This window comes from Loxodonta africana, chromosome 3, assembly GCF_030014295.1.
Source record: "Loxodonta africana isolate mLoxAfr1 chromosome 3, mLoxAfr1.hap2, whole genome shotgun sequence".
In the NCBI taxonomy this organism is placed as follows: Eukaryota; Metazoa; Chordata; class Mammalia; order Proboscidea; family Elephantidae; genus Loxodonta; species Loxodonta africana.
In genome coordinates, this window is record NC_087344.1 from 211,986,967 (window position 1) to 212,059,055 (window position 72,089).

Sequence of the window (72,089 nt, forward strand, 5' to 3'; positions counted from 1 at the left end):
GCCTGTGGTATGACTTCAACGATTTCAGCTGTGTGGTGGAGAGGCAGATTTTTGATGTTTGACACAGCTATGCCTTTTAAGCTGGGTCCTCACCTAGTTTTTTTTTTTTTCTTTTTTCACCTAGTACCATCAAGGGTCTGAGGTCTGGTGGCTCCACCCATGCCAACTAGCCACCTGCAAAAGAGGTCCAAGGATAAGTCTTGCCTCCTAGTCCTTACAGCCAACAGCACTGGGTGCCCGTGGTCCAGCTGCAGAGCCCACCCCCTGCGTACTCTAGGGAACAGTGACATGTTTTCCTCACAGACACATGGGGGATGCTTGTCATCCCCCTGCCTTGCTCAGAGTGTAACCCCTGCTGCATTCAGACACCTGTGCCTATACCAATCACCCTGCTCTTCCAAATCTGTAGGTGAGAGTCTGCACCACACACTTTATGACCAACTATGTGGACACATGAGCTGAATCCATGCAAGAAAAGTGAATGGACTCCTAGGCTCATATACCTGGTAACACCTCTAGCCATCTGGTGACAGGATGTTAGAGCTTCAAAAGCACCAATAATCAAGCTAGCTCACTCAAGCACCCTATTTGGGCATATCAAAACGAAACAAAGCAAGAAGCTAGGACACAGCAAGCAAACATAAAAATAAATTTTTATTTATGTAGATGGCTTAGAGACAAGAGTCAATATCAAATCACATAAAGAAGCAGATCATGATCACTTCAACAAGCTCCCTAAACAAAGAATCCAGGACTCTTCCAGATGAAGAGATATTTCTGGAATTTCCAGAGGGAGAACACAAAAGATTACTATACAGAACTCTTCAAGAGATCAGGAAGGAGATCACGCAAAACACAGAACAAGCCAAGGAACACACAGATACAGCAGTCGAGGAAATTAAGAAGGTTATTCAGGAGCATAATGAAAAATTTAATAGGCTGCAAGAATCCACACAGAGACAGCAAACAGAAATCTAGAAGATTAACAATAAAATTTCAGAACTAGACAACAGTCAGAGCAGAATTAAAGAAATGAAGTCAGAATTAGTGAGACAGAGGATAAAACACTTGGCACCAATATATTCAAAGAAAAATCAGATAAAAGAGCCCAAAAAAAAAAAAACCCTAAGAATCATGTGGGACACTATCAAGAGAAATAACCTACAACTCCTTGGAGTACCAGAAAAGGGAGGGGAAACAGAAAACACAGACAGAATTGTTGAAGATTTGTTGGCAGAAAACCTCCCTCATATTGTGAAAGATGAGAAGATATCTAGCCAAGATGCTCATTGAATCCCACACAAGATAGATCCCAAAAGAAAGTCGCCAAGACATATTATAATCAAACTTGCCAAAACCAAAGACAGAGAATTTTAAGAGTGGCTAGGGATAAATGAGAAATCACCTACAAAGGAGAGTCAATAAGAATAAGCTCAGACCACTCAGCAGAAACCATGCAGGAAGGAAGGAAATGGGATAACATATATAAAGTCTTGAAGAAAAAAAAAAAAAAAAAAACAACTGCCAACCCAGAATCATATATCAAGCAAAACTGTCTCTCAAATATGGAGATGAAATTAGGACATTTCCAGATAAACAGAAGTTTAAGGAATTTGCAAAAACCAAACCAAAACTAAAAGAAATATTAAAGGGAGTCCTTTGGTTAGAAAATCTATAACATCAGATAACAACCCATGACTAGAGCACAGGACAGAGCAACAAGATATCAACCCAGAAAGGGAAATAAAAAAAATAAATCAAAGCTAAAACACTCAGAAAAGGGAAACAACAATGTCATTATGTAAAAGATGACAACATTAAATCAATAAAGAGGGACTAAAAAATAGGCATAGATCTTCTATAGGAGAGGAGGTCAAGGAGACATAAAGAGATAAATGTTTGGTTTAAACTTAGAAAAAAAGGAGTAAATATTAAGGTAACCACAAAGGAGACTAACAATCCTACACACCAAAATAAAATACAACAAAAACATAAAAGACTCAGTGAAAACAAAATCAACAACAATGAAAAAGAGAAAAAGACAATTTATAAAGAAAGACTACTCAGCACAAAAAATTAAAGGGAAAAAAGAAACCGTCAACAACACTAAAAAAAAAAGACATCAAAATGACCACACTGAACTCATGCCTATACATAATCACGCCAAATGTAAATGGAATAAATGCACCAACAAAGAGACAGAGAGTGGAAGGATGGATCAAAAAACATGATCCGTCTATATGTTGCCTACAAAAGACACACCTTAGACTTAAAGACACAAATAAGTTAAAACTCAAAGGATGGAAAAAAATATTTATCAAGCAAACAACAATCAAAAAAGAGCAGGAGTGGCAATATTAATTTCTGACAAAATAGACCTTAAAGTAAAATCTACCACAAAGGATAAGGAGGGACACTATATAATGATTAAAGGGTCAATACACCAGGAGGACATAACCAGAATAGATATTTACACACCCAATCACAGGGCTCCAAAATACATAAAACAAACTCTAACAGAATTGAAAAGTGAAATAGAAAGCTGTACAATAATAGTAGGAGACTTCAACATACCACTTTTGGTGAAGGACAGAACATCCAGAAAGAAGCTAAACAAAGCTATGGAAGACCTAATGTCACAATCAACCAACTTGAACTCATAGACATACAGAACACTCCACCCAACGGCAGCCAGGTGTACTTTCTTTTCTAGTGCACATGGAACATTCTCTAGAAGAGACCACATATTAGGTCATAAAGCAAGCCTTAGCAGAATCCAAAACACTGAAATATTACAAAGCATCTCTTCTGACCATAAGGCCATAAAAGTGGAAATTGATAACAGAAAAAGAAGGTAAAAGAAATCAAACACATGGAAACTTAACAATACCTTGCTCAAAAACTACTGAGTTATAGAAGAAATAAAGTACAGAAAAAAGAAATTCATGGAACCCAATGAGAATAATAACATTTCCTATCAGAACCTTTGGAACTCAGTTAAAGCAGCGCTCAGAGGTCAATTTATATCGAGAAATGCACACATCCAAAAAGAAGAAAGGGCCAAAATCAAAGAATTATCCCTACAACTTGAACAAATAGAGAGCAACAAAAGAAACACTCAGGCACCAGAAAAAAGCAAATAATAAAAATTAGAGCAGAATTAAATGAAATAGAGAACAGAAAAACAATTGAAAGAGTTAATAAGACCAAAAGCTGGTTCTTTGAAACAATCAACAAAACTGATAAACCATTGGCCAAACTGACAAAAGAAAAACAGGAGAGGAAGCAAATAACCTGAATAAGAAATGAGATGGGCGATATTACAACAGACCCAACTGAAATTAAAAGAATCATATCAGATTACTATGGAAAATTGTACTCTAACAAATTAAAAAACCTAGAAGACATGGATGATTCCTAGAAACACAATACTTACCTAAACTAACACAAACAGAGGTAGAACAACTAACTAGACCCATAACAAAAGAAGAGATTGAAAAGGTAATCAAAAAACTCCCAACAAAAAAAAAAGCCCTGGTCCGGATGGCTTCACCGCAGAGTTCCACCAAACTTTCAGAGAAGAGTTAACACCACTACTACTAAACGTATTTCAGAGCATAGAAAAGTACGGAATAGTACCAAACTCATTCTATGAAGCCAGCATATTCCTGATACCAAATACAGGTAAAGACACCACAAAAAAAGAAAATTACAGACCTATATCCCTCATGAACTTAGATGCAAAAACCCTCAACAAAATCCTTGCCAACAGAATGCAACAACAACATATCAAAAAAAAATTCACCATGACCAAGTGGGATTCATACCAGGTACGCAGGGATGGTTCAACTTAGAAGAACAATTAATGTAATCCATCACATAAATAAAACAAAAGGAAAGAATCACATGATTTTATCAATTGATGCAGAAAAAGGCATTTGACAAAGTTCAACACCCATTCGTGATAAAAACTCTCAGCAAAATAGGAACAGAAGGAAAATTCCTCAACATAATAAAGGACATTTACAAAGCCAACAGCCAACATCATCCTGAATGGAGAGAGCCTGAAAGCATTTTCCTTGGGAACAGGAACCAGACAAGGAAGCCCGTTATCACTACTCTTATTCAACATTGTGCTGGAGGTCCTAGCCAGAGGAATTAGGGTAGATAAAGAAACAAAGGGCATCCAGACTGGTAAGGAAGAAGTAAAAGTATCTCTATTTGCAGATGACATGATCTTACACACAGAAAACCCTAAAGAATCCTCAAGAAAACTACCAAAACTAATAGAAGAGTTCAGCAGAGGATCAGGATACAAGATAAACATAAACAAATAAGTTGGATTCCTATACACCAGCAAAAAGAACATCGAAGAGGAAATCACCAAATCAATACCATTTAAAGTAGCCCCCAAGAAGATAAAATACTTAGGAATAAATCTTACCAGAGATGTAAAAGACTTACACAAAGTACAATACACTTCTGCAAGAAGCCAAAAGATACCTATGTAAGTGGAAAAACATACCTTGCTCATGGATACGAAGACTTAATATCATAAAAATGTCTATTCTACCAAAACCGATCTATACATTTAATGCAATTCCGATGCAAATTCCAACAACATTTTATAATAAGCTGGAGAAACAAATCACCAACTTCATATGGAAGGGAAAGTGGCCCCGGATAAGTAAAGCATTACTGAAGAAGAAGAACAAAGTGGGAAGCCTCACTCTACCTTATTTTAGAACCTATTATACAGCCACAGTAGTCAAAACAGCCTGGTACTGGTACAACAACAGATACATAGACCAATGGAACAGAATTGAGAATCCAGACATGAATCCATCCAGATATTTGACAAAGTCCCCAAAACAGTTAAATAGGGAAAAAACAGTCTTTTTAACAAATGGTGCTGGCATAACTGGATATCCATCTGCAAAAAAATGAAAAAAGACCCATACCTTACTCCATGTACAAAAACGGGCTCAAAATGAATCAAAGACTTAAATATAAAACGATAAAGATCATGGAAGAAAAAATAGGGACAATGTTAGGAGCCCTAATACATGGCATAAGCAGTATACAAAACATTATTAAGAATACAGAAGAAAAACTAGATAACCGGGAGCTCCTAAAAATCAGACACCTATGCTCATCCAAAGACTTCACCAAAAGAGTAAAAAGACTACCTACAGATTGGGAAAAAGTTTTTAGCTATGACATTTCTGATCAGCGCCTGATCTCTAAAATCTACATGATACTGCAAAAACTCAACTGCAAAAAGACAAAACACGCAATTGAAAAATGGGCAAAAGATATCAGCAGACACTTCACTAAAGAAAACATGAAGGTAGCTAACAGATGCATGAGGAATTGCTTACGATCATTGGCCATTAAAAAAAAATAGAGATACGCAAATCAAAACTACAATGAGATTTCATCTCAGTCCAACAAGGCTGGCATTAATCCAAAAAACACAAAATAATAAACATTGGAGAGGCTGTGGAGAGATTGGAACACTTATACACTGCTGGTGGGAATCTAAAATGGTACAACCACTTTGGAAATCGATTTGGCGCTTCCTTAAAAAGCTAGAAATAGAACAACCATACGATCCAGCAATCCCACTCCTCAGAGTTTATCCTAGAGAAATAAGAGCCTTTACACGAACAGATATATGCACACCCATGTTCACTGCAGCACTGTTTACAATAGCAAAAACATGGAAGCAACCAAGGTGCCCATCAATGGATGAATGGACAAATAAGTTATGGTATATTCACACAGTGGAATACTACGCATCTATAAAGAACAGTGAGGAATCTGTGAAACATTTCATAACATGGAGGAACCTGGAAGGCATTATGCTGAGTGAAATTAGTCAGTTGCAAAAGGACAAATATTACATAACACCACTATTATAAGAACTTGAGAAATAGTTTAAACTGAGAAGAAAACATTCTTTTGTCATTACGAGAAGGAGGAGGGAGGGAGGGTGGGAGATGGGTACTCACTAATTAGATAAAAAATAGTAGATAAGAACTACTTTCAGTGAAGGGAAAGACAACACACAAGACAGGGGATGTTAGCACAACTGGACTAAACCAAAAGCAAAGAAGTTTCCTGAATAAACGGAATGCTTCGAAGGCCAGTGTAGCAGAGGCAGGGGTTCGGGAACCATGATTTCAGGGACTTCTAAGTCAATTGGCATAATAAAATCTATTAAGAAAACATTCTGCATCCCACTTTGAAGAGTGGTGTCTGGGGTCTTAAACTCTAGCAAGTGGCCATGTAGGATGCATCAATTGGTCTCAACCCACCTGGATCAAAGGAGAATGAAGAACACCAAGGACACAAGGCGATTACGAGGCCAAGAGACAGAAAGGGCCACATGAACCAGAGACTACATCCTCCTGAGACCAGAAGAACTAGATGGTGCCCGGCTACAACCAATGACTGCCCTGACAGGGAACACAACAGAGAGCCCCTGAGGGAGCAGGAGAGCGTGGGATGCAGACCTCAAATTCTCATAAAAAGACCAGACTTAATGGTCTCAGTGAGACTAGAAGAACCCCGGTGGTCATGACCCCCAGACCTTCTGTTGGCCCAGGACAGGAAACATTCCCAAAGCCAACTCCTCAGACATGGATTGGGCTGGACAATGGGTTGGAGAGGGATTCTGGTGAGGAGTGAGCTTCTTGGATCAGGTGGACACTTGAGACTATGTTGGCATCTTCTGCCTGGAGGGGAAACGAGAAGGTACAGGGGGTTAGATGTTGGCGAAAGGGACACAAAACGAAAGAGTAGAGGGAGGGAGCGGGCTGTCTCATTAGGCGGAGAGTAATTGGGAGTATGTAGCAAGGAGTATATAAGTTTTTGTGTGAGAGACTGACTTGATTTGTAAGCTTTCACTTAAAGCACAATAAAAATTCTTAAAAAAGACACATTTAATAAAATATTTGTCATTAATAAAAAAAAGAGCCCTCATGCAAAAAGATATATGCACCCCATGTTCATTGCAGCACTGTTTACAGTAGCAAAAAAATGGAAGCAACCAATGTGCCCACTGACAGATGAATGGATAAATAAATTATGTTATATTCGTATAATACTACACAATGATTAAGAACAATGAATCCATGAAATATCTCATAACATGGAGGAATCTGGAAAGCATTATGCTGAGTGAAATTAATAGTTGCAAAAGGACAATACTGTATGAGCCCCACTATTATAAGAACTCATGAAAAAGTTTAAACACAGAAGAAAATATTCTTTGATGGTACTTGGGTGGGGAGAGAGGAAGGGGGTACTCACTAATTAGATAGTAGACAAGAACTATTTTAGGTGAAGGGAAAGACCACACACAATACAGGGGAGGTCAGCACAGCTGAATACAACCAAACACTTCAAAGCCCAGAGTAGCAGGGATGGGGTTCTGGGGACCACAGTTGCAGGGAACATCTAGGTCAATTGGCATAACAAAATGTATTAAGAAAACGTTCTGAATCCTACTTTGGTGAGCTGCCTCTGGGGCCTTAAATGCCAGCAAGTGGCCATCTAAGATGCATCAATTGGTCTCAACACACCTGGAACAAAGGAGAAGGAAGAACACCAAAGACACAAGGTAATTATGAGCCCAAGAGACAGAAAGGGCCACATAAATCAGAGACTACATCAGCCTGAGACCAGAAGAACTAGATGGTGCCCGGCTACAACAGATGACTGCCCTGACAGGGAACACAACGAAGAATCCCTGATGGAGCAGGAGAACAGTGGGATGCAGACCCCAAATTCTCATGAAATGACCAGACTGAATGATCTGACTGAGACTAGAAGGACCCTGGAGGGGCATGGTCCCCAGACCTTCTGTTAGTCCAAGACTGGAACCATTCCTGAAGCCAACTCTTCAGACAGGTATAGGACTGTACTATAACACAGCAAACGATACCGGTGAGGAGTGAGCTTCTTAGCTCAATTAGACACGTGAGACTATGTGGCAGCAAGGCAAGAGGCAAGATGAGAAGGCAGAAGGGGACAGGAGCTGGTTGAATGGACATGAGGAATACAGGGTGGAGAGGAGGAGTATGCTGTCTCATTAGGGGTACATAGCAAAGTGGGTATAAGTTTTATATGAGAGACTGACTTGATTTGTAAACTTTTAAACTTTTTAAAGCATAGTAAATAAAAAAGAAAGAAAAAAAACACCAAAGTATAAGAAGTGTGGTTATTCGATTAAACCCTGTTGCCTTGTGGAGTGAAGAGCACAGTGTCTAGGCTTGGCTGGGTCCATTTTCAGCAGCTGGAAGGACACTTACGTATGGATGATGCCCAGCTTGTCTCCCCATGAGCCCACATGCACTTCCACGATGCAACTAAAGGGTTCTCAGAGCAGGCCTGCAAACTGGCGTGTCCTTGCTTATGTTCCGGCATTACAAGATGCCAGGCTGAGAACGTTGAGGAAACGCGGAGACCAGCCCAGCAGAAATCCAGATGGCTGTGTTCCTCATTCTGTTATTTTGGCATTTTAATTTCTCTGTCAGGGTATTTGTGCAGTCGTGGCAGGGTGGTTTGCAGAACAGAGGGGCTTGCTAGTGGGGCACAATGTGGGGTGGCTGCTGAAAGGTGAGGGGCAGATATGTTGCAGAACCTTTTTCCCAGGTGAAGGTTTCTAAGGGTGTGAAAGCAGTTTGCTCTGGTATCCTATCTGTGAAATTCCTCTTTCTCCGGGGAAGTTTCTTGATCTTGCATGTTCTCTGCATGTTGCTAGAATTCCACCTTAAAACAAGCCACGTGTACTTGTGGCCAACATCCCCGCTCCGAAAAGCTTTGCCTAAGAGATGACACACTGCAGTTGGAGCCTGCTCACCCACATCTGGAAGCCACATGTCAGGGGCAGCCGTACAAAACGGCCAGCCCAGAAAACCCAGACTGACATATCTTGCCAGAAGCCAGGCAGCATGGACCTCACTCTTCTGTGGGTGCTTCTGCCACTGGTTACTGTGGCCTGGGGCCAGTACGGCGACTACGGGTACTCCTACCAGCAGTACCACGATTACAGTGACGACGGATGGGTGAATCTGAATCGGCAGGGCTTCAGCTACCAGTGTCCCCATGGGCAGGTGGTGGTGGCCGTGAGGAGCATCTTTAGCAAGAAGGAAGGTTCTGACAGACAGTGGAACTACGCCTGCATGCCCACGCCCCAGAGCCTCGGGGAGCCTTCCGAGTGCTGGTGGGAGGAGATCAACAGGGCTGGGATGGAATGGTAAGGGGTAGCCCTCTGGGCTGGGGTGGGGACACTTCTGCACAGCCCACCCCTGTGGGCTGCTTGACCCCGGGTAATAGCAGTGCCCAAAATCTGGGCAAGTCCTACCAGGAGCCTTACCAAGTTACCATGCAAAGCTACCGTGCATGCTGTGGGTGGGGCAGGGCTGCTGCCAGTGGGCCCTGCTATAGGAGAAACCCCAGGATGGGGTGTCCAGGGCAGAAGGACTCCTTTGTGCTTTGTTCCTTCTAGAAGCAGCCCTACTCTTAAGTTTGGTCTGGAGACTGGGATGAGTCTGTAAAATGTTTATCATCCTGCAACAAGATAGGTACAAAACTTAAAAGTGTTCCAAAACTTCTATAGCCATTTAGCAGGTGACATGTCTTTGTTATCTAGTGCTGTTGTAACAGAAATACCACAAGTAGGTGGCTTTAAAGAATAAAAATTTATTTTCCCACAGTTCAGGAGGCTAGAAGCCTGGATTCAGGGCACCAGCTCTATGGGAAGGCTCTCTCTCTGTCAGCTCTGGGGGAAGGTCCTTGTCTCTTCAGCTTCGGTAGCCCCAGTATTCTCTGGTTTCCTGGTGACCTTCATGGGGCATCTATCCCCCTCCCTCTTTGTGCTCTCATCTGTGAAATCTGCTCTTTTTATAAATCAGAAATGATTGGGTTAGGACACACCTTGGATTGGTACGGCTTCATTAAAATAACAAGGAAAACCCTATTCCCAACAGGATTATATCCACGATAGGGATTTTTTTTTATATAGAGATTAGGATTCCAACACGTTTTCGGGGAGGAAAACAATTCAATCTGTAACAATATCCAAATGACATTTTAGTTTTGTAGTAACTTACTTTTACTGTTTTATAAAAGTATTGGTCTGCAAAAGTTTGAGAAAAATAAGCAACTGGTCCCACACCACAAAGAGTCGGAGAAATAAATAAAGCAAGGGAATGGAGGAGAGAGGACAAAGAAAATAGGCAAGAAACTTGAAATTAAGTAACTCTCTGCTCCCTGTATTAAATGTGCTCGCTCAGTTGTGAAGGTCCTTATCTCTGTCTGTATTTAAAAAGGGTTCCAGTGCTGGAAAATAGTGTACTAAAGGCTTTTGTAGCCGGGCGTGGCCCTCACCTAGCTGAGCTCGGCCCTGGTCAACCACATAGCCAGGTCCAAGCCCAGTGCCATGTCAGGAGCCTGTCCCGGCAGCTACTGACTGCCAGGCTATTGGGACTTACATTTGAGACTCTTCATTAATCTGCTTTGACATTGGGTGTGGGGGGGGGGTCAAGTTAGCTGATTGAGATCTGTCTTGCCCTTCCAAGGAACGGGCCAAACCACCAGTTGCCATGGAGTCAATTCTAACTGATGGCGTCCCCATGTGTGTCAGACAAGAACTGTGTTCCACAGGGTTTTCAATGGCTGAGTTTTTGGAAGTAACCCTTTCTTCCGAGGTGCCTCTGGGTGGATTCAAACCTCCAACCTTTCAGTTAGCGGTCAGCCTTAAATGTTTGCACCATCCAGGGACTAAACAGGGCAGGCCAAACCCGTTGCCATCGAGTTGATTCCGACTCAAAGCGACCCTGTAGGACAGAGTAGAACTGCGCCCATAGAGTTTCCAAGGAGCGCCTGGCGGATTTGAACAGCGTAGCACTTAACCACTATGCCACCAGGGTTTCCACAGGGCAAGCAGGACCTGGTTTTTCACAGCACCTGGGTAGGGCCAGGCCCCTGGGTGGCGTTATGCGGTGGGTGTAGAGGCCGGCCCTGGGGGAGGCAGGCCCAGCAGGCAGGTTGCGCGTGGTGTCTGTGAAGGGGGCTCTAGTGCGATTCCAGCAGGCACTTGGTGGAGAGGGGGAACGGGTCACCGTAAGGCATAAAACCTACGGGGTCGCTCTGTTACCAGACACAACAATGGTAAGTCCAAAGAAAAAGACACTAGGAGTGGAGGGATCCAGGCAGCAGAGGAGACCTCCGAGGAAAAAAACAGCGACCGTTTGTGGAGTGCTTACCCCAAGCAGGCACCATGTTAAGTGCGTGCGTTATATCAGGTAATGCTCAGAACAAATCTAGAAGTCAGTGATAAGTGGACAAACTGCAGCCTAGTGATCAGGTATTTTCTCAGCCAGAGCGTCTAGAGCCGATTATTTGGGTGCAGCAAGTCTTACCTCCCAAGCGTCTGTGCTGCTTAGGAGCCGGCTGCCTCGGCCGCCTGAGCTCTGAACCATGGCGGTTTCTCTGTCAGCAGAACAGGCCGCAGTGCTGGTCGGAGGCTCCCGGCCCTGGGAGAGGGTGCGGCTTGGTGAGGTCGCTGCAGGGGTGGGGCCAGAGTGGTTACTACCGTCGGGGGGTGGGAAGAGGGGCCGCGGGGTGGCTGCACGTGGGGGGCCGGGGCTGCCCAGTTGCTTAGACCTTTATTGGGCCCTCATCTGCCCCCAGTGTTTGTGGTGAGTGGATTGAATTATGCAAAACCCCTTCTGACAGATGGCTGCCTGCCTCAGAGTGTGGGGCGCCGATGACTGTGTGGAACGAGACGGAGCTGGAATTTTCTAGGGAGGCAAAGCTGTAGAGTAGTGGAAAGAACTCTGGTCTTGTGACCAGGTAATCTGGATCCACTCACACCTTCTTTCCATGAGCCTTAGCTCTGCGGCCGTGGGCAGCGATGCTCACCTCACAAGCTGTTAGGGGCTGTGACTGTGTTGCCTGAATCCGTGTAAGTGAAAACAGCTGCCACATCGTAAGCAGTCAGTAAAGGCTTTTAGTGAGTCTGGGATTGGAGGAGGCCAGTTTGGGGCCAGCCAGCTCTAAGTCAAGTCTGAATTAAGACAAAGGCTGCTCTGTTTATTGTTTTTTTTTTTCCTGGGCTTCAAAGGATCCTAGAAGACATTTTAAAATGGCAGCTTTTATTAGAGCTGGCTATTTGAATTTATGAATTCACCAAAGGCAAGCCACTAGACTGAGAACAGGAGGCAGGAGAACTGTCCCACCAAGCTATGCTAGCATCAAGGTCAATCTGAAGCTGGATATGTTGGGCAGGAAGCCTGACTGCAATTAAGAGCAGGGCTCTGTATAGCTCAGAGCAGGCCCTCCTGATCCATGGTTCTTAGTCTTCATTATACACACACCTGCCTGCTCAGAAAGGCCTACCCAGACCACAGCTCTAAACCAGCATCCTCACTCGACCTGCTTTATGCTTCCTTCAGTGCACTTGCCATTACCTGTTTATAGTTGTTTAACGTTTGTCTTTCACATCAAATGTAAGCTTCCTGAAGGTAGGGGCTTTGTCTCACTCACCACTGTATCCCCACTGCCTAGAAGAGTGCTTGGTATATAGTAAACAAACAAACAAACAAACACAACAAAAAACCCACTGCTGTTGACTTACAGTGTCCCCATGTGTTCGGAGTAGAACTGAGCTCTACAGGATTTTCTTGACGATGCTCTTTACTGAGAAAGCCTGTAGGCGGCACAAACTGTTAAGTGCTCAACTACTAACCAAAAGGCTGGTTGTTCAAACCCACCCAGAGGTGCCTTGGAAAAAAGGTCTGGCAATCTGCTTCTGAAAGATCACAGCCTTGAAAATGGGTTTGTGGCATTTACCTAGATAGCCTTTTCACATTTCCTGGGTTATCTCTAAATTGTAATGCAGACACACTGGGCTGACACACTTGGTTCCCTCAGGATGAATTATTAGACGTCCATTTTCCCAATAACCCTCATGTCTATATAAGCTTACAAAATAGAATATTGAACTCTTCATTTTCAAAAGTCACAGCCTGCAGCATATGGGGTCGCTAGGAGTCGGAGTCAGCTCAGCAGCAACCGATACGGTTTTTGGTTTAATCTTTACAGAAGCAGGTTGCCAGGCCTTTCTTTTACAGTACCACTGGCTGGTCTTGAACCAACAAAATTTTCTTCTGTGGCCAATTGCAAATTGTTTGTGCCACCCAGGGGCCTTTGGTACATAGTCCAAAAACACGGGGTAACGAGTATTGCTGTCAGGTCAATTCCGACTCATAGTGACCCTATAGGACAGAGTAGTGTTTCTAAGGAGTGGCTGGTGGATTCAAACTGCCAACCTTTTTGGTTAGCAGCCAATGTGCTACCAGGCCCCTTGGCATATAATAGGCCCCCAATAAATATTTAATGAAAAAATAAGTCAGACTTATAAGTTAGTGCTTCAGTCAGTTCAAATCCCAGCCCATGTCCCTACTTCCATCAACAGTTAGCCTACAGGTTTCCCATGGGGTAAGCCATTTTGTCTACATCTTTGACTCTCAGTACCCGGTGCCTATCATGTGGGGCTGACCTTCACTGACTACATCTCATTTTGGTTTGTGGCATTTACCTAAATAGCCTTTTCACATTTCCTGAGTATCTCTAAATTGTAATGCAGACACACTGGGCTGACACACTTGGTTCCCTCAGGATGAATTCTTTATTAGACGTCCATTTTTCCAATAACCCTCATGTCTATATAAGCTTACAAAATAGAATATTGAACTCTTCATTTTCAAAAGTCACAAGGATTAAATGAAACATGGTACTCTGGTTTGGATACTGGGACAGAAAAAGGACATTAGTGGAAAAACTGGTGAAATCCAAATAAACTCTGGAGTATAGAATTGTATCAACGTTAGTTTCTTAGTTTTCAAAACACGCCATGGTTATTTGAGACAACATCGAGGAAGCAGGGTGAACAGTATACACGAATCCTGTGTACTACCTTAGGGTCCCTCTGAGCTGGAATCGACTCGATGGCAACAGGTACTGGCATGTACTATCTCTACAGTTCTTTTTTAAATCAAAAATTATTTCAAAATAAAAAGTTAAAAAAAAAAAAGCTAAGAATGCAACCAGTGGAGTGAATATTGGGAGTTTAAAGAGTAAATAACCAACAGAATCAAAGAGCAGCAGCCCTGGACCAGGTCTTGGGCGTCAACTAGAGCAGCCTCCTTGCTAAATAGACTAGAAAGTAAGGCCGAGAGAATGAAGTAAGTAAAACCAGTGAAAAATCAATGAAATTTTTACCTTGGGTGCAAGTGCTTTGCCCCTAACCTTAGTGGTGATTTTCAGTTTATAAAGTGTTCTCATTGCCTTTATTTGTCATTCATTCTTTACCAAATGCTTATTACCACAAACTTTACCAGGCTCCAGGTGAATAGCACAGTCTGTGTCCTTGAGTTACTCATAAACCTAGACTCATTGTCATCAAGTCTGTTCTGACTCATGGTGACCCCAGGTGTTACAGAGTAGAACTGCTCCATAGGGTTTTCTTGGTTGTAATCTTTACAGAAGCAGATTGCCAGGGCTTTCTTCTGTGGTGCCGCTGGGTGGGTTCAAACTGCCAACCTTTCGTTTAGTAGTTGAGCTCAAACCTCTTGCATCACCCAAGGACACTGAATTACTCATAGTCTGATCTTATCTGATATCCTCAATAATACCGAGAGGCAAGCAGGAATGATGCTATTGCCCCCACTTTGCATACGAGGAGACTGTGATTCAGAAGCTCTAGGAGATTTGCCCACTCACAGCTAGTAAACGGCAGAGCCAGAACTCAAGCCAGTCTGTCTGATGTCACATTGCTGCAGGTGAATATTAAATGTTGGCATTGTTTTTGTTCTTAGATAAAGCCATAACGAGTGCTGGGCTAAAGAAGATAGCAAATCCACATAAGAGTGACTTCAGAGTCCAAGAAGGCTGAGTGCAGAGAACAGGATTAGGGCAGATCCAGGACTCCTGCCAGCCTTCTATCTAGGGCACTCTTCTAAGTTCTAGGAATCGGTTGCCTGGGGAAACTTGAACTTTGCAAAAATGGTTCTTGGCACAACCTCAACAAGGCAAGGTCATGGAAGCTCCGTAGACACTTCCAAACTCCCTGAGGGGCCGAATTACTAGGCTGAGGGCTACGGGGGACCACGGTCTTGGGAAACATCTAACTCAATTGGCTTAACACATTTTATAAATAAAATGTTCTACATTCTACTTTGGTGAGTAGCCTCTGGGGTCTTAAAAGCTTCTGAGTGGCCATCTAAGATACTCCACTGGTCCCACCCCATCTGGAGCAAGGGAGAATGAAGAAAACCAAAGACATAAGAGAAAAATTAGTCCAAATGACCGATGGACCACAAGTACTACAGCCTCCACCAGACTGAGTCCAGCACAACTAGATAGTGCCCTGCTACCACCAATGATCACCCTGACAGGGAACATAACAGAGAATCCCTGATGGAGCAGGAGAAAAGTGAGATGCAGAACTCAAATTCTAGTAAGAACGCCAGACTTAATGATCTGACTGAGACTGGAGGAACTTCAGAGGACATGGCCCTGGACTCTCTGTTAGCTCAGAACTAAAACCATTCCTGAAGCCAACTCTCCAGACAAAAATTAGACTGGACTATAAGACATCAAATGATACTGGTGAGGAGTGTGCTTCTTGGCTCAAGTAGACACATGAGACTATGTGCACAGCTCCTGCCTGGAGGCAAGATGAGAAGGCCGAGAGGGACGGGAGCTGGTGGAATGAACATGGGAAATACAGGGTGGAGAGGAGAAGTGTGCTGTCACATTGTAGGGGGAACAACTAGGATCACATAACAACGTGTGTATAAGTTTTTGTATGAGAAACTGACTTGAATGGTAACCTTTCACTTAAAGCACAATAAAAAAAAAGAATTGTCACCTCAATTTGTGGAAGTAGACATAAATGCTAGTAGAAAGGGCAAGATGCACTGTAGAATCATTCTTCTGGGGTTTAAGAGAGAAATCCAGGATTTAAAAGCTCTTTTGAACCAGTGAACTTGCCCCAAACTGGGTTTGTCTCTGCGCCTTGTCACTTCAGTGCGCCACTGTCCCCACCCAGACTCCTATTTCTCTGCTCCTCTCTCTTTGGTACCAACCTACTTCCTTTCTCAAATATCTGTGTCATCGTAGTATCTGCCAGAGCAAGTACAGCACTGGGCAAAGTTGTTGCATGCCATCGAGTCAATTCTGACTTGTAGTGACCCCGTGTGACAGAGCAGAACTCCCCCATAGGGTTTCCCAGTCTATAATCTTTTTAGGAGCAGATGACCAAATTTTTCGCTCATGGAGCAGCTGGTGGGTTTTAACCATCAACCTTTTGGGTAACAGCCAAATGCTTATAGGTCCAAAATATACTTGGTGAAAGACTTAATGAACATTCTAAAATTCTGTGGACTATGTTATAAATGCCTAATAGCAGCCCAAAGGATTATCCTGGGAGAAATAGAATTAACAGGAGTCAAAGTTTTAACCTAAAAGAAGGGATCGCTTTCGATAGAATTTAAGCCCTCATCCAGTTGGGGGCGGCATTTTGTGGCGTTATGGAGGCTATACTACACGGTCTTGCCAACCCAGGGAGGTAGTCAGTGGCTCCCCCAAGCTGCTCTTAGGTCCATGTTTGCAGTGGGGTTGGAGACTCTGGCCAGTAGCCCTGGAAACGCATCTGTACATTTGTGGAGCTGAGAGGTAAAAGACCAGCACAACCAGCCCCATCCATTTTAGGAGGCCTTGAAAGCTCTTGGTCAAGATGGTGCTGTTTTTCTCTACCTTATGCTACCCCTGACCGTATGTCATTCCCAACATGCTTGGACCTCCTATGTTGTTTGAACTGAGACAGCAGAGACTGGAAGGAGAGACTAAAACTCCAAAGAGAAGTTCACAAACAAAACCAGATGCTCCTACACCTCCTCGTTCTGGCCTTCGTTGTCCCGCCTGTCCAAGAGCCTCGGGCTTGGTCAGGGCGATGGAAAGCAGAAAGAAGGCCTGGCAGGACTATGGACCTGTAGCCAAAGGATAACCTTGAAACTATTTTTTGTGCTCCATGAGAGCTCATGAACACGAGCTTTGGCCTCCTATGAATGAGTTTGGGTCATGGCTTGTCCATCTTCTTCTGTCTTGGCCAAGAGCCTCGCAGTGACATAAGTGAGGCTCGAGGGTCACAATGCATGTTCAGATCAGAGCTAGGACTAGAACTCACAGCACCCTGTGTCCCGCTGCCTTTATGTCCCACTGTCACAGATGTAGCAGAAGGTTTTCTGTCTTTGCCTTCAAAATGATGGCCCCGAGATAAACCATTTTCAGAAAGGCTACTTCCTCAGAACAGATACATGAATGTTGTTACCAGAGGAAGAGTAACTGCTTTGCGATTTTCCTTCCAGAAATTTCCTAGTACTAGGTGAAACAGTGGTGGTTCAGTGATAGGATTTGCGCCTTCTGTGCGGGAGACCTGGGTTTGATTTTTGGCCAGTGCACCTCGTGTGCAGCCACCACCCACCTGACAGTGGAGGATTGGGTGTTGCTATGACACTGAACAGATTTCAGCAGCGATTCCAGACTAAGACAAACTAGGAAGAAAGGCCAGGTGATCTATTTCTGAAAATCAGCCAATGAAAACTCTGTGGATCATAACAGTCCGATCTGCAATGTAACTAATCATGGGGATGAATGGCTGAAGACCAGGCAGCGTTTCTTTATGTTGTGCATAAGGTCCCTTTGAGTCTGGGGGCCGACTGTATGGCAGTTAACAACAACAACAACTGCCGTCGATTCTTTAGTTTGTTAAGCTTTCAATGGGATGGTGAGAAAGGAAACGTGGCTTCTCAAATGAAGAGAAGATTGTCTCTAAAGCGGGGTACCAGCACTCTCATGCTTCAAGGGAATGTTCTTTGGGAGTCTGAGCCTTTGGCTCCATGGGATCACATCACAGTTCACCAGAAAATCAGCAGTTTGGGCTGATAGTCAGTTCTACAGACTGCTCAGGAGTGATAACCAAGGTGCTGTGAAGATGAATCAGGGCCACCAACCTTGTCTTCTGGCTGCCACCCATTTTTTTATCTTATTTTTAAAAATTAAATTTGAGTAGCTTTACCAAGGGAAAACCTCTCTGGCTCCCCTGTCCCCTCCCATTCACAGGTGCCCTCACACCCCTCCTCACCTGCCTGGCTCCTGAAGTCTCCTGTGTTTTAATCCTACCGTTTGTGGTCAGTGTTCAGGTGAGTTTTATTAAATAAAATTCTTAAAAATATATATGTGTGTATATCTATGGTTAACAGTGAGAAGAACGGAGTAGAGGGGTGCCCAAAGCTGTTCTCATTTTCCATTCTTATCCTGGAGCAGGATTTGTTCTGCGCTCTGTGTAAGAGAAGGCCCAGGCGCTGAGAGAGATGGTGCAAGTGTGAATAAGAGCTGCTTACTCAGGCTTCACGGAAACCACTTGCGGGGACCTTCAGGCCCTTCAGAGGTTTGAGTGATGGTCTCTTAAAAGTCAATTCTGCCTCTGGTAATAGATGACCTGATCATTCATTCATTATTATGCCCATTTTACAGATGAGGGCTATTATTATGCCCATTTTACAGACAGGAAACTAAGGCCATTTAACATTTGCTGAACACTAGGCACTGCGGGGGAATATAAAGATGATCTTTCCCCTCAAGGACTTTACCATCTACTGGGGATGAAAGACATACAAAAGTAACAATGCTGCAAAGCAAGTGGGTGTCAGCAGCTAAGATAGGCCACCTCAGTGAGCTTAGTTTTAGGGAAGCAGCAGCTCAGAAAAGCAGATGAGTCCACAGGTCTTCTGCCTAGAGACTGGGGAGCCGAGAGAGGTTTCCACAGACTACAAAGATCATCGTATGGATGAAATGAAAGTAGGACGACAAAGGTAAACAATTCATTAAGCACTGGAGGTGGCTATTCCAGGTATTTTATATGCATTGCCTTATTTGGTCTCCACAATGACTTTAGTGAGTAGGTGCTATTATTATGACCATTTTACAGATGAAGACACTAAGGCCATTAGTGGTTAAGAAGCTCAGCTAGGAGAGGTGAAGCACGCAGTCCGACTGCAGAGCCCGTGCTCTTAACCACTCTGGTATCCTGCTCCATACACGAGTGTGAAGATCCAACTCCAGAAGGAACGATTTCAGTGTTGGGCATATCTACTCCCAAACTCCCTAACCAGACTCTTTATACCAAAATGTGAAGGCAATCTGTGCCCAGCTCACATTACTGAACTTTTTGAGCAAGGATTCTGTAGAGGAATGGAGACTGGGTGAACCCCTGAAAATACTGCCCTAAGATAATCTTTAAACCTTAAATGAAAAATATCCCCTGAAGTCTTCTTAAAACCAAACAATAGTTTAGCTTAACTAGTAAAGAATGTCTGCCTTGAGCATTACGGTCTTTTAAGAACTATCTATATAGGATCAAAGTGACAACAGCAGTTCGAAAAATTAGATAGGAAACTTAGGGTCAGTGAGTGAGTGTATGTTGTTGGGGGAGGAACAACAAGAAAATGAGGGTGAGAACTGTTGTACAACTCAAGGAATGTTCTCAATGTCACTGAAGTGTATATGTAGAAACTGTTGAATTGGTGTATGTTTTGCTGTGTATATCCTCAACAACAACAACAAAATACACTAAAAAAATTCAAATATCTTGAAAAAAAAAATGTGAAAGCAGCCTGACCAAAGCCGAGAGAAAGGGGTTACATTCAGTTATCTAACGTTGACTGTACGTTCTTAAGCTTTGGGCCTGTAAATGTCCAAATAGTCTTCACAGGACAGAGTTATCTGAGGTGGTGTGTGGGAAAGTGATACACACTTCCCACACCGTATTGTGGGGCGGCCGCCTGGCTGACAGCCGGCAGGGAATTCCGGGAACTTGGATGGCCTTCAGAACTTGTACCCTGTGAAACATGTCAGCTTATCTTACTATACTTATTTTTACTCCAGGGAAGTCACTACCATGGGAACCCTGTCCCCTGTGGTGGTCTGAGTGCCTGGGACAAACCAAAACAATGAAACCCACAGCTCCAGGGAAAGTGAAGCTTGGCTCAGCTCCCTCCTGAGCAGGCTGCACTTCAGAGGAAGGCAGTATCTCGGTGACGCTAAGAGCGAAGGGTGCAGAGAAGGTGCCTTCTCTCTTGGGACAAATGCGAGGTTTGTTTTAGACTCTTAGGGGGTTACTTTGAAGTTATCTCTCAGCCACAATTACAAGGATATAGAATATAATAGACCATTCTACAAAATCAGGTGCTACCCTCCCACTGTACCATAACCCTAGAATTCCTTTCCAATCGTGTGGCCACATGAAATGTGCCAGGCATTTTCCAATTGGCAATGCTCCTGATGAGATGGGCACAATGGTACAGCAAAGAAGGCTAGATAATCAAAGTAGCATAGGTCTCAGTTTACATTTTGATTTGCATTATTGATCGCCTATAGCCTGAGCTCTTTACAGTCTGTAAGAGCTTCTTAAAAGTCCTGGGAACAGGGAATGCATGTTAATTTGCATGGTTGACTATGTACCAAGCCCATCTCTCTATTCATCTTTCAACACGGTAGCACACTGATTGGTACAGAATAGTAGCAAAGTATAATTTTGTTGAATGGATGAATGAATAAATAAATGCATATTTGAATGCATGTATAAATGGATGACTAAATGAATGAGGAGAGATGCTTTCCTATCAGAGACATGCAATATATTTAATATCTAGTTTTTTTCAGGTACTCAAGTTCATGTCCAGCAATAAAAGGAACAAAATAAAATCCAGTTGCTGATGGTGTTACCCCCAGTTTGTGTGTCAGTGAGGTTTCTGCTGCAGGTTGGCACAGGGCACTTATTCTTTATCTATTTTGTTTTCTGGAAACTCATCTTTACTTGGAAAATGGTGGCATATTTCCAGCAGCTCCCTTAGTTGTGCCATACAGACAGCAGCCTACTCTGCCCACTCATAAGGAGGCATGACCCATGTCAGTGGAGGGCAGGAAGTACAAACGAATCAGAGGTAGCTAACGGCCTGTTTTCGAAGGGCTTGTGAAAGATGTCATCCATGTGAGGTGGAAACCCGCTGTTCTCCAGGTGGAAAACAGCATCCTTATTATCATTATAGCAAAAAGTGGCAAGTCTTAAGGCACTGGTAGGGTAGAGGAAGGAACCCTAGTGGCGCGAATGGTTAAGTGTTCTGCTGCTAACTGAAAGGTTGGCAGTTCAAACCCACACAGCAGCTCTGCAGGAGAAAGACCTAGCAATCTGCTTTTATAAAGATTAGAAAACCTAGTGGGGCAGTTCTACTTCATCACACGGGGTCTTTATGAGTCAAAAACTGATCCAACAGTACCTATCAACAACTACAGGGTTTAGGGGCAGTGATACCAGCAACAGAAGAAAGGAAGACAATTTATCCTGTTCTAAGCCAACATGGTGGGGTCAGGAAGAGACGCTAGGCTAGTTAGAAAGGTCTGTGAAGACAAAAGGGGCTAATTCCTAGACCAGCAACTGCATGAAAGAGAATGAAAATTCATGTGGCCCTAAGGAGTCTGTGGATGGCAGCGGGGGGGTGGTTAAATGTTTTTGGAGAATTAGCACTGAGCAGCTAGAACAGGTAGAGGGAACTTGAGGTGTTCAGTCGGCCTGCCACAACTCTGAACGGAGTGCATCCATTTGCCAGGACCCATGGTGGGCACTGGGAATAGGGTTCTGAGCAAAATACTCCCTGACCATGAAGCTGTTACAATAGAGTGGGTAGGTGATAGATTCCTGGATAAGAAGCTGTTATGAATTGAATGGTGTCCTCTCAAAATGTGTGTCAACTTGGCTAGGCCATGATTCCCAGGATTGTGTGATTGTCCACCATTTTGTCATCTGATGTGATTTTACTGTGTGATATAAATCCTACCTCTATGATGTTAATGAGGCAGGACTAAATCTACAAGATTAGGTTGTATCTTGAGTCAATCCCTGTTGAGATATAAAAAAGAGAAGTGAACAGAGAAACAGAGGGACTTCATATCACCAAGAATGACAAACCAGGAGGGGAGTGCGTCCTTTAGACCGGGGTCCCTGTGCTGAGATGCTCCTAGACCAGGGGAAGGTTGATGACAAGGATCTTTCCCCAGAGCCAACAGAGAAAGAAAATTTAGACTTCTAGCCTCCTAGACTGTGAGAGAATAAATTTCTCTTTGCTAAAGCCATCCACTTGTGATATTTCTGGTATAGCAGCACTAGATCATTAAGACAGAAGCCCAAGACTGGGATTGTAGTCACAGCTTCCTCCAGATTACCTGGTTGGCCTAGACAAATCACTGCACCCATGTGAGCTTCATGTGCTGTACAGGGGTAGGCTCACATTAAATTTCTGGGGCTCATTCTTGTGCTAAATTTCTAGGGCTCTGCTCTCAAGCAGAAGAAACATTTCTTTGATATTCATCAATTCATAGTGTTTCTCATTGGCCTCTTTTTTATTTTAAAATTCAGGTAAACTGAATTCTGTTATCTTTTATTTTAAAATGGAATGAATAACACAATCCTGCATTTGTAAAATTTTATGTCTTCACATCCATCCATTTATGCATTCTTCCATCTAATTATGTCTTCATAGATATTAAGAACAGTGTTCCCCACGTTTCCTTCATTTGAAGGATTCTCAATTGTTTGAATTTTAATGGTGAGCATGTCATTTTTACAAATATAACCAGGTCTTTATTATTTAAATAAAAATATAATGAAGTGTTAGGTCACTATGAGTTGGAACCTACTCGACAGCAGTGGGCTTGGCTTTTTGGTTAGGATTCTAGAGCCAGTGGAATACTGGCATGATTCAGTAATTGTGGGAAGCTGGGTCTTGGGAAGGGGCCTGTTTGTGTATCAATGTCCTCATGCTCCTCGGGTTGTTCTCTTCAGGTACCAGACGTGCTCCAACAATGGACTGGTTGCAGGGTTCCAGAGCCGATACTTCGAGTCAGTACTGGATCGGGAGTGGCAATTTTACTGCTGTCGCTACAGAAAGAGATGCCCATATTCCTGCTGGTAAGTCTGGCAGCCACCCCAACCCCACACAGATTCTTCAGACAGGAGGAGGGGATGATAATGTTCTGCCTTCAGATAGGCCTAGGCTGTTGCAAACAAGCCAGGAATGCAGCAGCTACCATATAAGGGGGCGAATGAGCTAACGGATGAATGAATGAAAGGAAAAGCTAGAAGAATGTTCACACTGGGAAAGACCTTAGAGGCTATCCTACCTGATGCTCCCACACCCCTCTTGTGACAGAAGAAGAAAAGAAGAGCAAGGGAATGACTTGCCTAAAGTCACCCAGCTATTTCAAGGGTATGCCAAGTCTAACGCTGACGTCTGTTGACTCCTGTTCAATCTCTCTGCACTCTACCATTCTAATTTCTCATAACGTGATAGAAACCTTCTTTGGGGGAAACCAACCCTTTCCTGGGCCTGAGTCTCAACCATAGCATATAGACAGAAAAAGACTACTATTTTCTAGATCAATTTATAATGCCAGGCTGGGAGGTTTTGTTCCTGTCCCTCTCTCAGGGCTGGTGCACAATATTCTCTGACCCAGCTTCGTAGTTGACTACAAACCCACTGCCGTCGAGTCAGTTCCCACTCACAGCAACCCCACGGGACAGAGGAGAACTGCCCCTTAGGATTTCCAAGGTTGTAAAAAAAAAAAAAAAAAATCTTTAATCTTTATAGAAGCAGACTGCCACATCTTTCTCTCAAAAATTGACTACCCACCAAACCAAACCAAACCCATTGCCATCGAGTCCATTCCATGCCTTCGAGTCCAGACCCTTTAGGACAGAGTAGAAGTGCCCTATAGAGTTTCCAAGGAGCACCTGGTAGATTTGAACTGCTGACCTTTTGGTTAGCAGCCATAGCACTTAACCACAATGCCACCCAGGGTTTCCAAATTGACTACAAGAAAGTGTATATATTTATTTACCCCGGTAACTTACACTGGGTGTTGACTACATAACTTGTCCCAAGTTCTTTCATCTGCAAACAAATTAGGCATTTTGGCCTTCGACAATGGTTTCCAACAGCATCAACATTCGAAGGTTGGCTCGCTCTAATGATTTATCTCTTTACAATGTGATGCTTGGAAGAGCAGCCTCAAGGACTATGCCTGCTCTCTGTAATCAGCATTACTCCACAGATGCCAAAGCGGGGCATGGTGTCTCTAGGGATAAAAAAAAAGGATAAGCAGGTCCAAAAGCATGGTGTTTTTTTCTTTTTTAAATGATAAATAGTAAACTCAGAGTTGAAAGTCAGCTGATATCAGAAGCTGTGAGATGGAGCAGGCGCCTCCTTCAGCTCTCCGAAATGACATCCACATAGCCATTCCTACTTCACCGTGGCGACGGCGCAGGCAGAACTCCGGCGTGCAGTGCATCTGCGGTAGCTCCGGCATCGAAGGAGCTTAAAGACCTCCGCGGTGAAGGGAGTGGGTGAGGCGTGATGTAGGCGACAGGAAGCTGGAGCTCCTTCCTGGCCCTGCTCCCTTCACATCTGCCTCGGCCTGTAACTGCTGTCTCCAGTCAATCCCTTGACTTCTCCAAAAACAAACCACCTGGCTGTCGCTGAGCCAGTTCTGACTTATGACGACCCCTATGTTACAAGGTGTAACTGCTCCAGGTTTTCCTGGTTTTGGGGCTGTAATCTTTATGGAAGCAGGTCCCCAGGACTTTCTTCCACGGAGCCACTGGGTGGGTCCGAACTGCCGACATTTAGATTAGCAACCAATGGCAAACTGCTTGTGCTACCCCAGGCACACTTACTTCCCTGAGGAGCTTCAAATCCATCACTTAAAATCATGGCAATCTTTACTGGGTCTCTGAAATTTTTAAGAATCTGATGAAAGCTGTAGGACTTGTCTTCAGGGAGAAAAAACACGCTTCATCATGTTCACATAAATGTTTGCAGAGAATGTCAGGAGTTGTCACACTCCCTGAAGGCCATTCATGGACACCCTGCCAGGAACCCTGGATCACACGTTCAAACCCTCAAGACTAGAAGATCTTTGTGGGCGTTTTGAATCCTAAAAATTTCTTAATTCCGAAGATGCTTCTGCAAAGGACAATCCAGATGCCCAGAACTGAATGAAAGCTCCTAAGATGAGTCAGCCAGGATGAAAGAGGAGAGTTGGTGAGAGCTGCCTACTGCAGCTTGAGAAGCTTGGCCTCCCCAGCCTTCTATCCATCAATCCGCGAACAGAATGGCATGTCCCACAATGAAACCTGCCTCCCTTTGATGCAAGACATTAAAAGCGACTTCAAATGTAAAGGAATATCTGAAAGGGCAATCAACAAACTAGTATCCAAAACCAAAACCAAACCCATTGCCGTCAAGTCGACCTTTTGGTTAGCAGTCGAGCTCTTAACCAGTGCACCACCAGTGCTCCAACTAGTACCCAGTTCATCTATTTGCCACATTAGCCAGGCTCGCCCTTAAGCTCCAAAGGAGATCAGGGTTGAGTTACCCTGGGAGGCCAAGAGGAGTGTGTTCAGGAACAGAAGAGGGAGTGAAAGAGAAGTCACCCTAGGTGGGCTGCAGTGGGGACGCCAGGAAGCCTGGGGCAGGAGGTGACTAGGTGTGGGTGTCTGTCCACTGCCTTTCACAGAAGTCTCTGTCACAGCACACAAAGCAATGTGGCTTAACTACCTGTGTACAGCTCCCTCTCTGCCAAGGATGGGGCTTATTGATCTTTGTGTCCCCAGAGCCTAGTACAGTGTTCGGAACACAGCAGATGCTTGATAAGTATTGAGTGAGTGGTTGGATAAATGATTCTGGAAGGACCCCAGAATAAGATAAGTTGGTCCCGAAAATATAATTTCCTTACTTATAAAGTTTTCTTTAATCTCCACCCACCATGTCAACTGTGCCCTAGAATATAAGCTCTGTACAAGCAGAGTTCTCACTATTGATGTATACCAAGCCCCTTAAATAATGCCAGGCGCATAGTAGGTACTCAGTAATGTTTGTGGAATGAATGAATGAATGAAAAACTTCAGCCAACTTCCTAGCTGTGTCCTGGGGATTAAATGAGATAATCTTACTTGCCTGGCATTTAAACCTCAGCATACATAGACGGTCACCACACAGAGCTGGCCCATCCTTGGACAGGGTCCGCTTCACCCTCCCAGCTGCATGAGAAACCCAGCTTCCTCACTGACTCACTGGCCCTTCAGCCAGCCAGTCAGCCCATCAAGGGTCAGATGGTCCTGCAGGAAGCAGTCCTGGGACTGGAGTTGATCCTGCAGAGGAATGGGAAAAGTGTCCGCTTGGACAGTCTGTCAGGATGTGCGTGAAGTCATTCCCCCTGGGCTGCAGAGGCAAGAGCCAGGTTAGCTGCCTTCCTCATTGCTGGGGTCCGGGGTCTCTGCCAAGGCCCATGGGAGTGGCTGCTGCATCTGTCAGCTGCATGGTTACCGGCCAGGGGACTGGCTCCTGGCCAAAGGGAACAGCAGCAGGGAGTGCTGAGGGTCCAAGGCTTTTGGTGATAAGGCCACCAAGATTCTGAAGCTCCCTGTCAAACAGCAGAGGTGGAAGATGGGTGGTGGTGAGGGTGGGATAAAGAGAAAAACATCTAAATCTCACCCGGATCCACATCCTCTGTGGACATATGTGGTTGGTGTCCGAACCTTGCTGTTTAAAGTTTATCCCGTTTATTTGGATACTGAGACCTGGGTTCTGGGTTACTCCTGCTTCCTCTTCCTGAGATGCAGCCCACCAAGAAAGACGCTAAGAATTTAATGAGCACGGAGCTTTATAATCAGGAACACATTCCCGAGGTTAATAATTGACAGAGATTAGCAACTTCTCTTAAATTGCCTGAGACATTCAGATCCCCGGTGAGCACGGCCAAGTTCTATTCCTGCCCTTGGTCTGCAATGGCATTCCCCCTTCCTCCTCCTCCAGACATCCAGACACATCACTCGGGGAGAGAATTACTCAGAAAAATATGGCAAGTCAACTTTGAAGCAAGTCCCTCTATGGTAGGCTTTTCCTTGGATGGCTTCCACTTCAGATTGCTTGGTGCTAGAGCTGAAAACATGGGGACCTTGACAGTTCACTGGTAGAATTCTCTCCTTCCATGCAGGAGACCTGGGTTTGATTCCCAGCCAGTGCATCTCATGCACAGATGCCAGCCATCTGTCGTCAGTGGAGGCTTCTATGTTGCTATGATGCTGAACAGATTTCAGCAGTGCTTCCAGACTAAGATGGACGAGGAAGAAAGGCCTGGTGATCTACTTCTGAAAATTAACCAGTGAAAGCACTATGGATCAGAACAGTCCAATATGCAATTGATCACGGGGATAGCACAGAATGGGGCAGCGTTTCGTTCCATTGTGCGTGGGTCGCCGTGAGTCAGGGACCTACTGGAAGGCAGCGAGCAACTCTAACAGAGCCGAAAGCTATCACTGTTGTCAGAAGAAAGGGTACTTTTTCAGAGGGAAACTTTGAGAAGCAGCAGAATGAGCTGGAAGTGTAAGGAGCGTGTGAGTCACCACCCTACTGGTATGTCTAGATGTTTTAGTGGCATCTTTACATTACCTGAGTCATGCCATTATATTATGTGCCTTTTTAGATTGAATGAAGCCTCTAGGTTTAAATGAGGTTTTATTCCTTCAGCCTCAGCGTATCGCCTGGCACAAAATAAAACAAAAACCAAACCAACCCCATTGTCATCTAGTCGATTCTGACCCATAGCAATGCCTTAGGACAGAGCAGAACTGCCCCATAAGGTTTCCAAGGAGCTGCTGGTAGATCTGAACGGCCCGCCTTTTGGTTAACAGCCTGAGCTCTTAACCACTGGGCCACCAGGGCTCCTGGCACAAAATAGGCCCTTCAGAAATTTGTGGAGTTAGTAACTGAATGTTGCAGGTCCCTAGGAACAGTAACGATGGTGAAACCTGGACTCGCATGATGATGTTTCGTGGCTGATAAAGACTGCCTCCACCTGCATTGTTTTATGTGATCCTTCAACAGCCCCATGGAGTGGGAACTGTTTTTCCACACCTTCCCACAGTGAATACTTTTGATAACTGTCCTATTTGAAACCTTCCCTTGCATCTCTGTGTTGTTGTTGTTGTTTTTCTTAGTTGCTGTCAAGTTGATTCCAGCTCAGGAAAACCCCATGTGTGCAGAGTAGAACTGTGCTCCGTAGGGTTTCCAAGGCTGTGAACTTCCAGAAGCAGTTTGCCGGGCCTGTCTTCCAAGGTGCCTCTGGGTGGGTTCAAACCACCACGTTTGCGCTACTCGAGGACTCCTTACATCATTTTAACTAGCCTGATTACCTCCCAGAGAGCTGGACACATGTGGACGGGGGCAGCTCTTTCCCTCCCCTCTTTGAAGGCCGTTCTGCAGTAGTAAGCCTGTGCCGTTTTGAGTTAAGCGAGCTTGGAGCATCTCCGCACCTGCAAACATTTCAGGATTCAGAAATGTCGCACTCTGTGCAGGAAAAAAACAAACCATCCAACTGTCTCCCACGCCAGCGTGGGGTTTATTTGTTTGGCGGGAACCAAGGTGCCGGCCTCATTTCAGTCTGGACGGCTTCTCGTTAGAGATCATACCATCACTGAACTCTGGCAGAAAAGTGAATTCCTGATAGATGTGGACATGCCATTACTGAATGGTCCCCACTGGACTGGATAAGTATGTGAATTTTACGCTCATTTATTTATATAGAGAGAGTCCGACTGCTTAGCGCAGTGGTCTGCAAACCACAAACACATGTCACAGAAGTAGCCACAACCCTTCAGAGACCATTTGCAATAACTCCCCTGTCCAAACAGCTCCAGCTGCTGCGTGTCACACACCAGACTGTTTTCCAGCAGGGCTGGGGCCGTCCTGGCCGAGACCCAGGTTCCCGGCCGTGACCCAGGAACTGGCAGTTTTGAATTGAGCACCTATTTCCTTCTTAAGATAGCTTTTTCCAGATTCACAGCCTTCCGTTAGGTTCATCAGATACTATATTTTACTGAAAAAAAAAAAAAGCCTTTCTTTAGAATCAGCTCAGATGACCTTCATGCTTTCCTTCAGTGCTGAGACCCTGACTTGGCCCTGTCTCCTGCCTCACTCCCCTCTCCCTTGCGCTCAATTCAGAAGCTACGGAGTTTTTCTTCTTCATTCCTACCTGGCTGTAGTTAACAGCAGCAGCAGCTTGCCCCCACGACAACGCACTCAATCAAGGGCATTCTCTCCTACCCTTGCTTTTCAGAAATTAAGAAAAGATGGGGAGTGGTTGCATGTCCACTCCCTGCGAAGTCCTGACTGGGGCAGGAATGACCTCACAGGCCCCTCAGTGTGGTGTCCAGCATCCCAGGCCTGCCCAGATGGCCCGCTGCGGCACCTCTCCCAAAGGCTCTCCTCTGAGCATGCTGGTAGCTGTTTTTACCGAGGTGGAGGCATGTACACTTTGAGCACACAGGACTGGATGTTCCACTTTAAAGCAGCTTGCTATGGCTCTCGCTGTTCCTGGGTCCTTCTAACAGCCGTTTCCCTGCATTTCACGATGCACAGCGCACTCATTCTGCAGACATCAACCCCTCTGAACTTGAGCAAAATCATTCGTCCCTTTCATCCGTTGGAGTGGCTGTCGCAATTACTGTGCCATATTTATAATTTAGACATAGATTTGCTGCCTGCCTGTGGGTGATGCCCCCCTCCCTATGCTCAAACTTCAAAGGCGGAAATCTCAGAGAAGTGGCTGGTATGCATTGGCTAATCCAAGGCCAGCAACTTAAAACAGAGTAAATGTTTCGACTGTAGACAGAATCTGTTGCTTCAGTCTATGTAGTCGGCCCTCCTCTGTTCGGTTCTAGGGGCGATCATTCATTCCTTCATTTGTTACTTTATTTAATCAGCCAATTAGTCAATGCGTGTCAGCAGATACAGAATAAGTACAGTTCATGGCACTTCACTGAGCTTCTAGGTGTGATGCTGACACTAACGACAACAACAATAACAACGTTTACTTATTCAGCTTTGTGCTTTGTGCTGTGCTTCGTGCTTCACGCTTCGCGTTTGCTCATTTAATCCTCACACACAAAATTATGATACTGTCATACAAATGAAGGAACTGAGGCCCAGAAGCTGTCACTCGTCCAAAGGTCCAAGCTTGATTCAGACAAGTCCTTCTGCCTTCAAATCCCAGGCTATTTGCATAGTATTGAGCATCAACCCAGGTGAGGAAATAGGATGTATACAGGTGAAGCATTAGAAAACAGCACGGCAGGTGCCTAGTGGGGAAACGGAGAAGGAAGGATTATTTTTGTTGCTGGAAGATGTTGGGGGTGGAGCTGTCCCATCAATGTCCAGGCCCAGGGCGACCATGATGTAGCATTGCTGGTGAAAGCCAGCGTGAGTCAAAACAAATGTGCTTTGGGCCTGGGCAGTGAGCAGGAGACTCAGCTCTTTAGGGAGAAATGTGGAAAATTTAAGCCAGAAATATCCCTGGGGCTATGTTGTCCTGTGTTGTGGTACATATTTGGACGATTAAGTTATAAACACTCACAATGCCAAAAGAGAAGAGATGTGAGCACTGGAGTCCCCTCCATGCACCCCCAGGCTCAGCTGCCTGCAGAGGAGGGCGCTTCGGTGCTAGCAGAGCTGCTTGTCATTCAGTTCCCCTCGGCCAGCTTCCTCAGTTCCCGGGAAAGGAAGCCAGGGTTCCTGTTCCTATGTGGATGCCTTCCTTTACGCATAACTGCATTTGGGCTTTATTCTCCCTATCTTTGCAGCAATAATTCAAACAGGTTCTGATGTAGCACCTACTGAGGATACCATGCCACGGACAAAGTAGTCCAGACTGAAATATTCTCATTCCTTGTACCTCACCTAGAAAGGCATCATGCAAAAGGGTTGGTCACAAACATACTCTTTTTTTTTTTTTAATTGTGATTTAGGTGAAAGTTTGGAGAGTGAATTAGTTTCTCACAAAATAGTTAATACACAAATTGTTTTGTGACATTCGTTGCCAACCCAACAATGTGTCAACACTCTCCCCTTCTCCACTCCAGGTTCCCTGTTTGCATTTGTCCAGTTTTCCTGTCCAACGGGTTTTTATAGACCTGTCTAATCATTGGCTAAAGGGAGAACCTCAGGAGTGACTTCAGTACTGACTTAAAAGATTGTCCAGAGGCCATACTCTCTGGGTTTCTCCAGTCTCTGTCAGACCAGCAAGCCTGGTCTTTTGTGTGTATGTGTGTGTGAATTTGAATTTTATTCTACCTTTTTCTTCAGCTATGTCCAGGACCCTCTTTTGTGATCCCTGCCAGAGCAGTCAGTGGTGATAACCAGGCACCATCTAGTTGTTCTGGGCTCAGTAAGGCGGAGGTTGTGGTAGTTGTGGTCCATTAGTCCTTTGGACTAATCTTTGCTTGTGTCTTTGGTTTTCTTCATTCCCCTTTGCTCCAGCCGGGATGGGACCAGTAGATAATATCTTAGATGGCTGCTCAAAGGCTTTTAAGACTCCAGCTGCTGCTTACCGCAGCTGGATGTAGATCATAGTCTGTATGGACTATGTCATGACAGTTGAGCTAGATATCCCCTGAGACCATGATCCCCAACCCTCAGATCAGTAGTTTGGTCTCTCAGGATATTTGGATATGTCTGTGAAGCTTCTGTGACTTTGCCCTGGCCAAGTGGACTTCTCAATGATTTGACTGTCGGAAAGGGACATCCTCTATTTACCTCGACGTAGAATGTAGGCCAACATCAGCACATCAGTTCTACAAACGTTGAGTTTCTCCTCCATGCCCACTACTGATCTGGATCATAAAACCAAAATTACCAGTTGCTGTTGAGTCAGTTCCGACTCATGGTGACCCCATGTTTGTCAGAGTAAAACTGTGCTCCTTAGGATTTTCAGTGGCTGACTTTTTTGGAAGTGGATCACCAGGCCTTTCTTCCAAGGTGCCTCTGGGTGGACTCAAACAGCCAACCTTTCAGTTAGCAGCCAAGCACATTAACTGTTTATACCACTTTGTACCACTAAGGAACTTCCATCCAGATCATAAAAGGTATATATGATGCAAAAACCTCAATATATTGGTCATCATCATGAAACAAGAGGTTATATAGTATTCTATTTTTTAAATAAAATGCTAAATATGTGATGCTGACAAATAATAGGACATCAGAATAAGATAATGAAAATAAGGTGATAATTGGGTAGTAGAGATAATAGGAGCAAAACAGAATTAAGAAATGGGATCATCCAGAAGCAGCTTTTCAAAATGTTGTTTGAGCTTGAGCTTAGCTCTTAATAATTTAGAAAACATTCTCATTCTATTGTTATTAAGAAACAAAAACCTCAAGTATCCTATTCTGGTTTGTTAACATACAAATGCTGAGTTTTTCTTCCAGTTTTTATGGTAGAGAGCCTGCGTGTGTGCTTCTCTGGTATTCCCATAAAGTAGGATGAGGTTGAGGATGTGACACTTGTTGACTTGGGACATGAAAGCTTCCTCTCAGAGAGAAGGTCCAGTTGTCCATGGCACACCTGTCGCGGCACGCATCCAGCAACATAGGTCTCCAGGATGACTCTCGGTAAACCACTTGTCCTAATTTCTGGCAAGAGTTCCTGGGTGATGCAAACAGTTAACACGCTTGGCTGCTAAATGAACAATTGGAAGTTCGAGTCCACCCAGAAGCACCTCGGAAGGAAGGCATGTTGGTCTGCTTCCAAAAATCAGCCATTGAAAACCCTGTGGAGCGCGGTTCTACTCTGACGCACACGGGGTCGTTACGAGTCAGAATCAACTCAATTGCAACTGGTTGAATTGCTGGCTCGTCAGACAATTGTAACAAACAGATCCCAGAGCTATGAAATTTGGCTTTTGGGGCAACCACTTAGTAATCAATAGGGCTTATGCGAGACGAGTTTTCACTAAATCTTAAACTGAGTTACTTTCTGTTGAGAAATAGATTAAAATACCATTGCCTTTAATGATTAAAAACCTAATCTGTTCTCAGGTAGACCTCTGATGGTGAGTAAAATTGGCCTCCACATGTAACTAGACTGTATCTGTATTCTTCTTTTTAAAATGAATGTGATGGCACATGTCAGGGCTTGGCTCTGTGCTCCCTTATTCTCATCACAAAGGAGCTAGGACATCGATCAGCAGCCCAGTCTGTGAGATTGTATTGGTCAGCAAACATTTATTGAGAGTCTAGTTGGATCTGTTGATAATTTCTGTGTTTTAAGAATCTTAGGTGAGAAAATCCTATGTCAATCTTAAAAATTTATTTAATTCGAATGGGCCTTTTTCAGCTTATAACTAAGATATTACTTAAAGTTGTTCCATCTTGTTCAACCTCATTTGACCCAAAGAGTTGTACCAGTGGTTCTATGTTATCGTTCTCACTCAGCTTTGGAAATTATCTATCTATCTGCCTATCTGTCTTGCCTGTGGAAGAAAGAAAAAGGATTGTGAAGTGAGAAGTTTCCTCCGAATAGCTACTCATCCAAAAGTGGAAAGAGGAATGGACACAGAGAGAGAAAGAAAGGGAGAGTAGTTTTTTGAAAAGGAATTAATAAGGCTCAGGATAAATGAGCTTAAATAATAGACTCATTTGAATAAATCGAATAAAGTCACCTTCCTGATCTGCCCTACCCTTCACTGTGCCAAGCTGAAGGCTCGTTTGATTCTTTTAATTGGTCTAGGAATGTGTGGTAGAGCTCAGTATGAAAAGTGTTTTGCCAAAAAGCTGCCCGAAGTGGCCTAGTAATTTCACAAGAGCTACACCCACACTGAAACCTCCCCATCCACCCTCAGGAAGTCCAGGGGCCTGGGGTGTGAAACCCTGGTTGTTCTGCTCCCTCCTAGTCTCTTTGTTTCCTGGCAAGTTCCTAGGCCCTTACCTCAGCGTCTAGTTCTGAAAGTTTAAATTCTGTTCTCTCTGAGGAACTCTTACTAGGAGCTTTCACTTATTGTGACTTTTTTTTTTTTGGTCATATCATCAAGATGTCAGTGGAGACACATCTATCTAGTTCTAAGACACAGAATCCTGGGCCATATTGAACAGCAGTTTTTGCTAAGGATGGTATTTGGGACATTCACTGTCTGTCAATGAATGGGGTCATTTCTCCCCGTATATTTTTGGTTTCACAAAGTAAAGGTGATTTCCATCAACATCCAACCTCTCCCTCCGTCCCGCTTAATCTAGGGTTCAATAAAACACTATAAACTTGATGTCATGGTTTTATACCACAAACAAATCAACAACAAAAAACAAACAAACAAAACAAAAACTTGACTGGGACCCAGATAGACATGTACCACACCTTCTCAAGAATGTTCTGGAAATGCCCTGAATAGCAATCCTCCACAGAGAGGCTTCACAACACAAACTGTCCAACTGGGCAAGGGCCTGTGTCTGGTTACCACCAAAAATGAAGAACAGAGAATGCTAGTAAAGGAGAGCATTGGATAACTCTTTCCCCCTTTGAAGTTTAAAGTTGCCTGATGTTTTAAAGAAATGCAATTCTTTCCCTCTCTATTTCAAATGTATTTAACTGGCTAGGTAATCTGAGGGCAGATCAGAGTGGTGAAGAAAACTTAGAAAATAAAAATCTAGCCTGACTGTTTCTAAATAGATTTGCTGATTGCATTTAGCCTACTGCAGCACTGCCATGTGTAGATGCTGTCTTAGCAGAAATAGAAATGTTTGCTCCTTAGCTTTTTTATACTGTCTCCAAAGATGGCTTAAAAAGTTATGGAAAATGTTTTGCACTCTCTGAAAAGGAAAACGCACCCCAGCCCAATCTTTTGCAATCCTATTTACATTATTCATGTTCTCAGCAAACTCCTCTTTTTTCTCTGGATAAGTAGATCACAAACCAATGGGAGCCAAAGTGAGGCCCTAAACCAAAACCAAACCAAACCCAGTGCCGTCTAGTTGATTCCGATTCATAGCGACCCTACTAGGTCCAATTATGAGATATTTCTCTGACTTTTCACCTGAAAGAGGAAGTCCTGGCTCTTGGTCTCTTTAGAAACACAAAATGGATTTCGGAACTTTTTTCCCTTCATGGGCCTTATTTCCTTTCATGGCCACATTAAGCAAAAACAGAGGCAGCTCACTCTGGTTGGACTTGGCACCCCAATATAGCATAACCATGTCTTAAGGAAAGGTAGAGATGCATGATACTGAAAAAGGAACACTTACAGATCAAGAGAGTGAGGTTTTAGTCCAGGGTTCTAGCTAACTCCAGGTGTTCTTGAGCTATCCATTGATTTCCCTTAAATCCTCCATTGAGCCCTTACAGTTTAAAAATCTATCATTTCTAGATTTTATGACAATCTTTACAGTAAAAGAAAGATTATTCAGTCTTCATAGGGGAAGATCTTTCTATTATCAATACATAATGACTTGGTGAACCCAAATTAGATAAAATTGCATTCATTAAGTAGTTGTTTTCAGAGCAGCCTGGGGGATTCAGTTTAAAACTTCGGGAAACCTTTTTGGTCCTCAAAAGGACTATTTTGATTCTGAAGGTCCTCAGTGCCTTATGGAAACCATGGAATTTTGGGAAGAGCTAGATGGGTAGATTTACTCCAGGATGGATCACCATGGACCTACTCATTGGGAGGCCCAGGACTGACTATAACCTCCGAGGAGAAAGAAGGAAGGAAGAGGAGAAGAAAGAATAAACAAAATAGCTCCTAACATTTCAGTACCTACCACATACCAGTATATTACACGTATTTGTGTTAGTCCCAACAATAAACCTGTAACGTCTTGGGCTGGGTTCTCTAGAGCAGCAAAACCAGTGGAGCACACACATAAATAGATAGAGAGGAATTTGTTTCAAGGAAATGGCTCACGCAATTGTGGAGGCTGGCGGGCTAGAGGCTTCTCCTGACTCACGTGTTTGCAGGGGCTGACAAACCCAAACTCTGCAGCTCAGTCAGTAGGCTGCTGGCCGACAGGGTTGCAGGAGCTGGTGAATCCAAAATCTTCTATAGATCAGTAAATTGAGATTATGTGACTCTCAAGGTCATTTATTTATTCAGCGGACACTTCCTATGTCCCTATTACTGTTTCAGGTGCCAGAGAAACAATGGCAAAGGGTAGATCCCTACCCTTACAGAGCTCACATTTTCCTTATATATTTTTCAAACACTTTTTTTATCATGATGTACAGTAAGAAATAGATTTTAAACTACCACATGATATGTACATTATAAAAACACACTTTGTTTATATACACACACAAATTAAGCCTTCTTGCATGCAACACATTCTGATTTCTTTTTTCTTCTTTTTTAAAGCTAGATGTAATGAATTAAATTGATTTCATGATCCACTAATGGGTCATAATTCACAGTCTGAAAACACCATTCTAGTTGATTTCAGCGGAATGAGGCTAATACTGATATTGACTTTAATCAATATTTTCCTCAAGGCCTGGGAATTATCTGCACCTTTTTCAGTGCGGAGTTTAACAGCAGGAAAAAGGTGAGAAGCTGGAGGAGAGCTGTCAGTCTTTTCACAGCCTGGAATGGTGGAGGCCATATAACCCCAGTTTGGGTCTCCCAAGATGTTCAAACTTTCTCTCTGCTACATTCATGTTTCCTGGTTGCTCCCTGCAGTCATAAGGTGTTTTATCTTCATCCTCTAATGCTTTGTTCTCTCCATATAGGCTGACAACAGAGTACCCAGGCCACTATGGTGAGGAGATAGACATGGTTTCCTACAATTATGATTATTATATCCGAGGAGCAGCGACCACTTTCTCTGCAGTGGAAAGGTACGTCTTTCTCATGGGTGTGGGCTTAAAGGATCCAGAGACTAACTCCACGTATGGAATTTTGATCTCAGGTTCCCTAATTTATTTTTCTATTTGGTCTGGAACTAACTTGGGGTTTGGCAACAACGGGAAGCGAAGGGGAGTGAGCAGGTCTCATGAGCCCACCTCACGGAGCAGTCACCCCTGGAGATGAGGATGGACCTTAGGCCTGCTCCAGAGCAGAGAATCCTAAATGTGGTGTCCCATCATGCTCTAAGCTCATCCCCTCACTCATTTCCAAGAGCGCTTTGTCCTCAGAAAGAGAAGACAAGAACTTTCTCTGGTCTCCTGGCCCTGTGTGACCCCCACTTTGGGTTGTAGGAGAGGAGAGAGAAAAGAAGGGGAGGAGGCTGGGGAGAAGAAACCCATAAAACTCACTAACCATATTTAGGAGCGAAACGGGAGAATTTAAATTATCTAAAAAATAAACAGCATCAGCTCTTTTCCTTCCCTTTTCTTCGCAACCAGCTCCCAATCCTATCTCAGGTACAAAACAGTAAGAGAAAACAAGGGTTCTAGCTGTCGGTGTAGAGAAAGGCCTGGGTAAGTACAGGTGCTGGAGGCTGGCTTGGCCTACTTTTTGTCAGGTGGCAATCACTTCACACTGCAAATGAATTCTTGAAAAGTTATAGAGAATGTCTTGCCGGCCGAGTAGGATTTACACCAGCTCGTTAGCTAACGGAACGGGGTGAACTTGAGGGAGCCTGGTCGTTGGTGCACATCGTCTTTCCATACGAAATGCCATCTTACTCAGTGGGAGCTAATGTATTTAATATGGCCTAGAATTTAAAAACAGCACTAAATAGCCTCGAAGTGCATCTCCACGAAGAATCCGTGTGAGGGTTAAGGCGAGGCAGCTAGTGCGGTGCCGGCCTTATTGGAGGTGCGAGGTGACCAGTTGTTAGAGCCATTGTTGTCATGGCTGTTATCATTATTAAACAAGGCGAGGACGCAGGTGGGCCATGCAGAGAAGGCACTCAGTGTGTTTTTTCTTCAGTGAATGAGTAAAGAACATAGACTTGCATTCCTTGAAATGTAGCCACACCACGTTATTCAAAATTGAGCAATCCTGTGCACCCCCACACCCATCCTGCCCTCTGCAACAAATACGCAGTTCAATTCCCATTATGCAAAATGGCAGGCAGTTTCTTTTCCATGTTAAGAGATATTAGAGTTGTTTCCCCTCACTTCATTTCTCTGTAATGGTGCTTTCTGAAGGGAAACATATAGTGCATAATGCAGAACTTACCTCTTGGTAAATACTCAGTAAAGAAAGAATACATGAGCAAACGGGGAAAAAAAAATAAAACAGTTGCTGTCAAGCTGATTCTGACACATGACAACGAGTGTGTCAGCAGAACTCCATTGGATTTTCATTGGCTGAAGCTTTAACTGTCTGCCTCACCCAGGGAGGGCCTATTTAAAAGAGGACTCTTAAGAATGAAATGGAGACCATGTTAAATAAATTTTTCCAAGCTGTTAACCTATATGCCCTCGGGGCACCTCGGGGAGGGAGCAGTGGTGAACTGAGCCCTAGTGATGAGCAGGGATCTCCACACCCATCACCTAGTCACCTGAACAGGGTGAGGAGGTGTCCAGGACTCCTGACCTCCCAGCTGATGGTCTGTCAGGTGTCTTCTAAAAGCAAAGTGAAGTTTGGTGTCCCTTTAGTTCCTGCATCCTCCAACTGTCCTTCGTTGCTTTTCCCCCAGCAGGGGTCCTTCCTTTGGTGTCTTTTCTCGGTGACATTAGCTTTCTGACTCTCTCCCCACAGGGATCGCCAGTGGAAGTTCATAATGTGCCGGATGACTGACTATGACTGTGAATTTGCAAACGTTTAGGTTTGCCTCGAATCAAACCTGGGTGAAGAAAAAGGGGGCAGGGGACCTGAAGGTGTCCATATATGTTCGCAGCAGTTGGGACACCTATAGCTGTTTCTGCTGCTCTCTTTTCCTCTCCCTGAGCTGGTAGCTGCAATGCCAGCTTCCTGGGCCTTCCTGATTAGTATTTCACTTGTAATAAAATCCACAATTAAACCATGTTTCTCACTTTCAACACGTTCCATAGCAACCATTGTATATGACTGACAATGGCTTCCTTGCACATCACATATCCGGGGTGAATGCCCACAGCTAGGGAAAAGCCTGGCTCCAGGAGCGCCTATCACAACTTTGCTCCTCCCTTCATGGCAAAATGAGCTGCAAGTAGGCCTGATGCTGAGCTGTGCCTGTGAAAAGTGTCAGTGTGGTGGGGCACAGGGCCAGAGCCTGGAGAGGGGTGCCTCTAGGTTCTCCAGAGCTGTATCTGTTAAATGAAACCCAGAGTCTTCACCAAGGGCAGCTCCCCTGCCTTGAGGGGACACGCTTCTATATCCCCCTCCACACGAGGCTTACATGCTTAGAAGTTCAAGTGCGGACCTCTGTGGTCTAGCAACAAGGGCTATGGGAGGTGCAACGTGGAGGTGGAAGTGTTTGGAAGCAGAGCTGAGAGGATTGGAAGAATTTCCTCAATCAGAGAAAGAATCTTCATAAACCCAGTAATGAAAATGTGTGCCGGAGCCAGAGGAGCCTGTGAGAATCAGTCTCAAGTAGGACAAAAAGAAGAAAGAAGAGAAAGGATCAGAGCACCGAGCTCAGATTGGGAGCTTGGAGAGAAGAGAGTGCTAGGTTGCTCCGGGCAGCAGAGAAGGGGGTTTGGTTGCCACCTGGAGAAATGCCTAGGACTCCTAGGAAGGCTGGCATATGCCCTGTAGCCACAAGGAGCTACTGGCAAACTCAACCTGGATTGGTCCTGACTGGCTGGGTAGGGAAGACTGCCCTGGGATTCCAGTTTCCTTCTATGTGTAGCTTAGGGGTGTTTTGGAAAAAAGTACACTATCTTTCTTCATCCTGTGATTTCTCTGTTCCCAACCCTTTGTACTCTCTTCATCATAAAAAGAATAAAAATATCGACATTTATTATGCTGCAAATGTTAAGGGTCAGTTGTTGCTCTTTACCTTTGCCCTTTCCAATTATTCATCCATTCATTTAGAAAATAGAGCTGAACTTTGCGATCTGTGCCATGCACTGTGCAAAACACCAGGGGTACATTGATGACAATGACAGAGTGTGGTTGGGAAATCATATGATTAAAACATATAGTGCTAAGTGCTTTGATGAAGGACTGAACAAAGGAGGGAAACTCAGTTCTTTGCATTTGAGGCTGTCTGGGTTTTTCTCTTAACATCCTGCAGCCCTCTTCCACCACCATGTCACATGAACTATTAATTACAGGAATCCCCTGTTCCCTTTATCCACATGGCTTACTTTTGTTTTCTGGTCTACCTGCCCTTCCCTCCTCCTCTTATCCAGTGGACCCCGCTTGGCAAAGCCACACAGCTCATCTGCCTTGTTATCCATCCCATCTACCCGGTCAAGATGGTGAATATATTTCCCACTGTGAGAGCCCAGCGTTTTGATGGGGAAAGCGGAGACAAGGGTATCCTCCTTTGCTTTAAAATTTTGATTTTGCTTTATTTCCTCTACATCATTGTTTCCATCTGTCTGGCAATTTTAATTTACAACAAGAGTCTTCACCGTGCTATTTTTCACAAAGGGATCCATTGATATTTTAGCAGTTGCAGAGCTGGTTCACCACAGCAGCCAGGAAGTGGCCTTTTTGTGTGGAGCACAGCTGGAATGAAGACAAGCAATGCTGACTGGCTGACTTGGTAGCCTTGAGGAAATGAAAGGCTGGTGAGAGGCTGTCAGAGGGCAAGGGGGTAGGGTGGGTGGGGGTGGAGAGGCCTGCTGCTGGGAGAAGCAGTCCAGGAGACTGCAAAAGAACACAAGTCAAGAACAATGATAAAGTAATTCAGTAAGGGATGTCTGGGCCAATGGATGTAGCTGGGTGGTGCAGTGGTTAAGCACTTGTCTGCTAACCAGAAGATCAGTGGCTTGAACCCACCAGCCACTCCACAGGACAAAGGTGTGGTAGTCTGCTTTCATAAAGATTTACAGCCTTGTAAACCCTAGGGGCTTTTGACACCCTATGGGACTACTACTGTGTCCTATAGGATCTCTATGAGTCAGTATCAACTTGATGGCGATGGGTTTATTTGTTTGTTTTGCGGGAAGGGCGTCAAATGGGATAGAGAAGTTTTTAGTGAGAAAAAAACTATTCTTTGCATATAGGCCAAGGACAATGACAGTAAAGAGAGTATCAACTTGGTTTATGCTTTATATTATGTATCAGTCAGTAAGAACTAAATGTCAGGGTGAGGACTAAATCCCAAGCGCTCTCTGTGCTTTTATGACTCAAATCTGTTTTTCTACTAACCTGCTCCACAACTTTGGATAAGCCATTTCCCCTCTCTAGGTTTGATCTCAAAAATGAGAACATTTGTCTAGGTAATCGTTGCAGCTTCTTGCAATTCCATGAACACTAACATCTGCCCTGAATTATTCGTAAGGGGCTTTGTCAAGGTGAAGGACCCTGGGACTGGGCTGAAGACCCGGGTCTTAGCCCGGACTGATAGAGAGTGCGTGTGTGATACTAGGCAAGTTCCCAAGCCACAGCTTCCTCGTCACCCAGTACAGACAGACAGGAATTCCTTTCCCGATATCTTTGCCAGATGGTAGCCGCAAAAAGATGAGATCATGGGCAGAAAAGACAGGACTCCTGGCTCACAGGGCCTGCAGTCTAAAGGGGCGAGACGAGGAAGGCAGACTGCTGCAGGATGTGCTCCAGCACCACGGGGCTGCTGCCAGCATTAAATGTGCATTGCTTAGGTCTTGCACGTAAGTACCCAAGAAACGTAGTAAGAGGAATGGCGGTATTCATAGGATATGTTAGAAATGAAGTTAATCAGCTAAGATGGATTATAAGCATAGGTCGATAAAGAGAAAATTTACAAAAGAGGCGGGAGTTAAATTTGGCTTTCATCCATTCATTTATTCCTTTGTTCAGTCACTAAATCAACAAATGATTAAGTGCTTGTTTTGCGTTAATCAATAAATTACTGAGTGCTTTTTGGAAACCCTGGTGGTGTAGTGGTTAAGAGCTATGGCTGTTAACCAAAAGGTCGACAGTTCAAATTCACCAGGTGTGCCTTGGAAACCCCATGGGGCAGTTCTACTCTGTCCTATAGGTTCGCTGTGAGTCGGAATAGACTCGATGGCAATGGGATTTTTTTTTTTTTTAATTGTATGCCAACCACTGAGCTAGCCACAGTCCCTGCATCCCAGGGAGTCATCAACTAAGAGTCAGACAGGTAAACAAGCCATCGCAGCACAATCTGGTAGGTATGTGACAGGTATAATTTCAGTAGAAGGTGATGATCGGTTAGGATGGGGAAGGAGACGGTGGCATTCCAAGCAGTCGAAACAATATTATCAAAGGCATAAAAGGATGTGTTGGTTTCTGGAAGGTTTCCCAGGTAACACAAGGTGGTCTGGGAGGCCCAACAGGAAATTCAAATAGCCTAAGGAGGGATTGGTAGCTCACATGAGCACGATGCCATTTCACTATTTTTACATTTTAATTGTAATTCACTGTATCTATCTGGAGGTCACACTTTAGCTGGAGCCTCCTGGCCTTAAAAATCTATGGGGGATTCCATGAGTCCCTCAGTTCTATGCCTGGGGAAGTCCTCCTTCTGTCCTGCATCTTCGTGCACAAAGCAGCTTGACTGCCAAAAGAGTCAACACTGTTTTGAGTTCCTTCAGGAAATGCTATCCTCACGAAAGCACCAGTAAATGCACAAACTCAGAAAAAGAACTTAAAAATCCACATTGGACGTTTCCGTTCTTTTAAGTTTTTTTGTCGTTGTTGTTTTTCACATGCAATCAGTTGTTTCCCTGTCTCTGGGTGGTCACCCATGTGGCCTCCAGCCTACTTGGCTCTCTTCTCCTCTTCCTGAACTCTTCTCCCCCTATTACTCAGGGACGGTGCTGCTCTATGGAGCCTGCTCCCAAACTTTTGTGCACATCAAGGACAGTAATAGAAGAGAGGCCATGACACCAGCAGCATGCACTCACCTTATAAAGTCTCGATCAACTTTCATGAAGCGACTTTTGTTACTGTTAAGGAGTGGTACCTAAACCAGGTTACCACCCTGGTGTCTGGAATTGGTGAGGCCAGGTAAACAGAACCTTTTACAAAACAGTACCTAAACCTACGTGGGTGTGTTGTCCTTTACACGTTAACATGTTGGATCTTTTTTTACTCAACTTACTCTTTTGTAAACAAGGGTAAGAAAACACACTCACCTCTAAAGTCATCATAAGGGATAACAATAATATGTTCATACATGGCTCAGACTTCCATGGGGCTCGTAGCTTTTCACAGACTGGAACATCCATTAGCTCACAGAAACTGAAAACCGACTAAACCTCCACACTAGCTTTAAAACATTTATTAGATGCCACCGTGCAAGTGTTTAAAACACCTACTCAGGCACTGGAAATCTCCCAGTGTGCCACTTCCTTCTTCTCTTTGCCCTAACAAAGGCCCTATGGACTGGAAGGGGCCCAGTTGTCAGTGTGAATGTGTGCGTATGTACCTGTATCAGTGAAAAATGTTGAAGAGAAATATTCCAGAATGTACTCTGGATGGTAACTTTCCTGTTTACTTCTTTGTTCTTAATTCTTTTCTGCCTTTCCCAACTTTTAAAAACAATTACCATTGATTATGTTTATAAACAGAAAAGAAAAGTAATTTTAATTTCACGGAACAAAAATGGCTACCAGCTGCCAAGCAGCTCAGCTCCGGAATGGTGTTCTAGCTGAAAAGTGAGCGTATGGTGACTTCATGGAAAGAGAGATTGTAGAGCCAGACCCTTTCATCTAACGGCCGCCTATTGGGTTATAATTTCATATGCAGAATTACCTGCTCTTTCCAACATCTCTCACCATCCCCAGAGACAAGGGAACAGATGTTCGGCCTGTCATATGGCCAGCGAGAAACGAGTCCATGAAACAGTACCTGGAGATCTGCCTTTCCACCCCCTCCACTCACTGGAGAAGTCTGACTTGTAAGCTCCACTCGAAACCTTCCCTGAGCCACTCCACCCGCCCCCCAAGACCAGTTAGAGTGCTCGGCTGCTAACCCAAAGGTTGTCAGTTCAAACCCACCAGCCATTCAGCAGGAGAAAGATGTGACAGTCTGCTTCCATAAAGATTTACAGCCTTGGAAACCCTGTGGGGCAGTTCTACTCTGTCCTACAGGGTAGCTGTGAGTTGGAATTGACTCGACAGCAGTGGGTTTGTTTTTTGTTTGGTTTGGTTTGGTGCGGGGGTGGCTGTTGGATGATGTATCCAAAGCAAGCAAGTCAGGCAATAGTCTGTTCTGATCCATAGGGTTTCACTGGCTAATTTTCAGAAGTAGATTGCTCAGGCCTTTCTTCCAAATTTGGCTTAGTCTGAAAGCTCCGGTGAAACCTGTCCACCGTACGTGACCCTGCTGGTATTTGAAATACTGGCCACATAGCTTCCAGCATCACCGCAACACACAAGCCACCACAGTACGACAAACTGATAGAGGTGTTCACAGTAGTCACTACACGCTCAGAAAGTATTAGGTCATCCTACTGCAAAACTGAATGCGAATTTTGGTGTTTTTATTACCAATGAACCTGTATTGAAATCAACATCTAAGCAAAATTAGCACAGTACTAGGTACTTGGTAGACACAAGTTAAATCCTTGTTGACTAGCCCCGAGCAGACTGGGGACTAAGGGACAGAGCTTTAGTTGGTAAAATAGGTGTAAGCCTATATTAATTTGGATACTGTTGTTAAGTCTTAACCTGGCATGTGAGTTCTAGGGGGCATGGATTTTTGTCTGATGTATCCCCTGCATCTAGAAGAAAGACTGACCCAGAGTAGGTATTCAACAAATATTTCACAAATAAGTAAATGTAGAGGCCCAAGATAAACCCAAACACGGTGTCTTAGTCATCTAGTGCTGCCGTAACAGAAATACCACAAGTGGGTGGCTTTAACAAAGAGAAGTTTATTTTCTCACAGTAAAGTAGGCTGAAAGTCCAAATTCAGGGCATCAGCTTCAGGGGAAGCCTTTCTCTCTCTATTGGCTCTGAAAGAAGGTCCTTTTCCTCAATCTTCCCCTGGTAGAGGAGTCTGCTCTGCTCCGTGTGCTGCTTTCTTGGTGGTATGAGGTCCCCAACTCTCTGTTTCCCTTTCTTTTTAACTCTTGAGAGATAAAAGTGGTGCAGGCCATACCCCAGGAAACTCCCTTTACCTTGGATCAGGGAGGTGACCTGAGTAAGGGTGGTGTTATAATCCCCGCCCTAATCCTCTCAATATAAAATTACAATCACAAAATGGAGGACAACCACACAGTACTGGGAATCATGGTCTAACCAAGTTGATGCACACATTTTTGGGGGGACATAATTCAATCCATGACACATAGCTTATGACTTCATAACCCTTTCATTACCACTGGTATAATGGTATATGAGCTACTTTTTATGCCTCTGGACCTCTTAAAGCCAAAACCAAACCTGTTGCTGTTGAGTCAATTCCGACTCATAGCGAACTTATAGGGCAGAGTAGAACCGCCCCACAGAGTTTCCAAGGAACAGCTGGTGGATTCAAACTGCCAACTTTCGGTTAGCAGCTGATCTCTTAGTAATACGTTATTCCAGTTCTAATGCATTTAGCATCAAGGTGAGTCCCTCTTGAAGTGCGCAAAGCTCAGTAGACCAGATTTAGAGCCTCACTGTTGTGTAGGTTGAGCATTCTGTTAGGTGGTGCTACCTGGATGTGTTAGTCTTATAAACTTTTGCCTTTTTTCCTTCATTTCTGTGAGATGAGGCTTGCAAGTATAATTATGGCTTTCCTGTGTGATAGGGAGCCCTGAAGTGTTTTTTTTTTGTCTTGTTTTTTCTGTGTCATATTTGGAAAACCAAAGGTTCTCCATGCAACTTAATGGAAAGGCACCCACAATAAATTTTCTGTTTAATTCTTCTTGGTATATTGTCCTACTACCACAGATCAATGGCCTCAAAGTGCCACTAGCCTCACTGGTGGATTGTATTCCTAGTCCATATTTCTCCAAATCCATATTACCAACCAAAAACATAAACACATTGGATGGTGAGCATGTATTCCCACACTGAAAACACCTGCTGTCAAAAAAATCAAAATGCGTCAACTAAAGGGATAAATATAGGTTTTACGTCCCTCTATAGGGTCACTGTGAGTCAGAACCGACTCGACAACAATGGGTTGGGTTTGGTTTTTCTCTTGGTACTCCCACTGAGTTTACATGCTCATTCCAATCAAGTCCCAATAACTTTATACTGTCTGCAGAGGTAGGAAGATGACAATGGGCCAGTGAAATAGAAGAGATTAGGAGAGGTAGAAAAGAGAAGGACATTTATGCCAGTAGTAGCAGAGACTGTCTGAGCAAATATGGGAGCGAGGCTGCTTAGGTGTGCTTCAGGACGGTGAACAGGGTCACAGCGCCAGGAGACCCTTGGTGCTCACGGATCCACTTCTCACAGCTGGAGCCCACTGAGGCAAGTGGCTTACTCAAAGACACCCTATGAGTAAGTGCCAGAGCCAGGTCTAGAACTCAGGACTCTGACAGGCACTGTCCAGTGGTTTAGTGAGGCAAAGGGCAAGGGAGCTAGCCTGCATTGTGACCCTTGCACTCCATGCTCTACCTGCTTTCCCACTGAATGCTTGGCAGGTAGTCTGGAGAAGAACGGTTACTGCCATTTTATAGGTTGGGTCCAGCATTTCTGAAATAGTAGGTAACTTGCCTAAGGCCACACAGCTAGTGGAATTTGAACTCAAGCCTGGCTGTTTTTAAAGCCCAGGTTTCCTCTGCTATGTCAGCCTAAAGTCAAGGGTTCCCACTGGGAATACAAAAGTTAAAGTTTCTACCCTCTGCATTTACAGTTCCATAGTTAAATATTGCACCAAGTGAAGGAATTATTCTTAGGTTTATTCCGGTCTTTTAAAGATTACCTTTGGAGAGAGAGATGATAATGTAAAGTCAGCTGGAGATTGTTGTGAGAGTCCTGAAATGCCAGGCGAGTGATCGGAAAAATCATCGTGTTGCTATTCTACTTTTTCGTATTAACATAGATCTTACTCATTGTAATAAAATCAGGCACAGATTCAACATCTCCTACATTTACAATAGCTCTTCTTGTCTGCTTTCTGAAACAATTCCTAAATAACAAACCCTCAGTTCCATAAACTCAATCTAACCCAACTAAGCAGACTTGCTCTGACAACCAAGACTGTATTGCTTTTGCTTGGTCCCTTGGGCTCCACAATTATTTCAGTACTGCATCAGGGACACAGCCTTGCCCACCTTTGCTATGTATGCGCTGAGTATATTCCTACCTAGTTAATCAGCACGTTCAATACATGCTACTGTTTTCTTCAGTTGACCGACCCTAGGATACTTGGTCCATTAGCGGAAATGTGCTGGGCTGATATCAGAGCTCTAGCCCAACTCATCTCATGAGGCTATTTTCCAACGTTAGCTCAGAGCGTGAAGGTCACCTGCACCATAAACCAATTCATCACTGGAGTTTGGTAGTTATAATAGATTCAATAGACATATAAATTATTTTTCATTAAACTCCCAGTGAAAGAATCTGAACACCTAATCTAAGAAATTGGAATAACATAGCTCGGCTCTATTTAACCGAAAAAACCCAAACCTGTTGCCATTGAGTCGATTCTGACTCATAGCAACCCTATAGGACAGAGTAGAACCAACCACCCTATAGAGTTTCCAAGGAGCACCTGGTGGATTCGAACTCTCACCCTTTTGGTTAGAAGCTGTATCACTTAACCACTATACCACCAGGGTTTCCTCAGCTCTATTAGACATTGTAAAGATTCCATTTGCTAAACAAAAAATTTTTTTCCTTTTAATTTAAACCTGGAAGACAGCTACCTGGCCAACCAACTGTAAGAGATCCATATTTGTACCCACTCCAAAGAAAAGTGATCCAACACATTGCAGAAATCATTGAACAACATTATTTATATCACACACAAGTAAAATTTTGCTGAACATCATTCAAAAGCTATTGCAGCAGTACATTGACAGGCAACTGGCAGAAATTCAAGCCAGATTCAGAAGAAAACATGGAACAAGAGACATCATTGCTGATGTCAGATGGATCCTGGCTGAAAGCAGAGAATACCGGAAGGATGTTTACCTGTGTTTTGTTGACTATGCAAAGGCATTCGACTGTGTGGATCATAACAAATTATGGTTAACGCTGTGAAGAGTGAGAATTCCAGGCCACTTAATTGTTCTCATGAGGAACCTATACTTAGACCAAGAGGCAGTTGTTCAAACAGAACAAGGGGATACGGCATGGTTTAAAGTCAGGAAAGGTGTGCATCAGGCTTGTATCTCTCACCATACCTATTCAATCTGTATGCTGAGCAAATAATCCAAGAAGCTGGACTATATGAAGAAGATCAGGGCATCAGGATTGGAGGAAGACTCATTAACAACCTGCGATATGCAGATGACACAACATTGCTTGCTGAAAGTGAAAAGGACTTGAAGTACTTACTGATGAAGACCAAAGACCACAGCCTTCAGTTTGGATTCCACATCAATATAAAGAAAATAAAAATCCTGAAACTGGACCAATGAGCAATATCATGATAAACAAAGACTGAATCTCTAAATCCACACTCAATGTCCAAGGAAGCAGCAGCCAAGAAATCAAACAACACATTGCATTGGGCTAATCCACTAAAAAAGATCTCCTCAACCTTTTAAAAAGTAGTCACTTTAAGGACTAAGTTGCACCTGACCCAAGCCATAGGGTTTTCAATCACCTCATATGAATGTGAAAGCTGGACAATGAATAAGGAAGACCAAAGAAAAATCGATGCCTTTGAATTATGGTGTTGGCAAAGAATATTGAATATATCGTGGACTGCCAAAAGAATGAAGAAATCTGTCTTGGAAGAAGTACAGCCAGAATGCTCCTTAGAAGCAAGGATGGTGAGACTACGTCTCACATGCTTCGGACATGTTATCAGGAGGGATCAGTCCCTGAAGAAGGACATCATACTTGGTACAGAAAAGGGTCAGTGAAAAAGAGGAAGACCCTCAATTAGATGGATTGACACAGTGGCTGCAGTGATGGACCCAAGCATAACAATGATTGAGAGGATGGCACAGGACCAGGCAGTATTTTGTTCTGCTGTACATAGGGTCGCATGAGTAGGAACCAACATGACAGCACCTAACAACAAACAAATTTTATTTTTTTATAAAAATAGGAAGATAAGCAAATTCATAGTATCTGCATCCCAAGGTGCCCTTCTGCATGAGGTCAATTTCAATGGCTATGAAGGTAGCTGCCTCTGACATTATGTGCAGCTTCAACCCACACTGGCCTCAGTGAATACAGAGCAGGTCTCTATCTCCTGGGGTGGCCAGGTCTTTGATTCAACCGTGGCTGTAAGTGTATACACCAAGTGATGATGATGACAATTATTTTTGTGCGTACCCTGAGCCAGGCACTTTATTCAGCCTTTGTATATACCCCATTTGAATACTCACTGGAGCCTTACAAGGTGGCTGCCATTATCTTCATCTTACAAATGAGAAAGCTGAGGGTCGGATAGGTTAGGTTCCTTTCTCAAGGCCACACACCTACACAATAGAGCAGAATCTAAACTCAGGCCTGGCTGACTCCAGAGCATGGGTGCTCTGGTGTAGACTATGTGTGATGGTTAAGATTGTGTGTCAACTTGGCTGGGCCATGATCCTCAGTGTTTTGGCAGTTGTATAATGTTGTGATCACTTCCCTGTTGAAATTTGATATGTAATTATCCCCATAATGGAATCTGCTGAGTAGTACTTGTGGGGATGGGGCCTGTGGTGGCTTACTGCCCCCTCATCCTTCATCTCGCCACCTTCCACTACCTACTTGCTTCCTGCTTGCCTGGCAAAAGTTGTTGGCTTGTTCTGGATCCAGCAGCTGTCTCTTGTCTGACCTCTGGTTCTCAGGACTTGAGCTAGCAGCTTACCTGTCCGTCTTGGGATTCGTAGATCTTCACGGCCTCCGAGCAAGAGTCCTGCTCCCCGGCCTACTGGTCTTGAGTTTGCCAGCCCCTGCAGCTACATGAATCAGGAGAAACCTTGCAATGTTGCCTGGAGACTTTGGAATTCCTTGACCTTCACAGCCGTGAGTGGGAGCCCTGCCTCTGCTTCTGTGGCTCCATGAATTGGGAAAGGCCTCTATCCTGATCCAAGGACTTGGGACGTTCCAACCCCTACAATTGCATGAGCTGTTTCCTTGATACAAATCTTTCTTTCTATATATATTTATACACTTTACTGGTTTTGCTTCTCTACATAACCCAGCCTAAGACGCTATGTGATCCTGAGACTCCAGTATGTTGCTGTTCCTGTTGTTAGTTGCCAAGTTAGTCCCCAGCTCATGGGGACCCACGTACAATAGGACGAAATACTGCCCAGTCGTGTACCATCCCCATAATCAGCCAGTGGTGGGTCAGGCTGTTGTGATCCATAGGATTTTCATTGGCTGATTTTTGGAAAATCACCAGGGCTTCTTCCTAACCTGTCTTAGTCTGGAAGCTCCCCTGTTCAGCACCATAGCAGCCCACAAGCCTCAACTGACAGATGGGTAGTGGCTGCACGTGGGATGTATTGGCCGTAAATTGAACCCAGGTCTCCCCCATGGAAGGCAAGAATTCCATCACTGAACCACCACTACCCTGTGAGACTCCAGTGTAGACTTTGCTATGCTCCCTTCTATAGGCAATGCCATGGGCTGCTATTGCTGTAATCTTTTCTGTCATTGCCTGAGGCCTCAGCCAGCATGGACATCATGAGTTGAAGTTGCTGTGGATTTGCTTACCTTCTTACTTTTTTTTAGCAAGTGGAATTTTTACTTAACACCAGAGCTTATTTGGTACACATGGTTCATCACTATATCTCCAGCACCTAGCAGAGTCCCTAGTACATTGTTGGTACTCAATAAACATTTGAGTAAATGAATGACTCAGTTGATTATTCTTGGCTGCCGCTCTACGTGGCAGCCCCTTCACTCATCTATTCTCTTCCATACCCTTCATCCACATTCTGCCCATGATATTCTTTCACTGTTGCTCTCATCCTCACATATCCAAACTTTAACATGTGTCTTTAGAATTTCTATCCCATGATTCCAAAAAAAGGTGGGGGGAAAGACTAACCATACACATTCGGTCTTTTCATAGACTCCTGCCTCACCTCTTTACCTTAACTCAACCATGTTTTCCTGTGATGGATTGAACTGTGTCCCCCAAATATATGTGTTGTAAATTCTAACATTATAATCCCGTTTGGGAATGGGTTTTCTTTGTTATGCTAATGAGGCAGTATTACTGTAGGGTGTGTTTTAAGTCAATCTCTTTTGGATATAAGGATATAACCCTAAGGTTATAATCCCATTTGGGAATGGGTTTTCTTTGTTATGCTAATGAGGCAGTATTACTGTAGGGTGTGTTTTAAGTCAATCTCTTTTGAGGTATAAAAGCAGATTAAGCAAGCAAGCATAAACGGAGGGAAGACAGATGCCATGCCACACGAAGATCCCCAAGATACCCAGGAGCAGAAGCTGAAGAGAGACAAGGACCTTCCCCGAGAGCTGAGAGAGACAGAGTTCCCTTAGAGCCAGTACTCTGAATTCAGACTTCTAGCCTTCTAAAACGTGATAAAATAAATCTCTGTTTGTTAAAGCCACCCACTTGTGGTATTTCTGTTATAGCAGCACGAGATAACTAAGACACTTTCCCTGCAGTCTTCTTTGGGGGAAGGGCATGTGTTTATATGTGCTCTGAGTACTATGGAATCACTGGGTGTAATTTTCACCAAGTAATTCTTAGTAGCCCTGGTGGCCCAGTAATTAACAACTAAGCTGCTAAACAAAAAAGTCGACAGTTCAAATCTACCAACTGTTCCTTGGAAACCCTATGTGGCAGTCTACTCTTCTAATTGACATGATGGCAATGAGTTTGGTTCTGGGTTTTAAGTAACTGTTGAATTTGAACTCTAACCATTCTACAACTACCACCTTTAAATCAGACTCTTATCATTGCTTCTCCATCTCCCTAGCCCAGTCTTTTCCTCAGAAAATCCATTCATCTGCTGGGGAAAACCTTTTGAAAACACAAACTCAATATTGCATCCCTGCTTAAAACTTTTTTGTAATTCCTAAACACCTTCCAAGGAAAAACACACATTGCTTTGAATGGCATTGTGCTCTCCATGCTCCGCCCCCACGATGCATGCCCCAGCCAGGGGGGTTATTTACATTTCACTGAAAAGACCAAGTCCCTTTATGTTTATGCTTTGGATATACCATGGTCTGCCAGAAGAATGAATAAATCTATCTTGGAAGAAGTGCAGCCGAAATGCTCATTAGAAGCAAGGATGTCGAGACACTATTTCAAATACTTTGAGCATGTTTTCAGGAGTGATCAGTCCCTGGAGAAGGACGTCATGCTTGGTAAAGTAGAGGCTCAGTGAAAAAGAGGAAGACCCTCAATGAAATGGAATGACACAGTGACTGCAAAAATGGGCTCAAGCATAACAACAATTGTGAGGATGGCGCAGGACCAGTTGTACACAGAGCCGCTCTGAATTGGAAGTGACTCGACGGCACCGAACAACAACAACATCCCCGTGCCCAGATACTTCTGTGTCTTCTGTGTCTGTACCTTCTTTCCCTGGCTAACTCTCAGGGCTGTATTCCCTGGTGCCGTCAGAACACCTAAGCATTTGATTGTACCTACATCGTAGCACTTGTCCTACTTTTCTTTTTCCCTGTGTTTTGACAGTAATTAAATGTTCTCTTTATTCCTTTGTACTCAGTGCCCAGCATATAGCTAGCATTTACTAACTATGAACTATTTAAATATTTAAAGAGTGAAAGAAGTGCCTTCCAATATCTGAAAATCTGTAATCCCATGAAAAGTAACCACAGCTGAACTCATCATCTCTCTCTACCAGACTATTGCAACTGCTTTTGAACTAGTCTTCATGCTGTGTAAGTAGGATTTGAGTAGAAACAAAAGCACATACAAGAGCTGTCAGAGGAATTATTCTAGCATAGATACCTTCAACTCTTCCATAGTGCATCGGTTTAAGTTCAACGTCTTAACAAAGAGAAATGCCCTCCATGGTGTAGCGTTGGTGCCTTCTGTCTCCCTATTCCCTGGCTTACTTGATCTCTTTAAGACTGGGCTAGATGGCCTTCATGAGTGACCCTGCAACATCGTAACTTCTTTTGCCACTGTGTTTTATGCTAACTATTTTTTTTTTTAAATCTGCAAATATGAAACTTAGAAGCTAAGTACTGCAGATCTGATGAAAGGCTTAATTGCCAAAGGCTTAATAATGGAAGATGTGGAACTCAAATAGTTTTTGAAAAAGAAAATATTCCAGATAGCTGGGAATAGAAGGAAAGCTTTTCCAGGATTTGAGAGACAGTGTACTTTTCATTTGCTTGTCTCTTCATTCGTTTGTCAAATATGTATTGAGCTTGAGGTTCCAACCCAAATCCACCTCCATCTCCAAGGCCAGTTCTGCCCCAGGACAGGTAAGTGACACTTGATTTTTACCAATGAATGTGATTATAGCAAACAATAGCTTCAATCTTCCACTAACTTGGGTGGTAGATACCGTTGCTCCCCTTTTACAAATGAGAAAGTAGGTACCAAGAAATTCTGACCTGCCCAAATTTGTGTAGCTATAAGGGCTAAGACTAAGACTTGAATGCAAATCTTCTAACCCCAATACCCAAGCTCTTTCCAGTATCTGCAAGAGCCATATGTCACATTTTGCCAAAAGTTATCATTACCTGTTGCCATAGAGCCATTTCCAACTCATAGCCATCTTATAGGACAGAGTAGAACTGCCCTATGGGGTTCCCAAGGCTATAATCTTTACGGAAGCAGACTGCCACCTCTTTCTCCCACAGAGTGGCTGGTGGATTCAAACCACTGACCTTTTGGTTAGCAGCTGAGCACTTAACCACTTTGCTACCAGGGCTCCTTTAAAAAAAAAAAAAAAAAACTTGTTCCATCAAATCAATTCCAACTCATAGCAATCCCAGAGGACAGAGTAGAACTGCCTCATAGAGTTTCCAAGGAGCAGCTGGTGAATTCAAACTGCCAACCATTTGGTTAGCAGCCAACCTCTTAACCACTACACCACCAGGGTTTCCCACCAGTGTAACAGCTCTCCTTATTTCCTTCCTCTCCATAGCTCTTAACTACTGTGCCACCAGGGCTCCTTAAGTCCTTCCAAACTCCCTCCAGGATGGGTTTGGTTATTGTTGTTGTTGCTTTATTGTGGCAAGTATATATAACAAAACATTTACCATTTCAACATGTTTTGCATGTACAATTCAGTGACACCAATTACACTCCTTATGTTGGGCAACCATCACCACTATCCCTTCCAAATGTTTCCATCACCCTAACAGAAGCTCAGTGCCTTCTCAGCAATGACCCTTCTTTTCCTCTCCCTCCCACCCCTGGTAACTACTAATAAACTTTGATCTCTATACATTCATCATTAGTTGGTAGACTAGCTGTGTTCAGGTAGTTTTGATCACATATTATTTTGTCCTTGAATCAGGAAATCTATAAAGTGTCTTCTGACCTGAAAAGTAGATAATCTTCTCTAACTGGCGTAAATGGCACCATCAATTCAGCCATAATTCAGCCACTGCAATCGAGTTGGTCCATCAAACAAACAATCAGGGTGTCATGGATTGAATTCCATCAACCAGAAATATCTGTCAGCTTGGCTAGGTCATGATTCCCTTCTGTGATTGTATGATTGTCTACCTTTTTATCTTCTGATGTGATTTCCCTATACATAGTAAATCCTACCACTATGATGTAATGAGATGGATCAGTGGCAATTATACTGATGAGGTCTACAAGATTAGGTAGTGTTTTAAGCCAATTTCTTTTGAGATATAAAAGTGAAAAACGAGCAGAGAGACATGGGAACCCCATACTACCAAGAAAGCAGTGCCAGGAGCAGAGCGCATCTTTTGGACCTGAGGTTCCTGTGCTGAGATGTTCCCAGACCAAGTGAAGGCTGATGCATCACAAGGAGATGCCAACACAGTCTCAAGTGTCCACCTGATATAATTAGCTCACTCTTTATCAGCATCTCTCTCCTACCCACTGTCCAGTGCCTTTCATGCCTGATGAGTTGTCTTCGGGAATGGTTCCTGTCCTGGGCCAACAGAAGGTTTGGGGACCATGACCGCCGGGACTCCTCTAGTCTCAGTCAGACCATTAAGTATGGTCTTTTTGTGAGAATTTGGGGTCTGCATCCCACTGATCTCCTGCTCCCTCAGGGGTTCTCTGTTATGCTCCCTGTCAGGGCAGTCATCGGCTGTGGCCGGGCACCAACTAGTTCTTCTGGTCTCAGGATGATGTTAAGTTCATGTGGCCCTTTCTGTCTCTTGGGTTCATGTGGCCCTTTCTGTCTCTTGGGCTCATAGTTGTCGTGTGACCTTGGTGTTCTTCATTCTCCTTGGATCCAGGTGGGTTGAGACCAATTGATGCATCTTAGATGGCCACTTGTTAGCATTTAAGACCCCAGACGCCACATTTCAAAGTGGGATGCAGAATGTTTTCATAATAGAATTATTTTGCCAATTGACTTAGAAGTCCCCTTAAACCATGGTCCCCAAACCCCCGCCCTTGCTCCGCTGACCTTTGAAGCATTCAGTTTATCCAGGAAACTTCTTTGCTTTTGGTCCAGTCCAGCTGAGTTGACCTTCCATGTATTGAGTATTGTCCTTCCCTTCACCTAAAGCAGTTCTTATCTACTAATTAATCAGTAAAAAACCCTCTCCCACCCACCCTCCCTCCCCCCCTCGTAACCACAAAAGTATGTGTTCTTCTCAGTTTATACTATTTCTCAAGATCTTATAATAGTGGTCTTATACAATATTTGTCCTTTTGCCTCTGACTAATTTCACTCAGCATAATGCCTTCCAGGTTCCTCCATGTTATGAAATGTTTCACAGATTCGTCACTGTTCTTTATCGATGCGTAGTATTCCATTGTGTGAATATACCACAATTTATTTAACCATTCATCCGTTGATGGACACCTTGGTTGCTTCCAGCTTTTTGCTATTGTAAACAGAGCTGCAATAAACATGGGTGTGCATATATCTGTTTGTGTGAAGGCTCTTATTTCTCTAGGGTATATTCTGAGGAGTAGGATTTCTGGGCTGTATGGTAGTTCTATTTCTAACTGTTTAAGATAACGCCAGAGAGATTTCCATAGTGGTTGTACCATTTTACATTCCCACCAGCAGTGTATAAGAGTTCCAATCTCTCTGCAGCCTCTCCAACATTTATTATTTTGTGTTTTTTGGATTAATGGCAGCCTTGTTGGAGTGAGATGGAATCTCATCATAGTTTTCATTTGCATTTCTCTAATGGCTAATGATCGAGAGCATTTTCTCATGTATCTGTTAGCTGCCTGAATATCTTCTTTAGTGAAGTGTGTGTTCATATCCTTTGCCCACTTCTTGATTGGGTTGTTTGTCTTTTTGTGGTTGAGTTTTGACAGAATCATATTGATTTTAGAGATCAGGCGCTGGTCGGAGATGTCATAGCTGAAAATTCTTTCCCAGTCTGTAGGTGGTCTTTTTACTCTTTTGGTGAAGTCTTTAGATGAGCATAGGTGTTTGATTTTTAGGAGCTCCCAGTTATCTGGTTTCTCTTCGTCATTTTTGGTAATGTTTTGTATTCTGTTTATGCCTTGTATTAGGGCTCCTAAGGTTGTCCCTATTTTTTCTTCCATGATCTTTATCGTTTTAGTCTTTATGTTTAGGTCTTTGATCCACTTGGAGTTAGTTTTTGTACATGGTGTGAGGTATGGGTCCTGTTTCATTTTTTTGCAAATAGATATCCAGTTATGCCAGCACCATTTGTTAAAAAGACTATCTTTTCCCCAATTAACTGACACTGGGCCTTTGTCAAATATCAGCTGCTCATATGTGGATGGATTTATGTGGGTTCTCAATTCTGTTCCATTGGTCTATATGTCGGTTGTTTTACCAGTACCAGGCTGTTTTGACTACTGTGGCTGTATAATAGGTTCTGAAATCAGGTAGAGTGAGGCCTCCCACTTCTTCCTTTTCAGTAATGCTTTGCTTATCCAAGGTTTCTTTCCCTTCTATAGGAAGTTGGTGTTTTGTTTCTCTACCACATTAAAAAATGTCATTGGAGTTTGGATCGGAAGTGCATTGAATGTATAGATGGCTTTTGGTAGAATAGACACTTTTACTATGTTAAGTCTTCCTATCCATGAGCAAGGTATGTTTTTCCACTTAAGTAGGTCCTTTTTAATTTCTTGTACTAGTAGTTTGTAGTTTTCTTCGTATAGGTCTTTTACATCTTTGGTAAGGTTTATTCCTAAGTATTTTATTTTCTTGTGGGCTACTGTGAAGGGTATGGATTTGGTGATTTCCTCTTTGATGTTCTTTTTGTTGATGTAGAGGAATCCAAGTGATTTTTGTATGTTTATCTTATAACCTGAGACTCTGCCAAACTCTTCTATTAGTTTCAGTAGTTTTCTGGAGGATTCCTTAGGGTTTTCTGTGTATAAGATCATGTCATCTGCAAACAGAGATAATTTTACTTCCTCCTTGCCAATCCGGATGCCCTTTATTTCTTTGTGTAGCCTAATTGCTCTGGCTAGGACCTCTAGCACAATGTTGAATAAGAGCGGTGATAAAGGGCATCCTTGTCTGGATCCCGTTCTCAAGGGAAATGCTTTCAGGCTCTCTCCATTTAGAGTGATGTTGACTGTTGGCTTTGCATAGATGCCCTTTATTATGTTGAGGAATTTTCCTTCAATTCCTAGTTTGGTGAGAGTTTTTATCATAAATGGGTGTTAGACTTTGTCAAATGCCTTTTCTGCATCAGTTGATAAGATCATGTGGTTTTTGTCTTTTGTTTTATTTATATGGTGGATTACATTAATGGTTTTTCTAATTAAACCAGCCTTGCATACCTGGTATAAATCTCACTTGGTCATGGTGGATTAATTTTTTGATATGTTGTTGAATTCTATTGGCTAGACTTTTGTTGAGGATTTTTGCATCTATGTTCATGAGGGATATAGGTCTGTAATTTTCTTTTTTTGTGATGTCTTTACCTGGTTTTGGTATCAGGGAGATGGTGGCTTCATAGAATGAGTTAGTTCGTATTCCGTCATTTTCTATGCTTTGAAATACCTTTAGTAGTAGTGGTGTTAACTCTTCTCTGAAAGTTTGGTAGAACTCTGCAGTAAAGCCATCTGGGCCAGGGCTTTTTTTTGTTGGGAGTTTTTTGATTACCGTTTCAATCTCTTTTTTTTGTTATGGGTCTATTTAGTTTGTTCTACTTCTGATTGTGTTAGTTTAGGTAAGTAGTGTTTTTCCAGGAATTCATCCATTTCTTCTAGGTTTGCAAATTTGTTAGAGTACAATTTTTCATAATAATCTGATATGATTCTTTTAATTTCAGTTGGGTCTGTTGTGATGTGGCCCATCTCGTTTCTTATTCGGGTTATTTGTTTCCTTTCCTGTATTTCTTTAGTCAGTCTGGCCAAAGGTTTATCAATTTTGTTAATTTTTTCAAAGAACCAGCTTTTGGCTTTGTTAATTCTTTCAATTGTTTTTCTGTTCTCTAATTCATTTAGTTCAGCTCCAATTTTTATTATTTGTTTTCTTCTGGTGCCTGATGGATTCTTTTGTTGCTCACTTTCTATTTGTTCAAGTTGTAGGGACAGTTCTCTGATTTTGGCTCTTTCTTCTTTTTGTATGTGTGCATTTATCGATATAAATTGGCCTCTGAGCACTGCTTTTGCTGTGTCCCAGAGGTTTTCGTAGGAAGTATTTTCATTCTCATTGCATTCTATGAATTTCCTTATTCCCTCCTTAATGTCTTCTATAACCCAGTCTTTTTTCAGGAGGGTATTGTTCAGTTTCCAAGTATTTGATTTCTTTTCCTTAATTTTTCTGTTATTGATTTCCACTTTTATGGCCTTGTGTTCTGAGAAGGTGCTTTGTAATATTTTGATATTTTGGATTCTGCAAAGGTTTGTCTTATGACCTAATATGTGGTCTATTCTAGAGAATGTTCCATGTGCGCTAGAAAAAAAAAGTATACTTTGCAGCAGTTGGGTAGAGAGTTCTGTATAAATCAATGAGGTCAAGTTGGTTGATTGTTGTAATTAGGTCTTCCATGTCTCTATTGAGCTTCTTACTGGATGTCCTGTCCTTCTCTGAAAGTGGTGTGTTGAAGTCTCCTAGTATAATTGTGGAGGTGCCTATCTCACTTTTCAGTTCTGTTAAAATATGATTTATGTATCTTGCAGCCCTGTCACTGGGTGCATAAATATTTAATATGGTTATATCTTCTTGATCAATTGTCCCTTTTATCATTATGTAGTGTCCTTCTTTATCCTTTGTGGTGGATTTAAGTTTAAAGTCTATTTTGAGGATAATGACTTTTTTACAGTATGAAGACCTTTGTAGTGTAGCATGATCAATGGGACTGCCCCATTTTAGCATTGAAATTCCCATGTCTCTGCAAATCCTTCTCTGGAATGCAAAATGTCCTAATGGTAATGGGTGTAGAAGATTGGGGAAAAATACAAACTCATACAGTGGCCCAAAAATTATGGACTGAAAGCAACACTTTTTAGTGTCAAGTGTATACAACATAGATTATCTACCTTTTATAGTCACTGTTGCTGTTTTCTCCCCTAATCACTGATGTTGGCAACCATTATTTGTAGTTCACAATAATGGGTCATTCATTGCTTCATTACTTCAAGTATAAGACTGAAGTGTGCAATTTAATGCATTATAATCACAAGTGTTAACAGTCCATGTTTTACTTTGCCTGTGGATTACTAGTGTGCTTTGTATTGAGATACTGTTAGTTTTATTTGTTAACACTGTGCCTTTTGTCACCATGTCTTCTAAATGTTCAGATAATGAAAATGAGAATGATTCCAATACCTGTCAACATGACACACTGAAAAAGAAGGCTAAATAACTGTGTTATTTTAATGACAGATGAGAGGACACATATAACTGGATTAGGGAAGAAAGTAGCCAAAAGAGAATATTGTACAATATGGGGAAAAGAATTTAGAATTGGGGGTGGTGGAGAAAGGAACTTGAAAGCACAGGGACCGAATTTCACACATTTAAGATTATATACAGACAGGTACTTCTAGATCAATCAAAAGGTTTATTTATTTATTTATTTATTGTCTCCCAAAAAGACACCAGTGTTCATTGAAAATACCAGCTGCTGAATTAGCTTGGGCATACCACATGAACAAATATACATTATCATATTGTTCCCTTGCTTTCTCCAAGAAACTAAGTAAAATTGCCTTTTCTGGTTCAGAGGTGACAACTAAAATGTCCTATGAGCACATAAAAGAGGAGAGGTTGTTAATAGGTGTGCTGGCCCCTTACAGGAGCGCTGATTCTGTCAGGTGTTACCACTGATCATGCTCTGTACAGCGTGTATAAGTGACGGGCCCAATTAAGGCAACAACAACAACGCATGTTCCCCTTAGCTCTTAAAATGGAGTTTCAAATCATCTTCTTGAAAATTATGAAAACTTTAGTGAAGCCACAAAAAAACATAAAACAAAAGGTTTTTGATATCTTGTACAAATATAACCTAGACTTTTCCCATCTGTTTGTGTATTTGGCAGGCAGTACAAATGTAAACTTTGGCAAATTCCATTGAGTCTAACTTCTTACCAAAGGAAAATGAAAAGATCTTATCTGCTAATTGTCTTGCGTAACTCGTACCCAACACTGCCAAACAGGGGTGATACTGAGGCCTTTGTAATGAAAGTTTTGAGTCACTTTGACTTTCCTCAAAATATGCACAAACATGTCATTAACATATTTTACTTTACAGAAATGGAAGGAAGGGGCCTCCTTAGTAAAAAAAAAAAGTACCTAAATGATGGATATCATTGTTGCAGGACATAGAAAAATATAATTTTATGGCAAGTCAATATTTTAAAACCTTTTTTGTAACCTGTCTCCTTTTGGCAGATGAGGTAGATGTGGTACTTTTAAAAATATGTCCAGAAAGTCTTCGATACTCTTCCTTTCAAGAAGTAGAGGTTAGTTGCCTTCTTCTTGAGTATGGATTGGACTCCCTTCCAAAGAATAGAATCTGGCAGAAAATGATAGTGTGTTACTTATGAGAGTTAGGCTCTTAACACCTAAGCCTGTGGTTTTGACCTGGGGTGCTCTGTCAGACTCCCTCTCTTGAATCACTCACTCTGGAGGAAGCCAGCAGCCATGTCACATGGACTCTCAGAATGACTACGGAGAAGCCCATGGGATGAGGACCTGAGGCCTGCCAGCAACCACGTAACAGAGCTTGGAAGTGGATTCTCCCCCAGTTAAGCCTTGAGTTGACTGCAGCCCAGTCCAGCAGCTTGATAGCAATCTTATGAGAGACCCTGAGCCAAACCGCCAGCTAAGTTAGCCCCAGGTAGAAATTGTGAGATAGTAAGTGTTCATTATTTTAACTGGCTACATTTGGGGTAATTTGCTACATGTCAATAGATAACTAATACAACGGACTTCTTTCTCTAAGAGAAAAACTACTACAGTTCCCTGTCATTCCTCCTGCACACTTGCTAGCATCTACAGCCCATCCTCCCCTGCTTCCCTCCTTCACAACAGAAGAGATGCCCCACTTGTCTAAGGCTAATCATCCCACCAACACTGTGAACCCATTTCCTTCTGCCTCCTCAGGGACCTCACCCTACCAACCAGTTCTTGCCTCTTTCCTGAATCTTTACCACCTCCAACTCTGCTTCCATTGTCACAGCATTTCAAGGTGTTCAAAATTTTCCCATAGCAAACCCACTCTTAACTGGCATTTCTCTCTAGTTACTTCTCTAGCTCTTACTCTTCAGGGTTGGACCTACTTAAAACAAGTATCTTTATTTCCTGAACTTCCATTTACCTCACCATCTCTGCTTTAGTTCATATCTCTTTCCTGAGCTTCATAAACTTAACTTCAGTAGCTTATTTTCCATCTTCCTTTGGATGTCCTACATGTATCTCAAACCCAAAATATTCAAAACTGAAATCATCTTCCTTCAGAAACCTGGTATTCCTCTTCTGTCTATCTCAGGAATAGCTCACCAGTTAAAGTGTCTGACACTTATTGTCATCTTCTTTGTCGGACATCCTGTGCCAACCCAAACTATCATCAAGCCCTGCCCCATGTACTTTCTTACTGTCTGGTGACACCATCATGTCCAGGACTAAGACTTGATGAGCTACCCACAGTTCCTCGAACAAACCCTCCATAGTCTCTTACTCCTGAGGTTTTGAACATCTCCTCTCTTCACCCTACACTCTCCCCCAGCTAACTGAGAGGGCTTCCCTGAGCACCCCGGACTGGAACGGGTGCACTGCTCTTCATTCCCATAGCTTGTTGGGCTTACCCTTATCATACAACTTCTCACGTTGTGTGATAATTATTTTATTTTGTTCGTCTGGTGTATTTTGGTTTGAGTTGTGTTCACTGCTATATCCCAACACCCAGGACAGTGCCTTTTACACAAAACAGATACACAATAAATGTTTATTTTTATTTATGAATAAGGTCATACCATTAATTAGGTACAGAGTTGCATGAAAGATTTAGTTCTCACTGGGTTACACAGTCCTTTATTTGATATCATAAAGGTATTGAGGAAAAGTAATAATTTATTCGACTGCCAAATCTGCTAGGAAAAATAATTACATGCACGGAAATGCACATTTTATGATTTTGGTCATAAAAGAATATAGTGAACCCTCAAAGAATTATCACTTATACTATTGTTAGCACTTTGCATTTCTTGCCCTGACTAGACAATTAAAAGACCTTGGGGCGAGGGAAGACTCATGTTTTACTTGTCAGTTCCTTGAAGCTGGAATACGACATCCTTTGCCTTGCTGCCCAGAGCACTGCAGCTGGAGCACTTCTTTAAATTCAGACAAACCCCATTGACAGTGCACTTCCATATTTCTCAAAATTATAGCTGGAAGTACTAAAATATATATATATATATATTGTAGTCACTAAAGCATTGTCTTAAGAATATTTCAGAGATGTTTTGCAAAGAAGACTTAAAGAATTGGGCTAACATTAGTATATACTATGTGAGCAAAGATACTTTTATTAGTATTAGTGGTTTCGCCTTAGAACTTTCCTAAGAAATATCTGATTTTAACTTGATTATCAGGTCAACTTAAAGTACATGGGCTAAGTAGTGCTCCCGATATATTTAAAAAAGTATTGTCATAGAAAGGAATTTTGGATAAGTTGGCCACTTTTCACATCGCATAAGCCAGTTGATTGCCCTCACAGATACTCAAAAAAATTTCTTTGGTGTTGTTATTGTTGTTAGGTGCCTTTCATATCAACCCTACGTACAAAAGAACAAAACACTGCCTGGTGCTGCGCCATCCTCACAATTGCTGCTCTTTGAACATGTTGTTGCCACCACTGCGTCAACCCATCTCATCAAGGGTCTTCCTTTTTTTTGCTGACCCTCTAGTTTGTCATGCATGAAGTCCTTCTTCAGGGACTGGTCCCTCCTGATAACATGTCCAAGTAGGTGAGACGAAATCTTGCCACCCTCACTTCCGAAGAGCACTCTGGCTGTATTTCTTCTAAGACAGACTTGTCCATTCTCCTGGCAGTCCGTGGTATATTCAGTAGTCTTCACCGACACCATAATTCAAGGGCATCAATTCTCCTTCGGTCTTCCTTATTCATTGTCCAGCTTTTGCATGCATATAAGGTGACTGAAAATATCCTGGCTTAGGTCAGGAGCACCTTAGTCCTCAAAGTGATGTCTTTTCTTTCCAACACTTTAAAGAAATCTTGTAAAGCAGATTTACCCAATGCAATATATCATTTTATTTCCTGACTGCTGCTTTCATGGGCATTAATTGTGGATCCAAGTAAAATGAAATCCTTGACAAAGTCAATCTTTTCTCCATTTATCATGATGTTGCTTATTGGTGCCATTGTGAGGATTTTTGTTTTCTTTATGTTGAGGTGTAATCCATACTAAAGGTTGTAGTCTTTGGTCTTCATCAGTAAGTGCTTCAAGTCTTCCTCACTTTCAGCAAGCAAGGTTGTGTCATCTGCATAACGCAGGTTGTTAAGGAGTCTTCCGCCAAGAAGAATGATGCCACATTCTTTTTTATATAGCCCAGCTTCTCGGATTATTTGCTCGGCATACAGAATGAATAAGTATGGTGAAAGGATACTACCCTGACACACACCATTCTTGATTTTAAACCATGCATTATCCCCTTGTTCTGTTCTAACGACTGCCTCTTGGTCTATGTACAGGTTCCTCGTGAGTACAATTAAGTGCTCTGGAATTCCCATTCTTAGCAATGCTATCCATAATTTGTTATGATCACACAGTCTAATGCCTTTGCGTAGTGAATAAAACACAGACAAATATCCTTCTGGTAAAGAAAGATCCTTTGGTGAGTTCTCTATAGTCCAATGTCTAACCCTCAGTGAACAGTCTCAGGAACTCTGTCTGTCTGGTACTCTGGCATTGATTTAACTTAGGAATTTTATTCAAGTTAAAAAAAAAAAAAAAAAAGCTCACAAAAAGCCAGCTTCTAAAACTAGAATGTTGTTGTAGTAATACTAAATAAAAGAAACAGTAATTGTACTGGATATTTCTTTCTTTGTAGAAAAACCTCATGGAAAGCCTAATTCTCAAGAGGTTGCTTGGTGACTATGGAATGGGATCAAGCAAAATGAAAGGATCAAATATTTGGTGGGGATCAGGTTCTGCTAATGGACGCTTTCATCTCTACAGCACAGGTTTACCTGTCAGAAGAACTGACAGGTCCCCTGTCTAAGGTCCCCTTCTTCAGAAAGAACTTCCATGACATGTTGCCAGTATCTGAATCTATGACTCTTCTATTTCTATGTTACCAAGGTTGATGCCCTTCGTGTACAATCTAATGCACATATTCTTCAGATATGTTAACTTTTTTAATTGGTTACAGTCACTAGTCATTTTGCCCTGTGAACAGTTTTCTTTAAGATGGTACAGTAGTCATTATATTGTCCCTTCTAGGCAAATAGTAGAATTGCACTTCATGGCCTTTTGGAGTTTGGTGAGGCTATGGGACTTATGGGACTAGCTCTGACAAATAAATTGCAAGTAGAAATGACAGATGTCACTTTCAGACTAGAATATTTAAATATCAAATGTAGGGCTTTCGGCCAATATGGCACCATAGACAGAAGCACCACGCTGACTCTCTACAGCAAAGACCAAAAAAACTAATAATACAGAGATAAACATCATTCCTGGAGCTTGAAGTGTCAAATGAAGAGAGAAAGAACAGCCAAGCACTGAATGGAGTAGGAAACTGACAGAGGACAGAGAGCGAGGAGAGATACCTGTGGAGGGCTCCATCTCTAAAGCAGCACAGATCCGCCAGCTTGGACTCCTGTCAGGGACTGGCAGACAAGGATCACAGGAAAGCAGCTTCATGGAACTCCCAGCAGGAGACAGAGCACCCAGTAACCAGCGATACACACTTTCCCACCCTCCATTCCCTCCCTGCTGCCCTACCTCTGAGCTTTCTGGCTGGCTGCAGTGGCTTGGCAGGCAGGGAAGTGCAGCCTCCGTGCCACCTGGATTCACCCCACCCACGTTGGAGATGGGGGACAGGGATACAGGAAAGCAGCTTCACAAAGTTCCCAGCAGGAGACAGAGCACCAAGTTAGGAGAGAAATATGCTTTCCTAACCGCCCCCACTGCCTCCCCTTTTCGGCCTCCTCTGCTTCCAGCCTGCCAGCCACAGTCTCTTGGCATTGGCCGGGCCCCTGAGCTGGTGTTGGTTCTTTCCATCTCTTTTGGTTACTTCTGTGGATCCTACCACCTCCCCCTCCTTTCTCTGGAATACCTGGATCCCCGTGCCATTTTTGCTTCTTCTTGCAAGGCTGTGAAGCCATGCTCCACTGGGAAACCACTTTCCTGGCCCTACACCACGCTGGTGGGATCCATGGGCTTTTTTTTTTTTGCCTTGTCTTGCTTTGTTCTGTTTTGTTTTTCTTTTCACAGCTTGGAGGCCCCTTCTAGCCGGGCTCCACTCCCCCAATCTGTGCAGCCTCATAGGTGGTATCCCTGGGGGCATTTCTTTTTTTCCTTCCTTCTTTCTTTTTTTTTTTCTTTTCTCTTTCTATCTTTCCTCATTTCCCAGTTCTCATCTCTCTACACTTATCTTCCTTTCCTGTCTCTGAATACCTGATGCTGTGTGACATCTATACCCCCTCTAGCCAGGCTATAGCATGCAGCCTGGGAACCACTTCCCTGGTCTTAGCAGCCCCGCAAGTGGGACTCCGGGACCCTTGGGGGCTTTTCTTTTCCAAATTTTTATCTAGTTATTTTTTTTCTTTCTTTTTCCCTTTCTCCATTTCTCGGTTTCTTTTCTCTCCACTCCAACAGCAATCTCCCTTAGCACTCTTTTTTTGTTCTTTCTTTCTTTGCTTGTTTGTTTTTAGATCTTGTTTCTCTCTCCTCTCTCTCCTCTTCCCCATACCTCTATTAGCTCCACACATCACAACCTTACCCCTCTTTCCTGCCTACCTGCACCATCCACTGAACATCACACCCCAAGCAGCACAGACATGGCCTATTGGAACCTGCCCAGCACCAAATCCTGGCCTGCACTGTCAACCTTATTACTTGTCACAAACAATTCATCCCAACCCCTCCTCTTCAGCTGGACCTGCCATGCTGCACCATAGCTGATTGGCTAGCCCTGCCCATTGGACAAGGAGGTGAAAAGCATTGTGACTACAGAGGAGCAAACAACGAAGAACACACGGCCTGCCTGCTCAGACATAACCAAATAAAACAAAAAAGATGGACAAAACAAACAAATCTACAATTAAGAAACAAAGAAAATAGCTACTGAATGTTCCAAAGACAGCAGACAATATCAAAACATATAAAAACAGGACAGGATGGGTCCAGTAGGTGTCCAAAATAAAACACCAGATGACTTTCCAGTAGAAGAAAAGGCACCAGGACTACCTGACAGGGAATTCGAGTCTCTAATATTCAGAGCAATCCAAGAGTTGAAGCAAAAAAGCAGGCAAAAATGAGGAAAAATAGATAAATTTATGGAAAAGGCAGACAAAATCATGGAGAATACAGACAAAAAAAATGGAACAATTCAAGAAAGTAATACATGAACAAAATGCCAAAATAAACTCATAACTAGAAATCACACAAAAACAACAATTAGAAATCCAAAAGATAAACAACAACTCCTCAGAAATGGACAGTGTCATAGAAGGGCTAAGGAGCAGGCCTGGAATGATGGAAGACAGAATCAGTGAAACTGAAGACAAACACTTGGATAAAACTCAGACTGAGGAACAATCAGAAAAAAGAAAAATGAAGAAACCCTGAGAATTATGTGGGATACAATCAAAAGCAAAAATTTGCGAGTGATGAGAGTTCCAGAACAGGGAGAGAAAATGGAAAAAACAGAGAAGATCATTGAAGAATTGCTGACAGAAAACTTCCCTAATATGAATGATAAAACTCTGACCATACAAGGACCTCAACGAACACCATATAGGATAGACCCCAAAAGGAAAACACCAAGGCATATCATAATCACACTTGCTAAAACCAAAGACAAGGAAAAAATTCTGTGAGCAGCTCGAGAAAAACAAAAAGTCACAAACAGAGGAGAAACAATAAGACTAAAAAAAAAAACTAGTTTTTTTTTTTTTTAAGCACTGATTATTTGGCAGAAACCAAGCAGGCAAGAAGGCAATGGGATGACATATATTTAAAAATGAAAGAAAAAATTGCAAACCAAGAATAAAATATCCTGCAAAACTTTTGTTCAAATACGATGGTGAAATTAGGACATTTCCAGATAAAAAGAAATTAAGGGAATATGTAAAAACCAAACCAAATTTACAAGAATTTTTAAAGGGAGTCCTTCAGTCTGAGAGCAAACATCAGACCACCGCCTGAATCTAGGATGCAAGATTGTGCCAGCCAGATACCAACCTAGGAAATGAACTCTCAAGGACTATCCAAAACCAAAAGAATTGCAACAGAGAACCAGAGAGGTTAATCTGTGAATGACAACAATGTCAGAACGATAATCTCTACAGCCTACAAGAAAATCCAACACCTCTTCAACAAAAAGACAAATAATCCAGTTAAAAAAGGGCAAATGATATGAACAGATACTTCACCAAAGAAGACGTTCAAGCAGCCAACAGACACATGAGGAAATGTTCATGACCTCTAGCCAACAGAGAAATGCAAATCAAAACCACAGTGAGATACCATCTCACCCCTGCATTACTGACATGAATCAATAAAACAGAAAATAACAAATGTTGGAGAGGATGCGGGGAGATCAGAACTCTTACGCACTGCTGGTGGGAGTGCAAAATGATACAACCATTTTGGAAAATGATATGGTGCTTCCTTAGAAAGCTATAAATAGAAATACCATATGATCCAGCAATCCCACTCCTAGGAATATATCCTAGAGAAATAAGAGTCATCACACGAATAGACACATGTACACCCATGGTCATTGCAGCATTGTTCACAATAGCAAAAAATGGAAACAACCCATCAACAGATGAATGGATAAACAAACTGTGATACATACGCACACAGTAGAGTATTACGCAAAGCTAAAGAACAAAGATAAACCTGTGAAGCATCACATAACATGGATGCATCTGGAGGGCATTATGCTGAGTGAAATAAGCCAATCACAAAAGGGCAAATACTGTATGAGACCACTACTGTAAAAACTCATGAAAAGGTTTACACACGAAAAGAAACAATCTTTGATGGTTACGAGGGTGGGGAGGGGGTTAAAAAAAAAAAAGAGGGGCAGGGATGGAAAAACACTAAATACACAATAGATAAGTGGTAACTCTGGTGAAGGGTAAGACAGTACACAGTACTGGGGCAGCCAGCACAACCTGTACAAGGCAAGGCCATGATAGCTCCATAAACACAGCCAAACTCCCTGAGGGACCAAATTGCTGGGCTGAGGGCTGTGGGTGCTATGATTTCAGGGAACGTCTAGCTCAATTGGCATAACAGAGTTTATAAAGAAAATGTTCTACATTCTACTTTGGTGAGTAGCATCTGAGGCCTTAAAAGCCTGTGAGCGGCCATCTAGGACACTCCACTGGTCTCACCCCTTCAGGAGCAAGGAAGAATGAAGAAAGCACAAGGCAAAGATTACTCCAAGGGACTAATGGACCACATCTACCACAGCCTCCACCAGACTGAGTCCAGTACAACCAGAAGGTGCCCAGCTACCACCACTGACTACTCTGACAGGGATCACAATAGAGGGTCCTGGACAAAGCTGGAGAAAAATGTAGAATAAAATTCTAACTCAAAAAGAAAGACCAGACTTGCTGGCCTGACAGAGACTGGAGAAACCCTGAGAGTATGTACCCTGAACGCCCTTTCAGCTCAGTAATGAGGCCACTCCTGAGGTTCACCCTTCAGCAAAAGATCGAACAGACCCATGGAATAAAACAAGACGGGGTGCACCAGCCCTGGGTCAGGGACTGGAAAGTAGGAGAGATCAGGAAAGCTGGTAATAGGGAACCCAGGGTTGAGAAGGGAGAGTCATGCAGTTGTTATCAGTGTCATAGAACAATGTGTGTGCTGTTTGATGAAAAACTAGTTTTTTCTGTAAACCTTCATCTAAAGTTAAATAAAAAAAAATAAATAAATATCAAATATTAGTTCTCATTCTCTGCCAAGATATTCAACAATAGACAGTGTTCCAGGCCGTGCCACTCCGGGTCCCAAAGAGAAGAAAATGTGGAACACAGGTCTCCAGATAACTTGTGAAGAAAATACACCACAAGCAGAAAGCAAACCTTAATATCTAAGCTACAGAGATTTTTGGAGTTGTTTTTCACTATAGTAAAACTTACCCTATCCTAACTAGTAAAATGGCATTATACAGTAAAACTTGAAAAAGCTGGAAACTGTGTAAGGCAGAAACCTGTCAGAGAAGGAAAACGCAAATATTTTCCACTAAAACAAGTGAGAGAAAAGTGATAAAACTGTCAAAGGCAGAAAACTTGTGAGGCCTGGAAAAACAAGGCAGTCCTATCGAGTTCCACCTGTCACAGGTTTCAATGTGTATTTTACCAGTGTTATTTAGGTTATCTCTGAAAGCAGAGGGCACCACTAAACTTCTTCAGTTTTTGGCAAATACCTCACTATTGTTTGTCTCCATGTATCACCTACAAAGTCATAAATAAAGAGTAAAATTCTATACACTTTTTTATGAAGATAGAGGACACTGACCCACCTGACCTCAGCTCTGTGTATATACTCCAAACTGTCACAAAAGACTCATTGCTTCAACCATTCTCCTCAACTTGTTACTGCCAATTAAGTCAGAATTCTCAAACAGAATCTCATCTGCCATGTTGTTTTATCAAAGGATTTAAGGGTCAGGGCTCTGGCTGAGACCGGGTCAAATGAGTGTTTGTTGACTGTTTGGCTAGAGAGGTTTGTAAAGCTGTTGGGCTGGTACCTTGTATCTTGTATATGGCATAGTGTATCTTTTCCTTTGACCACCAGCCTTGACCATCAACCCAGACTCAGATTTTAAAAAATCCGTTGACATAGGGTGGACTCCAGTCACCGTGACTACTCACGTATCAGAGTGTAACGGTGCTCCACAGGGATTTCAATGATTGTGACTTTTGGAAGCGTATCACCAGGGTTTTCTTCCGAGGTGCCTGTGGGTAGATTCCAACCACCAGTCTTTTGGTAGTAACCAAGCTCTTGACCATCTGCACCACCCAGGGACTCCAAGTACCTGAGTAAGAGGCAGGCTGTGCAGCCAGCTTCCTGGGGCACTAGGCTTAATGGGGCACCAGGCTTAATTGGGTGCCAAACTCTATATGTGTCAAAAATTAATCTGATGAACATACTATCAAAACAAGCTAAGTGTTCAGTAGTTAACATAAGTTTAATATAGGTGGTCCCCAACTATGCGAGGTGACGCATTGTCGTCAGTAGAGTGTGAAACTCTGCCGTAGAAAATACCCTAGTATGTAAGCAACTAATTACTGCTCCAACCTCGCATGGAAAGTTCACCACTAGGACTCCAGAAGACTTAGAAGTCGTGCGCCCCCATGGGAGGCCCGTGAGCACCCTGAAAGCAGGTGGGACAGGAGCCGGGCGCCACTGGGCTACAGTGCTGGTCGTGGCGGGAGTTATTGGGGAACTTTCAGTGACAAGGGTCTGTATTTTATTACATTCTTTCCCTCAATTCGCCAATTTGTTATTTGAAATAAAGCAAACAAATCAGTAGGCTTTTTCTGGTGCTCTTTTATTAAAGTATTTTTATTATTTTATGAAAGGGCACAGTGGACGCCCTCTGCTGGGGGTGAGAAAATATCTTCCCCTGGCCCCTCCCAGGCCCTCTGACACGGGGCAAGGTTCAGTCTTCCGTGAAGGAGAATTCTGTGTGCCTGGAGATAATTAAGCAAGGTCGCTGGAGTTGTCCACTCCCCGTCCCCGAGTGGCACCTCAGCAGCCCCATCGTTTTCTCATCTGTCTCTGTGAAAGAAATGAGAATGGGGAAGATATCTTGAAGGGGACCTTCCAGATCAAAGACTCCCAAATTGCTACACTTGAGTCAGGATGCTGCTCTCACTGACTTTGTGAGAAAGCTTTAGCTCCCTAGAGATACAGAAGTAGATTAGCAGGCATTCTGGATAAAGCACTTTAAAGCTGTGAGCGCTACAGAAATGTATTTCTCAGTTTTAAAACCAGTGAACCCAGTGCCGTCGAGTCAATTCCGATTCATAGCGACCCTATAGAACAAAATACAACTGCCCCATAGAGTTTCCAAGGACTGGCAATTCATAAATTAGAAGTGTAATCAAGGTATACATTGTCTTTGATGTATGATTTTCAATGTGATTGTCTTCAATGTTATAATTATATAAGAAAAACTAGCTTCTTTGTCCTTGTGGCTTCTTGCTTTTCGGTAAATTCCTTTGAGGTGACTTACTTAGATGCTGCAGAA

General features: G+C 43.1%; 1 protein-coding gene across 1 annotated transcript; it reads left to right on the forward strand.

Moving 5' to 3' along the window:
- The first annotated feature begins 8,908 nt into the window (after positions 1–8,908).
- DPT (dermatopontin) lies at positions 8,909–39,860 on the forward strand. The gene is made up of 4 exons (XM_003414886.4): positions 8,909–9,265; positions 22,976–23,101; positions 36,739–36,846; positions 38,660–39,860. Exons 1-4 carry the CDS (start codon positions 8,961–8,963, stop codon positions 38,724–38,726), a joined length of 606 nt encoding a protein of 201 aa, XP_003414934.1. The 5' UTR covers positions 8,909–8,960; the 3' UTR covers positions 38,727–39,860.
- Positions 39,861–72,089: the final 32,229 nt, after the last annotated feature.

What these genes read in the sequence shown, in the direction of transcription:
- DPT (XM_003414886.4), top strand. Translation starts at nt 8,961, where the DNA reads ATGGACCTCACTCTTCTGTGGGTGCTTCTGCCACTGGTTACTGTGGCC. An exon ending in AACAGGGCTGGGATGGAATG is followed by an intron (nt 9,266 to 22,975) that starts GTAAGGGGTAGC and finishes TGTTCTCTTCAG; the next exon opens with GTACCAGACGTGCTCCAACA. An exon ending in ACTTTCTCTGCAGTGGAAAG is followed by an intron (nt 36,847 to 38,659) that starts GTACGTCTTTCT and finishes CTCTCCCCACAG; the next exon opens with GGATCGCCAGTGGAAGTTCA.